At 35.3% G+C, this 72,089-nt stretch overlaps 1 long non-coding RNA gene across 1 annotated transcript; it reads right to left on the bottom strand.

The window, feature by feature from the left end:
* Positions 1-5,895: 5,895 nt before the first annotated feature.
* On the bottom strand, positions 5,896-59,997 carry LOC141410780 (uncharacterized). Its single transcript, XR_012435564.1, has 3 exons — positions 59,874-59,997; positions 9,485-9,699; positions 5,896-6,031 (listed from the first exon to the last, which is right to left on the bottom strand). It is a non-coding gene; the product is annotated as an uncharacterized lncRNA (long non-coding RNA).
* Between the last annotated feature and the right edge of the window lie 12,092 nt (positions 59,998-72,089).

A 72,089-nucleotide genomic window follows, 5' to 3' on the forward strand; every position in this document is an offset into this window, starting at 1 on the left:
ATGAATAAAAGATAAAAATTGACAATATTAAAGAGGAAGTGACCCATGATATGGAAAACCTCAGAAAAAAGAATGAAAAGAAACACAAAAGACAATGGAAGGCCACTCCAGCAGACTAGAACAAGAGGAAGACAGAATCTCAGCACTTGAAGATAAAATGGAAATTAAAGGAAAAACTGAAGAGCTATTAGTCAAACAACTCAAGTGTGAAAGAAATATGCAAGAACTCACCAACTCCATCAAAAGACCAAACCTAAGAATCATGGGCATTGAAGAAGGAGAAGAGGTGCAAGCAAAAGGTATTCATAATATATTCAACAAAATGATAATAGAAAATTTCCCAAATCTAGAGAAAACTATGCCCATTCATGTACAGGAAGCCTCCAGGACACCAAACAGACTTGACCAAACTAGAACTACCCCACGACATATTATCATTAAAACAATAAGCACAGAGAATAGAGAAAGAATTTTGAAGGCTATAAGAGAGAAAAAACAAAGATAAACCCATCAAAATCATAGCACATTTCTCAATGAAAACTTAAAAGCAAGAAGGGCATGGAGTGAGGTATTCTGGGCACTGAATGAAAATAACTTCAACCCTAGGATACTCTCTCTACCCAGCAAAACTATCATTCCAAATAGATGGAGCAATAAAAGTCTTCCATGATAAACAGAAACTAAAACAATATATGACCACCAAGCCACCACTACAAAAGATTCTTCAAGGAATTTTGCACACAGAAAATGAAAGCAAACAAAACCATGAGAGGACAGGCAGCACCAAACCACAGGAGAAGAAAAGACAAAGAATCACAGAGTAACATTGTTTCAGCTGCACACAATCAAACCCTTAATAAATAAAAATAACTAAATGACAGCAATCACCACATACCTATCAATATTAACACTAAATGTTAATAGACTTAACTCCTCCAACAAAAGGCACTGTTTGGCAAACTGGATTAAAAAGGAATATCCAACCATCTGTTGTTTACAGGAGACCCATCTCATTGGTAGAAACAAGCACTGCTTAGGGTAAAAGGTTGGAAGAAGACTTACCAAGCCAATGCCCCCCGAAGAGAGGCAGGAGTAGCAATACTTATCTCAGACAAAATAGACTTCAAACTTACATTGATCAAATCAGATAAAGATGACACTCGATACTCATAAAAGGGGAAATACACTAAAAGGAAATAACAAATTATCAACCTATATGCACCCAATGTCAGTGCACCCAATTTTATCAAACATACCCTAAAGGACATAAAAGCACATATAGACTGCAACACGGTGGTAGTGGGAGACTTTAATATCCCTCTATCACCAATAGATAGGTCATCCAAACAAAAATCAATAAAGAAATTCTAGAACTAAATCACACCATAGATCAAATGGACCTAGCTGATGTCTAGAGAATATTTCATCCAGCTTCTGCACAATATACATTCTTCTCAGCAGCCCATGGAACTTTCTCCAAAATTGATCATATCTTAGGGAACAAAGCAAGCCTCAGCAAATAAAAGAAAATAGAAATAATACCATGCATTCTTTCTAATCACAATGCATTAAAACTGAACTCAACAACAAAACCAACAGTAGAAAACATGCAAACATTCAGAAGCTGAATAACACATTCCTCAATAATCAGTGGGTCACTGATGAAATAAAAGAGAAAATTAAAAGGTTCCTGGAAGATAATGAAAATGAAAACATGACCTACCAAAACCTATGGGACACAGCAAAGGCAACTTTATAGCCATGAGTGCATATATTAAAAAGAGAGAAAGATCTCAATCAATGACCTAATGCTATATCTCAAACTCCTAAAAAAACAAGAAGGAGCAAATCCCAAAAAAAGCATATATTAAAAAGACAGAAAGATCTCAAATCAATGACCTAATGCTACATCTCAAACTCCTAAAAAAACAAGAAGAAGCAAATCCCAAAACAAGAAGAAGCAGAGAAGTAATAAAAATAAGGGCCAAAATTAATGAAATAGAAACAAAAAAAAAATTACAAAGAATCAATGAAAAAAAAAGCTGGTTCTTTGAAAAAATAAACAAGATTGACAGACCCCTGGCAAACCTGACTAAAATGAGGAGAGGAAAAACCCAAATCAATAAAATCGGAAATGCAAAATGGGAGATAACAACAAACACCACGGATATCCAGGAAATCATCAGAGACCACTTTGAGAACCTATATTCTAATAAATTTGAAAATCTTGAAGAAATGGACAAATTTCTAGAAACTTATGACCATCCAAAACTGAACCAAGAGGATATTAATCACCTAAATAGGTCTATAACACAAAATGAAATTGAAGCAGCAATAGTCTCCAAAAAAAGAAAAGTCCAGGACCTGATGGATTCTTTGCTGAATTCTATCTGACCTTTAAAGAAGAACTAATAACTACTTTCCTTAAACTGTTCCATGAAATAGAAAGAACACTGCCTAATTCGTTTTATGAAGCCAATATTACATTCATCCCCAAACCAGACAAAGACACCTCCAAAAAGGCAAACTATAGGCCAATCTCCTTAATGACCATCAATGGAAAAATCCTCAAAAAAAACAATGGCAAACCGAATCCAACAACATATCAGAAAGATCATTCACCACGACCAAGTTGGCTTCATCCCAGGGATGCAGGAGTGGCTCAACATACACAAATCTATAAATGTAACACAGTACATTAATAGAAGCAAAGAAAAACCACTTGATCATCTCAATAGATGCAGAAAAAGCCTTCAACAAGATGCAACACCTCTTCATGATAAGTGCTCTAAGAAAACTAGGAATAGAAGAAATGTTCCTCAGCATTGTAAAGGCTATGTATGACAAACCTATAGCCAACATCATACTTAATGGAGAAAACCAGAAATCATTTCCCCTTAAATCAGGAACAAGACAAAGGTGCCCACTATCCCCACTCCTATTCAATATAGTCCTGGAATTTCTAGCCAGAGCAATTAGGCAAGAAGAAGAAATAAAAGGAATACAAGAACGTAAAGAAACTGTCAAAATATCCTTATTTTCAGATGACATGATCCTATATCTTAAAGACCCAAAAACTCTACCCAAAAACACCTAGATACCATAAACAGCTACAGCAAGGTGGTGGGATATAAAATCAATTTACGAAAATCATTAACTTTTTTATATACCAACAATGGACAAATTGAGAAAGAATATATAGAAACAATTCCATTTATAATAATCTCAAAAAAAATCAAATACCTAGGAATAAACTTCACATAGGATGTGTGTGACCTCTATAAGGAGAACTATAAACCTCTGAAGAAAGAGATTGAGGATGACTACAGAAGGTAGAGAGATCTCCCGTGCTCATGGATTGGTAGAATCAACATAGTAAAAATGGCTGTATTACCAAAAGCAATCTACATGATTAATGCAATTCCCATGAAAATCCCAATAACATTCATCACAGAGATTGAAAAATCTACCCTAAGTTCATTTGGAAACACAAGAGACTGTGAATAACCACAGCAATCCTCAGCAAAAAGAGCAATGCTGGAGGTATCACAATATCCGACTTCAAAACAAAGCAACAGCAATAAAAACAACATGGTACTGGCACAAAAACAAAAATGAAGACAAGTGGAACAGAATGGAGGATCCAGATATGAATCCACACATGTATGCCCACCTTATTTTTGATAAAGTTGCCAAAAACACACAATAAAGAAAAGACAGCCTCTTCAACAAATGTTGCTGGGAAAAATGGTTATCCGACTGCAAAAAACTAAAACTAGATTCATGCTTATCACCCCATAATAGGATCAACTCAAGATGGATCAAGGAACTTAATATCAGACCCGAAACTCTGAAGTTAGTACAGAAGAGAGCAGGGAATACTCTGGAAGTAAAAGGTATAGGCAACAACTTCCTCGATAGAACCCCAGCAGCCCAGCAACTAACAGAAAGGATGAACAAATGTGACTACATGAAATTAAAAAGCTTCTGCACAATAAAAGAAATGGTCTCGAAACTGAAGAGACCACCCACAGAGTGGGAGAAAATATTTGTCAGCTACATATCAGACAAAGGACTGATAACCAGAATATACAGGGAATTCAAAAAACTAAACTCTTCCAAAATCTGTTAACCAATATAGAAATGGGCAACTGAGCTAAAAAGAATTTTCTCAAAAGAAGAAATTCAAATGGCCAAAAAACACATGAAAAAATGCTCATCATCTCTGGCCATGAAGGAAATGCAAATCAAAACCACACTAAGATTCCACTTCACCCCTGTTAGAATAGCTATCATCAAAAAATACCACCAACAACACGTGTTGGCAAGGATGTAGGGAAAAAGGAACCCTAGTCCACTGCTGGTAGGAAGGTAAGCTAGTGCAATCACTCTGGAAAAAAATTTGGAGGCTTCTTAAAAATCTAAACATAGATCTGCCATATGATCTAGCAATCCCACTCCTAGGGATATACCCAAAGGAATGTGACTCAACTTGCTCCAGAGGCACCTGCACACCTATGTTTATTGCAGCTCTGTTCACAATAGCCAAGTTATGGAAACAGCCAAGATGCCCCAGTACTGACAAATGAATTAAGAAAATGTGGTATTGATACACAATGGAATTTTACTCAGCCATGAAGAAGAATGAATCTTATCATTTGCAAGTAAATGGATGGAACTGGAGAACTTCATTCTGAGCGAGGATAGCCAGGCTCAGAAGACCAAAAATCATATGTTCTCCCAAAAATCATATGTTCTCCCTCACATGCAGACTTTAGATCTAGGGCAAATACGGCAATGTGGTTGGACTTGGGTCACATGCTAAGGAGAGAGCACATGCGGGAGGAATGGGGATAGGTAGGAAACCCAAAACTTGAATCTGCTACAGATTGTTTTCCATGCTGCTCTTTCTGTCCTGGATGGACTTTCTTTCTTTCACCACTTCTCATACCACCTTTCAAGGTATTCCTTCTCCCTCTCTGACTGGGACAAATCTTTCTTTTATAAGCCTTCTCAGCATTGTCATGCTTACTACAGTTGTAACTTTGTAATGTTTTTATAACAATTTTTCTAATATCCATCTTTTTTCAATATTCTAGAAACTCTTTGAAGACAACAACTATCTAGTTTTGTCCCACCCTGAATCCCAACATCCTAGTACTGTACTCCATAAATATGTGTTAGGTTCAGTGAATGAATAAATGCATTCCAAGTGTTCCTAAGTAATAATTTAGATAATTATAAAAATTCAGTTTGATGTTACTCCTTATAACTCCTTATAAAAGTGAATCAAATGAACACAACTCAAAAGTTGGAAAGAAACTTGGGTGACTTTATATACATCAAATATTTTATAATTCAGACATTTTCTATTTAGCAGAGCTCCCTCCACTCACTTTATTTCATATTCTACTTTAGGTTAATAATTAAAAATGAAGGATGCCAAATAATAGGGCTAGAGAATACTTCATCAATTGATTCATAAAATATTTGCTAAGTGCCTATCTTACATTTGAACAAATTGCTTAACTTCTGACAGGTGAGTTTTCTTTCTTTCAAAATGAAGATAATTTCCATATCACATGAAAACTGTTGGGTTAAATGAGATGAAGTATGAATAATTGCCTGCATATCATCTGTTCCCTGTAGACACTCAAAGGTGTCTTCTCATGTTTATTATTAATGTATGACATTATTGCATTTGATTACTACAATAAGTGGGCAACAAGGAATTATTTTTGTTATCTGTACATTACATATCAAAAACTTCTAAGAGTTCAAGAAATTTGTCTTATGTCACTCTAAAATTAGCACCAGAGCCAAGGATAGAAGACAGTTTTCCTGGTTTCTACTCCAAACTATAATTATATTTAATAAGGACTGTATGGTCAGAAGTTAAAATGATACAACCTGAATCTTTTCTGGGTCCAGGGAGATTGCTGTCCAGTAACGATGGCAATAACAGTTGGGCCTGATGAACCATCTGGGTATTTACAATCATCTGGGATATTTTTTTCTGAATTTCAAAGATCTGCAAGTAATATAGCCTCTGCAATTAAACAAAACTAAAAACAAATAAACAAACTAAAACAATCACTGAATTCCATTTCACCACTTCAGAAACAGGAGAAGATAGAGACAAGAAATATACCAGTACATTTTGGTCTTTAATTTCTTTTTTGTACTTATCTCTTGAAATACTCTCCCCTTTTATTTGCAGTTATTTCATTTCTTATGTGTGGGTATTTACTTGCTTTTACATGGACATGATCTTGCCTCTCCAGATACTCTGCATATAGAATTTTGCAATTATAACCCTCCCACTTCCTACATCTAGATTACTCAGATGTCTAAGACCATCCTCATCATTTTCCCAAATGGTCATTGAGATCTCCTTTCTTTGTCCTAGGCAATGAGACTTCCTTGTTATGCACTTGTTTAATGCAGGAAAGTTTTACACAGTGTTCATCGCCAAGACATCTGCTTCCTTCCAGTCATTAAAAACATATAGGAAGAAAAATATTCACTTCTCAGATGTAAAACATTTAAATGGTTACAATAATCAAATTAATTAAAATTCTCCAATACTTTCTGTTCAATTTGTTTAATTTTTATGTGCTATCACTTATCTCTCTGCCCGCATTTCTACCCCACTTTCTGTAAGGCTTACTAACTAGCTGTTATATTATAGGGCTTTTCCTCCTTGAGATGGAATGCAAAGATGTCAGATAATAGATAGATAAACAGATAGATAAATAAATGATAGCATGTGTATACACATGTGCACATGTATTGGTATGCATGTGCCTTCCTTCCCCTCAAAGATCAGAAAGGGAAAGAAATAATTATAATAAAAAATATCAGTGAAGACAAACCACAATCCATTTCTTTCTCTAACGACCCTTAGGCAGTGCCTATTAAGTTGAACCATATGGAATTGTCATTTCACTGTTTATGACCACACACAAAAATGGACTTGTCCAATTGTTTGACATAATAAAAGCATCAAAACCATTTGTCAAAAAATGAAAAAATGTAATCTCCCAATCAAACCTGGTTGTTTTGCATTGTGAACTCAGATAAATGATTTTTTTTTTTTTTTTACTTTTTAAATAAATGAATAGAATTGACCTGTCTGGGCCTTCCGTAGAAGCATTTTAATTTCAGCAAACTTTTCTTTCAATGCTACTTTTTACTCACTTATAGATTACAGATAACATGAAGTCACAGGGCAGTGACCCACTAATTGACCCCCTCTCTTACATTCTCCAGATGGAGTAGGATGTAGAGAACCAGAGAAGACTCTGCCTGTTTGCATTTCTCACACAATCCCTCTTGCACAGCCCATCCAACCTGCCCCCCCAAATCTGCTTCTGATTATGCTTAAGGCAAGCTTAAGCAAATGTTGTGTTTTTTTTCCCACAGTCAGGCAACATTTATTGTAACCAACATTTACCCAAATCAATACATTTTAATTGAAACTAATGGCAGTTAGCTTAAACCAACAGATTTTTCACTGGCCTAAGAACATTAAATCAATGTATTTCTCAAAATTGCTATATCTTATGTAAAACCATGCATTTTCATTTTATCCAGGACACATTTTTATTCTACTCTAATCTTCCAAGTTAAAGACTCAGACTGAAGTAATATATTTCTTTCTCTCATACCAGCCTTAAGATCTTGAATGAAAGAAACATATTAATCATTCAGATATATGAATTTGATTTCATTCAGTTTAATGTAACAGACATTTATTGAGCACCTACTGTTTGTGAGATACTATGTTTGACGTTCTGGAGGGTACAAAGTGATTAAGATAGAGTTCTTGCCCATAGAAGCTCATAATTTAGTGGTGAGTACTTCCATGGACAGAATTAATTATAACAAGACAAATAGCTAGGGAATGGCAATGAAGGAAGATATTAACTGTGATGGAAGGATTCAGGAGGAGATGTGAAGAAGGTGGCATTTACGTTCATCTTTGAATGATGGATACCTGTAGTAGAAAGAACATGCTATATAGATTAAATAAATAGAGCAGTGTATTAGTTAGGTGATGCCAGCTACTCTAGCCTATATACCTGCTATTTTCAAGAGTGTGAGAAAATGGAATGTTGTTCATTTCTCGTGCTCAGTGGCTGTTCCTCATCAGGAATTAATTGTTGTTAACTTGGTGATTTTAAGATAAAGGGTCCTTTTGCCTTATAACTTCAACATCTCTAGAACTATGAGTACTCTGTACCCAGAAGATAGAATAAATGAGCTTAGAGATAGATGACACACCTGTCTCATAACAGTCTTAGCCAAGAAATGATAGCAAGGACCTCTGCTTATATTCCATTGGTGGAAACTGGTCTTATTATTCTCTTAATGCAAATGTCTGGAGATGCAGATATTTCCTGAGAGGCCACTTCCTAGTCATCACTATATTATGGAAGGAGGAATGTGAGTTTAAGTCAACAGGGAGCTTCTTTGCTGCAAAGACATAGCATATGAAATACAGGCATTATGAATGTGGCATAACGAGGAACATATGGGGAAGGCATATAATTAATATTGTAGGAAGAAGTCAAGGTAAGAGTATGAAGAATACTCTATTCCACCCTAAAGTCTTAATTCTGCATGCAATTCAGAAACTGAATGTTTGCTAATAGAAAATATTTCCTAACCCTTATTATTCAGTAATGTGTATAGAAGAAAATAAAATAAAGACAATGCACAGGACACATAAGGATGCTATATTTGTGGACTTTTGCATGATTATTTAATATTTTGTGCACTCCATTTCTTCTTATATAAAATGAAACAGTTGGACTAGCCCCAAGAATTTTGACTTTCTATAATTTTCATTAATAAATCTAATCTAATATATTCTCTCTACATTTATTATTAAATATCTCATATGAATGAGAGAGACATTGTTCTAGGTTTTGGACAAAACTGGAAAATTTGTCCTCTTGTAGAAATTACTTATCAGGGGAGGACACAGAAAACATAAGTAGATGATAGGTAGATGGATAGATAGATAGATAGATAGATAGATAGATAGATAGATATAAAGGCAGATAAGTAGATGGATATATAATACTATATATATATTTATGTTTATATAAAATTAAATTCTATAAAAATGAATATCTTGGAGAAAGAACTTTAAAATAATGAGATAATCAAGTGAAGCTGTCTCTGAAAATGTTACCTTTAAACTGATTCTCATACAAATCAAGAAGAAGGTACACAGATAAGAAGACATAAAGAAAGTTGGTTAGGAGAAAAAATAGAATGTAAAGGAGGCTGGAACTCATGGCATGGGGACACTGGCTTGCCAGTGTGATTGAAGAGCAAAAAATGATAAGAATTAATTTGTAGTGGTAACCAGAATTAATATCGTATATTGCCTGTTGTGATTTGAGTCTTTTATTTTGTGACTTAGAAGAGAATGTGTATATAAGTTAGAAATTATTACATAACAGGCACTTACCAATACTTAGCCAAAATCAGCCGCCATTACTATCCTCTCAAGTGTACGGATGGGCTGTTGGCTCTGTAGGCTTGATAAGTCATGGCTGGGTTTGGCCACAGTATACTGTTAGTTAATGGATTGGCTGGGATCTGGATGATCTTGGATGTCTTTGGCTGGAAAATTCAGTTCTCTTTTAAGTGTCTGTGTCATTCTTCTAAGCAGAGACAGCAATGCTAGAGTAGAAACAGAAATACAAAGATGTGTTTAAAGTCTTTGCTTGTATTGTTAGATTTTATCACATTGGCTTAAGCAAAGCATACGGCTATGTCCAGAGTCAGTGTAAAGGAACAGAAGATGTGACATGAAAAGTATGAAACCGGGTCATTAGTTCAGTTGATGTACTATTATTCCCCTTCTGATTACAATGATTTCTTGTCTATGTCATAGGCAAAATGACCTCTTGTGGTATCGAAGAATCTCAAGAGATTATGGCAATCATGAAATTAAGTGTGGAGTTCAAAACTTTGAGTTATCTGGATGTGTTTTTCTGGTTCACTTTGTTGTTTCCACAGCTCCTGATAAGTCTCTTTCCCATTGGTCATTTCTGAATAAAGTATTGGGACATGATCCCTTTGCAAAGCTGTGTTATCCTCTTCCTTGTCTATTGTAAGTTGAAAGTCCAAATGTCTTTTGTCTAATTTTCTTTTAGCCCAACTAGGAGTACCTTTACTAGTACAACTCTGTGAAGCCTTTTGGAGCTTTTAATGCATCTGATGTTTATCCAGATATGACTTACTTTCTGTAGACCTCCTGCTATTAGGAGATCAAGCTTTTCTGGGGAGATGACTTTAAGATTCCTAGAAGCCTTTTCGTTGATCTGAGACAGGTATTAGGCACTGTCTCTATTCTTTCTTATAGGTACACCCTGAATTTAAGCTCCGACTCCATGGTGCATTACTTTCAGAATTCCCTGCCTACAAAAGAGACTAGAGATGAGAAGCAGTTTTATTTTTCACTAGAGAAAGCCTAATTCTGCCCCAGCCAACGTCTTTTAGCTTACCTTATTCTTGTACTACCGAATTGTCAGCAAATAGATCGAGCTGCCACTTTCAATATTCTGCATAGAAATCTAGCAATTTCACCATTTTTTCATAATTGCATAATGCAAGATATCACTTTTTAGCCTATTCTAACAGCTCTATCAACTTTTTACAAAACCTCTGTCTACTACCTAGTCCCCAAGCTAATATCATATGTTTTATATTTAAGATAGAACCCCACTTTCTTATACAGAAAACTCAACCCCACTTTCTTATACAGAAAACTATCAAACAGGGTTTATCTGGGAAAATGGAACCCATCACAACAGTAGTGGGAATAAAGGATTCAATCTTACATAATTTCATGAAGTAGAGCTGTGTAAAGGAAAAGCCAAAGAATGAGAATAGATATCCCTCACTGAAATCTTACAAGCCAAGCACATCTGACCTGGAAGTAGATCCACAAAGGGAAATCTACGGAAATTCCTCTTTATATAACCACCAACAATGTGGGTCTACAGTGAACATCTGGGGTTTGGTTTGGATCTGCTACTTGTGAACAGAGTCACAGAATAGAGGAGAAGGAAGAATTATGTATCTTCCATAGAGTAAACAGTTTTATCTGCCATGGATAGGGTATGTATTCATTTGACATTTATATGACAAGCATTGTCCCTAAGCAGTAGGGAACATGGATATAAAATACAATATCCTCTTCTTGAAGGTGCTCACAGAGAGAAAAGAGGGAGAAGCAACAATGCAATGGTGGAAGGATTAGCAGAAGACTTAGAGATTAGCAGAAAGCTAAGAAAGGACATCCATTCCATTTGTTCCTTCACTTGATCAAGAGACTTCCTACTTTATCCTAACTATGACAGCTAAAGTAATCACTGTAACAATGTCTTCACATGGAAAGGCTTAGGCTTCCTCCTCTCTCCCTGATCAGCAAAACCAGAGGCAAACCCTGAGGCTAGAGGAAGGGAAAGAGGCCTTACTAATTTTAAGAGTACAACAACCCTAGGGATGTAATGTTCTTCCCTTCTTTGGTTGTTTATCTCACTTTTCTTGGACATAGAGAAGAAAGTAATACTCCTTCCATTACCCCTAAAGACTTTTGATCAACTTCATTATAACATGAGCATTAAAGTAATTAATTATTTAGAGAAGAAAGTCATTCAAATTATTATCATAAGCATGTTACACACACCAGGCCTTACTGACTCTTAATAGAGAGAGGTCACTAGAGATGTGGATGATCAGAGAGATTTCAAGAATGGAAAAAAGGAGCCATGTCCACCTAGCTTGCCACCAACGAGGGGGACAGAGAGAGAGAGAGAGAGAGAGAGAGAGAGAGAGGAAATAGTATTATGATGGTATGTAGTCTCTCCCTCCAACCCCTACATTGCCCTTAAGGCATTATTTTCCCTGATGCTCTACTTTCTGGAGGCTGAGTGGCAGAACAGAAAGAACATGGAGTCAGAAATCTAGATGGATCTGAGTTTTTAAAACAAGCTCTAGTGTCCATGATTTAGAGTAAGTTATTCAGTAGCACTGAGTTTTACTTACTTGTTTACCAATAAAATGGAAAAGTTGCACCTCTGTCATAGGGTGGTTACTGGATTCCCCAAGAAAGCAATATTATGACTATTCTTCATGAGCCCATTGATTTTTATTATTTTATTATTATGTAAAATTGACTCCTCCAGTATTAATGATTTTTTAAATCATTTTTAAAAATGAAAATGTACATTTATATCATTTAGATTATATAACCTCAAGAAGAACAATTAATGAAATAATAATGAAGCCAAGTTTCTGGGGAATTACTACATGGTAGGTATGCTATATACATAATTTTTAATCCTTATATTTGTAAAAACCACCTCACTTTGGAACTGCTTCACCACTTGAATAGTCTTCTGTACATCTTTTATCCTATTGAATTTCAGCAGTTGCATTGTGATGTGAGTAGCTGCTTAAATGCTCCATTTTACCAAACACACACCTGTTCTGCATTGGGCAATGCTGGCAATCACATGCTTAATCAGACACAGACTTGCACACCAGCATTTTCAGCAGGGGGGACCCAATGAAGATTAAATTAACTCTTACTTTGACCAAAGCCATACAACAATTGGTTGACTTTCAGCTGAAAGTTGTGGTTATTCTTTGAGTATTTAATTGCATACAACATAACTGGCTTTTTGGTTGCTTTCCCAAAATTTACTCATGAAATTTGCCTGTGTGATTATACTTTGTAAAAGATCACTAAGTTTACAAAGCTTTGCAGCTCCATTTTTTCCCAGTCAAATTACCAAGGGATGCTATGTGGTATTTACATTGGTCATAAGCATGTAAGTATTAATTGGACAGGGGTACCTTGCTCAAGTGGTAGAGCACTTGACTAGCAAGTATGAGGCCCTGAGTTCAATCCTCTCTTACTAAAAATATCCCACAAATAAAGAAAAGAGAAAGGTATATATGCATTTATTTATTCATAAAAATGTTACATTCTCTGGAATGTGCATTCCCTGGTAACATTCCCTCTTTGCCAAATGGACTATTTCCCTGTTTTTCTCTCTACCAATATGGTTGATTCCAAGTGGTTGATGAGGAACAAGATCCCTTAGCAGTTCTTGTTTTTGAGAAAGGAGGGAGAGGGCTGGCCTTGTATTAGTTTTCTTAGTGTTTATGGTGTGTGAGAACAGAGAAAATGAGTTTTCTGGACTTGGGAGCAGATGTTGCTCAGCTTTCTAGAGGCCACTGAGAACTCATTAGAATCAAGGGCCTGAGTGAAACATTGATTTGATTCCTTTATGTGAGTCTCCAAGTCAAATACCAGTTGAGGGATGGAATTTTTAGAATTTATCACAAATAATTTTCCTATTAATTTTTATATATGTGTGGAATTGCTATATTACATCTGAGATGTGTATTGTAGAGAATCTAGGCCTAAGTCTCTGCTCTCACCTCTACTGGTTGTGTATTTTAAGACAAGCCACTGAACTTCCAGCTTCAGCTTTCTCTCTTTTATGAAAAGAAATAATAATCTTTAGCTTACAAAAATTTTGATAATTAAACATAAAACAAATACAGAAAGTCTACTGCAGTGCCTGCTACCTAAATATTTATGTTGATATTCATCTGCATAAACATATGACATGTGTTTAATGATTGCATATAAGATTTACATGCTGTCCATAAATATGTACTACAAATTTAAGTGGAGTTTTTCCTTTGTCTTGGATTTGTGCCTGAAACCCAAAGCCGAAAACAAATTGGTACTGAAGTGCCATACATTTTACATAGATTTTGTGAAACACTTCCCACAACTCTGTCCTGACAATTTCTGCTGGATCTTACATTAAGACGGTAGAACTGGCCCTACCACCAGCTGTCAAACGGAGAAAGTGCCACACACCCCTTCCTGGCTAAGCAGTAAGACTGGGAAGAAGAGAAATCGAGAATATCTAGTATACTGAGGAATACAGTGAGTATGATTATGATTAGAAAGGATGTGCTCCTCCACTCTGCAAAGCTAAGTCGTGATGTTAAGAAGAGAACTCCTCTTAGAGATTGGCAATGTATGAAAGCAATCAAGACTTGCATCTGATTCCTATTAAATTATTGATAGACTAAAAAATTAATCACTGTGAAAAAAAATATTGGGAGAAACAACCTGAATCTCCGGAAGGTTTAGGACTTCCATTAGCCTAGAGCCTGGGGTTCTGTTATTCTGCATACATTTCTGAATATGAAAGACTTGCTTTTGACAATAAGACGAAAGACCTCACAATGTAATGTGCTTAGGAAGAAGATATGGCAGCTTCTTACTTCACCCTAGTTTCCTGTAGTCTGGAAGAAGGACATTGAAAAGGAAAATCAGCTACTCCTGATTCCAAAGAACTCAATGCTTTCAGGTAGAAGCAGATAACGCTCAGCTGGCCAGGTTTTCAAAACTAAGAGAGTGTGTTGTACGCATGGACTGCTGTTAAAGTGCTGACTGATCTACCTAAAAGGTCCAACTGTTACTGTGTTAGGTTAGTGCTAGTCATGGCTCCGTTGATAGACAACACTGACAATGAATGGGATAAATGAAGCCAGAGTGGCATTTGGGTTATTTCCCTGAAACCAATAAGTTGAGAAGGTAGTCTCTTTTCTTTTTCCCCTCCTATGAGTTAATGAAGAGGCTTTGAAAAGAGACAGGTATTAGAATAGTAGGAGGTAGGAAAATGGTGACCCAACCTCAGAATTCTTGGAGCCATGGCTTAAGTGTAGGTTATTTTATCACCTCCATTTGATTTATAAGGAAATAGAGCCCACTTGAGTGTGAGTGACTAACTCAAATGACTAATCCAGACAGCCAAATCCAATGGTAGTGGTTCTGAGATTCAAAACTGTAAGATATGAATCCAGTGTCTACAACTCCAAATCTTGAATTCAAAATTGAAATCTGTTCTGAAGTTTTAATAATCAAAGTCTACACATATTTTCACCAAAGAAAGTGTGAAGTAATTTTGACAGATCAGGTTTGAAGACAGATTTGAGTAACAGAAAACAGAAAACACTTATTTTTTATACCTCACCAAGTTAAAACTATGTGATAAACTCTCAATAAAACTGATTATAAAACATAAGTAAACATGTACATGGCATATATATTACATATGGCATATATTAAAAATTGAAGGTTCTAAAGAACAGCTAGTAAAATAATACTGGAAAAAATATTTATAAGTATAAAAACTATTGTGGTGTATATCATTTACATAATCTATGAGAAAATTCTATGCAAATATTAGACATAAGTATTGGCAATAATTGAAATTATTGATCATTATAGATTGGATTTATCTTTATTTACTAGGTGTTCACCATTATCTTTCTTTGTTGAAAAAAATGGAGAGAAGACATACACATCCTCTTAAGAAAACCACTGCTCATTCTTTATATTTATGTCATTACAATGGAAATGGTAGATGCTTGATCACAGGGGATATTTAATATTAGATTGAAGGAAATATTAAAAAGCACAGCAGACTGGATAAAACAAGTCTGTACTGGCACTGGGGAGGATACTGGTGACATGGTAGACCTTCTCCATATCTAATTTTGATAATATGATTGATGATGTGATTTCTCATAAGTGGTAGAAAGAAACAACATCAAAACTAATCACATTATGCTGGCATTTGGAAGTCTAAATAAAAGGTATGTGAACTCATTACAGGAAGATATTTTTTCATTTGAAATTTAAATTTGCCAGCCCATCCATATTTGTCTGGGAAACTTGTGAATTTTTTTGTAGATGAAAATGACCAGAGTTGAGTAATCAGTTCCAACTGATTACTGTTTATAACAGGCAGCCAAGGGAATTCCTGGCAGCTACAGATCTGCCTTTACAAATCTCAAGAACAAGAAGGATGATCTGATACCTTCATTCTCTGTAACCATGCTTCTCTGTCCTCTCAAAAGAAGAAATGACACCCCCCCTTCCACCAGATGCTAATGGAATTTCTCTTTGCAAATTCCCTGGTGGTTTTATTTTTTTCTTTTCAATGGAAATGTTTAGAAGCATTAAAGTAAGAGGATAGTATGCCATTATTTTACACACTTTTCCATGATACAGTCCTAGCTGTGCGGCAGACTCTACCAAGGGGGAAATTAACTATAATATAAAAACATGCACTAGAAGAACTCAAGAAGTCTATCATTTTTCCAATATGCAGTATTGAAGCCCCACAGTTGCACACCCTACACTTAAGCTATCATGAAATTTAGGCTATTTGAAATGTTACAAATGTGCAAGCTATCCCCATTATCCTAGATGGGCAATACAATTTATGGAAGATATAATAAATAGAAGGAAATTTAGTATGTTTGTTCAATACAGAGTAGGTAATTGAAGTACAGGATCCAAAAGTAAAACCATAAACAATAATTAGGTAGTGAAAATGTGGAAAGTTGACCGTGACCCACATAATAATACAGCTGAGCATCAGCAAAGACAGAAGCTGGCTTGCAGTTGGAAGTAGCTTATAAAGGCAGTGTATGCTTAATAAACATCTGGAGAAACTGTGATAATATCTGAAGAAAAAATCTTCTGAAGAAGGGAGCTCTCTAATCTTAACCTTACAATCTTCATTTGTGGAGGAACATATGATTACATAGATATTATTATGTACATCTGGAGTAGAGTTAGTCTGATGTCTCTGTAAGCCTCAGCATTGAGCAAATTGCAATAAAAATGTGTTGCATTGCTTAGCACATCTAGTATCACTGAGAGTTTGCAAGTTAAAAGTTCCCCTTGAGTTTGTTGTGCTATGTAGGTAATTGGATACAGATGACACAAAAAGATTCTATCTACTTTAAGCAAAATTGCAAGTTATTGGAAAGACTAAAGTGGCTCATAGGGTAACCAGGATTTTGGAGGATTGTGCTGAAAACTGAGCAGAGCTAGGCAGCATAAACATGCTGGATAATCATTACTTAAGGCTGAAATACACATTGTCTAACCAATGCCTTCCATGTGCTCAAGAGTCAATGTACCAGGGAAAAAACACTTGAGGGACTGATGGAGAATTATGTGTCCTCCATCCAGATGTAGTGGGCTAAGGAGAGGTGGAATATACGCCTTGGAACTTTCCTTAGGAATCATGCTTTTGGGTGTTTAAAAAGTTTCACATTATTTAATAGTCCTTTTGCTAAGCACTAAGATGCAAAAGCACTAAGGCCTAGGATGTAAAAGTCTCACCTTTTAAGAATTTTTGACATACATGAATCATTGTAGGAAGTAGGAAAGGGAGGAATACAAGATAGAACATAAAGGTTGGCCTTATATCCTACTTTGCATATCAGGGGAGAGAAGTATTGAAATGTAAATTAATGTGCCTCATTTCATGACTGGAAAGAAATTAGTGTGAGTAGTCTACAATAAGACAATTAAGATGACCTTAATTTATTGACCAAATTAGAATATTTTTGAGAGTGAAAGGGAGACATTATTAATAACAAAATAACAGACTTAGAAAGAAGTATCCATGACGTAGCAGAATGTAATAAACCTGAGAAGGATAGCATTATATAAAAGACACTACTTATGGCTTTGCATGCTGTAATTGAAAACATCTGGAATGATAGAACTTTCTACAATGATTACTTAGTGTTAAACAGAATACATGTGAAAAGCAATTCTAACTGGGTAATCTTGGGAAAACACTTAACTTCCTTAAGTCTCAGTTTCTTCATCTATCAGACAAGTTTTAAGAAATTACTTTCCTTGTTGAGTTATGATAGAACTGTGTACATAAAGCATCAAAAACAGTTAACAAGATATAGTAAGCATTAACTCAACCAACTAAATTTTTCTGAGCCCCATCAAGTGTGCCAGGGGTTGAGATGTGTGCCATGGAGTTTAGTTTAGAGGGTGACTCTTCAAGACACAAATCGCTGCCTCTACGGTGGTATGTGCTGTAATGCGGGCAAACATTGTGTTCTATGGAGAGATGCTAAGGAGGCCCAAAGGTTTGCTGTAAAAAGATTTTAAAATCCTTCAAGTTCTGCTAGTATAATCTTGAAAACATTGTATACGGTCAGACCTAGAAAACTAGGTCTCAAATTCTCAACTGAATCTAAATGTTTTGCTTCTTCATTTAGCTTTTTTTCCTTTTGTATTTTGTTTATCTGTTAATTTCAGCTATTTTCAGAAATATGTCCTACCTAAGTAGCCAAAGTTGTGCAATCACAGAACCTCACTGTCATTTATTTATATATTTACCCAAAAAAGGATTTTTCATGTATCTAAGACATGCCAGACATAGTACTAGTTGCTAGACATACATTGATGAATAAATCCAATAAGGCCCCTCTCCTCATGGTGCTTATAATCTAGTGTGTCCCTGATAATTTACATACAATTATTGTGGGCAACCTTCTCATATATCATACGAACTTGTATATTTTGTGTATATTATACTATCTGTATGTAAGACTGTGTTCCTCAAACTGTAAGGGCCATTTTTCCCAGTCTATTGTATTGATATTTACGTGCAGTTCATGCTACTTGAAACCTGTCACACATGACAGACAACAACAAAGTCAATCAGTAGCCAGTACTACTAATGAGACAAGTCCACTGACCATGAACTTGGATGTCACTACAGTGGCAAATCGCTGTAAAAGTTTCTAGGCACTTTCCAAGTGCAACAGTGTGTGGATCAACTTCTGTCCTCAGATCATATAGTGAGGAGCAGTGATAGAGAGAACAATTACCTAAAAAAGTCTATTGTGTTAATGGAAGTTAGAGGAGGGTTTGAGAAGCAGTGGGAGGAGGAGGACTGGGACCAGGGACTAGAAGCAGGAAGCAGAGTGAGAAAATGGGGAGATGGAGGAAGAAAAGGAGTTACCATTTTCCTCCAGAAGTCCCTATTGTCATAGCTTGTGTGCTAGGTAGACTGCATACCATTTGGACTTGTTGTTACTGAGATTGTTATGAATCACGCATTATAAGTTTACTGCTCCGTCATTCAGCTTCATGGACTCCTACCCAGCAAATCCAAATGGAAAAAGCTGTGCAACTGTTTGGAGCAGGGTTAAGGGAAGAAGTTCTCAACTTCCCATATGAATGACTCAGATAGGAAAATAAATGGGAAATATTTAGCTTTCTAATTGAGAGTATGGTGAGGAATCAAAGATAACAGGAGCTATTGGATAGTAATTTAGAATCTTGAAAGAGAAAATCAGCTAAGTCACTTTTCTGGGAAAAGTTAACACTGCTATTAAACTATTCATTTTACTCCCAGACATTACCAGTGGCATAAAGTGAGATCATATCCTATTGGTGAACCTTTTGTGAAGGAAAGACAATTTAATAAGCTAATTTATAACATACTTATAAATACCACTACTAAAGAAATGCATTGCATGTCTTAACTATTTTTCATTATAAAACTAATGTGAGTATATATTTTTCTTCAATTTAGGGAGGAGGGACTTATAAAATTAAATATAGTAATCTTTGTACATGTCTATTATTTTCCTAATACCAAAATTTCTTTTTGATAATCTTACATTTTATAAAACAATACCTTCTCTTTAAATAATTAGAAAACAAAGAAACATATATTCTACATTTATTCATAATCCCCACATCCAAACTCAAACACTAAATTTACTTTGTGGTTTATTCTGCCCTTTTCTTTCAATAGCACCAATTTTTGTCCTTGAAATAACTAGGTCTACATAACATTTCTAGTTCTCAGAGTAATAAGTTTCTGTGGCAAACTGGGATTCAAACACTGCAGCAGAACTTCAAACAGCAAGCCCTTTGTTGATGCAACCACTACAAAGGTTGACTATATTGGCTTTGTGGATATGGCCCTGATATTCACAAAAGAGGAAATTATCTGGAGCTTTTTAGCTCAGCAAGAATCAATGCTTAAGCCATATCTGAATTCCTGTAAATTCAGAATTAGCGAGGTCCAAGTTAATGAGGTTTGATTGTATCCTGGGCTATTGATAAAATTGTAATGCCACAGATTCGATGCAGGGACTCCTACTGAAGTTAAATTCATTGCTACTTCCATAACAGTTGAAGCGGGCAGATTCTTCCTGGTACCCAACATCAGCGCTTTTTAGTTACACTATTCTGTAGTATAAAGTGAACCTATAGAATAACCTAGCAGAGGAAGTCAGCACATTTTGAATAAGCACCAGCATATTTTTCACTTCTCTGCAGACCCCTATTTGCTTTCAAATGGATCAGATTTCCTTTCTTTGAATCTTTAGCTTTTGTCCATTAGTTCCCCCAAAGACTATTTTGTCAAACAAAGCAAAACACTTCAGAAAAAGACTGTAAGTTCTTTGCAGAGTTATAGCCTATGCTTTGTTTATGTATAGTGAACACTTACTGAGTTAGCACTCCCCAAAGGAAAATTGAGAGAGATATCAGAAAAATGTTTTCAGTAATTGCTACTTGGTTTGATCTCCTGGTATTTTGTGGTGTTTTATGCAGCATTAATGATATCACCTGAGATTCTAAGAATACAAAAGAACTCCGAAGTACAGGTCCATGTCAAACGTAAGGGAGGGATTTTAAACTCTGAGGGAATCAATTGAGTTGATATTTAAATGTTTCTCTTAGAGAAACATGTGACAACATGCCTCCAAAAGACTTTAACTATTTTAATATCTGTGTGTGTGTGTGTGTGTGTGTGTGTGCGCGCGCGCATGTATGGGACCACAAATACTGTGGGTAAAAATCCAGTCTTCTCTGTCAAGCATACAGAAATTTCTAATCAAGTTAAACTTTTTGACAAATCAGCCAATTAACTTTCAGTATCCTTCTAATACATGTTGGTAATTTATGTAAATTTGGAAGCTACTGAGAAGCCTTTTAACTTCATTTAATTTGGCCTGAAAATTGTTATTTGGAGTCTCTAAAGGTTGATTATTTCCACTCATGAATATTTGGGATTGGGAGAGTGATAGAGGAGACAGAGAGAAGGTAATGAATAAGTTCATACCATTTACCACCCTGAGTAACTCACTATGTTTGACTGCCTTGTGGCTGACCCTTCTCCAAGGCCTGAAACCTACACATTACCAATAGGTAATGAAAATGCCCATTCAACAGATTAAAGCACATGCTAGTATCTGTAGCCTTCAATACACCTGTACTTTATTCTGAATTATATCTCTATGTTGCTCTACCTTTATCCTTAGATACAAAATGCCTATACCTCTGGGCTGTTAGAACTGCAGGCAGATTCTACATTGAGTTGGTTTTTAGTTCTACAGGGTAAGGAACAAGTGTCAGAATCAGCGTCTGGAATCTAACTCAGGTGGCACAGATAACAACTTTACTAATGGTAGGCAGACATGCAAAGTACACAGTTAAGAATCTAGTTTTTGAAGTTAATCCCTCTGAATTCCCATTGAGTCCCTTTCTAAGCTATTTGGTTAACCTCTCCCACTCTCAGTTTTTTTGGCTATGTAATGGGATAAAAAGACCTTCCCTGCAGTGTTGCCATAATAATGAAAAGAGATGGGGTGTTAACTAATGTTGGAATTGTAGCTTTAGATGGTTAAAAAAAGAGCTTGAATTCCTAACACCATCACAAGGCAAAGAAAACAGGAGGACAGATACCCTAATCTGAACCTAACATCTGTCCCCACAAACCCAATTGTTAAGTGGAACTGTGGTTCATTAAAGAACAGCACAAAATCCATTCAGAATTCCTGCAATTGTCCATCCATTGGGGGAGCCTTGAGATCCCACATGCATACTCCTCATTCTACTGGATATTATGGGACATGTGTAAGAAGAAGAAATAATAATTGTGAATGAAATGAAAATAGTTAACGCATATACATACATATATATATATATATATATAAATATTTCAGTGATTTCTAAGGACCTGTCTTGCCATTCTATTTTGTATTCTCTTACACAATCATATTAACAATAGTAGCTAGTATTTAGTGACTGCTGAGAATGAGCTAGGCAATGTTCCCAGTGACTCATTTAAGCTCAGGTAAATATGTTGTTATATGCATTTTGAAAAAGTAAACAGAGGCACAGAATCACTAAATCATTTTTGCAGTGCTATACTGATCTGAACAAGTAACCCACATTAAACATCTGGGCTGTCTGATTCAAGTATTTACCCTCAATGCCGAACACCTTAATTCACCAAAGAATAATCTATCCCCATCCCACACTATGTCTTTTATCTGAACATTGATACTGATCTCTCTTTCTTTATATATGTGTGTGTCTACATATACAGAGACACATATATTCATATGTAATTATATTTATGTATGTATATTTACACACATATACTCATATTTTATATATAAACATATATATATGAATCTATCTCTCTATATATACACAACTTACATAATTATATATCAACTATTTGGGTGGTTTTGAAGTGTGAAAGAAAGTTGTTTTCTGCATGTCAAAGTGGGTATCTGAGCTAGGCGTAGTGATGCATGCCTACAATCCCAGGACTCAGAAGGCTGAGACAGGAAGACTGTGAGTTTGGGCCAGACAGAGCTATCCTATCTCAAAAAAAAAAAAAGTAGGAGAATTGTTTAGATGGGTGTAAAAAGTGGTCACAATAATTAGTGGTCATTGGTTAAGAGTGTTGGCTCTGGGGCTAGATACATAGATTCAAATGCATCTTTACTATTTCTTAGCAATTAATTCCCATTAGCCTCAGTTTCCTCATCTTAAAATGACCTTGGTAGTGTTTTGTTATTAAGTTCTCTGAGTTGTGTTTGTCTTTAAAATTTTTAGAATAAGCCCCAAAATAGTAAACTATGTATATTTTAGATAATATTATGATCATTTGACTTTATTGTAGAGCGAGAGAATCAAATGGTAATTATGGGGAACGAACTTCAACTTACTAAGAGAAATGGATTTGAAAGGTTGTCCAAATATGGAAGTAGAAGAAATGCATTTCTTATCAGTGGGTACTTCCAAGGAAGTTAGACTTGGTACAGATTCTGAAAGAAATATTATTTACTCACTGGATTGCTGTCAGATTCACTTCTAGAAACTGACTTTTAATGCTGTGGTTTTATGCTTCTTTGTAACCTTTATCAACTATGATCACCTTAATGCCAGTTGGTTTATAAGAATAAGGAAGTAAAAGAGTTACAAAAGTGAGTTGTAGAACAAGATCAAAGTTTAAGTTTGACAATTTGACCTTGTGAGTCCAGGCTGTTACTTTTAAGTGCTTTGACTCTTGCTGAGAGAGAAATGCTGGTATGTTGTATGTAGCACTAGGACCAACAAAGTACTACAGAGGACATTTAATATGAGGAAGAGGCAGCCAACAATGGCCTAGAGTAGGAACTGCTATCCAAGATAATTTAGAGCCAAACAAGCTAAGGACACTGGTTTGCTTGAAGGGTTGGGTCCAAGAGCAGAAGGAAGCCTCATCAGGTGTAAAGGCAAAGCCAGTCTTTGCATAAGTCTCCCTGAGAGCTCTAGCAACAACTAGAGAAACAACGGTGATAAACAACTACACCTAGGTTTCCCAATCATAGCTCAGCAAAAAAGAATGCAGGTGAAATAAATAACACCCCCACCCCACGTTTCAGTGGTCTCTGGCTACAATTATATAGAAGCCACCGTTCTCCTAGAGTTTCATCTTTTATTTATTAGCATCATGAGACATCCTGGAAGTAACTGAATTATGCGATCAATGTTAACGCTAATCAAAGTTATCAACGTTGAGTGTTCTCCTCGCCACATGGCGTGGCCCGGGCTGCTCCCATGATGCCAATTGCATGATTTGTACATAGCCCTAATTTGCTGATTACACTGATCTTCTGAGTTCCTGCTATTCTGAGTTTTTACCCCCTTGCTATTTTTGGATTTCGTTCAGCATTGATATTAGGGAAATGCCATTAGGAAGAACAAGATATTCAGTATAAAACCTAGACAGAAAAGCTTTAGAACTTAAAATACATGAATCTTCTGAGCATCTGGGTTAGTAACTATTATATATTTAATAGTTATTTTAATGAGAAAAAGGAAACGAAATTTAAAAGATACACTTTAAATGATGTATATATATACATATATATTATTTCACATATATGTATTAGTCAAAATTTAACTAGACTTATGAAATCACATGACAAGTGCAGGAAATTACTTCTTGTACTAATGCATCTTGTCTTATTCATTCTCAGATGGTGAGTACAAATCCATAAAAATATGTTGTAACATCAATGCATAATGCTCTATTTCTTCTTAGACAGAAGGGAGCTTCTGGATTCAGAGTAGGAGATGATTCAAAGGATATTAACGGTGGCTTAATTTGACGCATAATTGGGTCAAATTTCCATTGTAGCAAAGCAAAAGCCATGTATATGATTCCTTCTTTTTTATTATTAGGATATAGTAGTTGTACAAAGGGGTTTCACTGTGATATTTACATATGTGCTTACAATGTATCTTAATTAGATTCATCCCCTCTACAATTCTCCCTCAACCTCCCTCCACCCCTTCTTAGAACAATTTTAACAAGTTTCATTATTCAATTTTGTACACTTATACAATGTACATCAACCATATTCACCTTCCTTCACCTTCTCTGTTTACTCTCCCCTCTCCCACTAGTACTCTCCTCTAGTGCAGACCCATTTTACTTTCCTGTCCATTTTTAAGTGTATATTGGTTATTAAAAGGGGGTTTACCTTGGTATTTCACCCATATTTCAATCAGATTAACCCCCTCTATTACTTATACTTTCTCACCCTGCTCCCCTATAAATAGTTTATAATGCATTTGGTTATACTTTCTTCATACCTAGAAACAATGTATTTCAATATTATTAATCTCTGTCATTCTCTTTTCCTCTCCTGCCTCCCCATAGTCCATTCAGAGAGACCCACTATTACAGTCATATTCTCTATCTATCTACCTCTCTCTATCTATATATGTACATACATACATATATATGCATGTATAAATGTTTGTATATATATGTACAATCATATATATATATACACACACATATATATGTATATTTATCCATACATTTATCTTTTAGGTCTAACTAAAAACATGTGACCTTTTGTCTTCTGAGCCTGGCTTACTTTGCTTAACATGATGATCTCAAGTTCCATCCATTTACTTGCAAACTACATCATTTCAATCTCTTACTGCCTCAAATGAAGTAGAAAAACAAAAGAAAAATTTTCCTATCATTAATGGGGCAATGTCACCTTCATCACTCTATTTTACAACTTTGAGCTTTAGGCCTCCTTATGGGAATAGTTTTGTTAAAAGCAAAAATATGACCAGTTAAAGTTTTCTTAAGTAAGAAAAAGGTTCTAGAATGAGGCAGCATTTCAGGCCAAAGATAGCTCTGAATGTCTTCCTTTACAATGATGAGCTGTTTTTATAATGAGAAATGACATAACGAGATTACCTGATTGATGCCATTCAGCGTTTTCTTCATTTGGGAATAATTTTCCATTCAGCCTGGAATTGGCTAAGGGGTCAGCAGCTGTGATTGGTTGAAGCTCAGTTGCTTGGTTAGAAGGAAACAGTCCATGTAAATTTACAGTTTGTTTACACATCAAGCTAGGGCGCAGCTCTCTAAATACAGAGACCACTTTGGGCCAAAGCTTATTACCCAGTACAGAGACAAGTTTAGGCAAAACTTACAAAGTTGTCTGTTTCCTAGGTGTTTATGAGGTGTTATGAGGATGGAACAACTGGCAATGTGAACTCTCTACTGTGGGTTGAGCAAAGCGTACTTTTCTTAGTAATGGTTCCCTCCTCCCTTTCTGCTTGAGGCAGTCACCTTATCCTGACTTCTTCATCCTTGAAATTCATGATGATTTGACTTTAGTAACACAAAGACATCTTTTGGCTTGGGAGAAAAAATGACTAGGCACGCTATGACTCATCTCAACTCTGAATAGTTCATCATCTGTTTTTAACATTTATACTCTTTGTATAGCTATGGATTGAAGAAACTCCTACTATGGTATGCGACATAAATTTGTAAAATAATATTTTTGTTTCATAGTTACAAAAATGCTGCTTATCTACTTTTTAAATTTTGATTAAAAGTAAGACAAGTATAAAGAAACTAAAAAGTGCTCATAATTCTACAGTTCATTGTTAACATTGTTAAATACTTTTTCCTGGTATGTCTACTGAGCTTCCTATATGTTTACATATAGGTAGATACAGATAAACAAAAAATACAAACATATACATATAATTTACCTGTATGTAAGTATATATATATTTATAAAACATTCATGGATGTATTAATAAATATACATAAGTCATACATAAATGTATATACACATATATGTAAATGTATGTTCATGTACAATGTGTTTATGTAAGTAGTAGACATAGTGTATGTATGTGTTTGAACTATAAGATTGTTTCCAACTTTTCTTCTGCTATCCATAATGCTATAACCTAGATATATAACTTTTCATTTCAATTTGTATTATAACCTTAAAGTGAATTTCAATCAATAGACTCACTAAAGGTGTGGCAGGCTAGTTGCTGTGTATTTAAATGGCATATCTGCCAGCATTTATTTGGATTAATTGGTGGTAATAACATATCTGTGGTTTAGTATTTTGAATAAAGAAATATGTTCTGGGTATATGGTCATTTTAAAATGTGTTGATTTTTAGATGAGATTATTACATTTCTATTTAAATTAGGCTCCATCGATCCGAACTGGAAAAATAAAATCTACCAGGTTATATTGGAGATTTCTCTGCTTGTAAGCACACAAACCATAAGTTAATCACCAAGATTCAGTCAACACAACATAATGTAACAAATATTAAATCTCTAGATTGCTGACGAAATTGAAAATCTCACCAGATAACATTCTTCTGATTCTTATCCATGTCCCAGGCTCCCCAGAAGGAAAAATCCCTCTTCTTAGATCCATTTTTTTAAACTGCCATCTTGCTTTGTTTCTGTTTGTCTCTCTTCTGCCATGGGAGGCAGCATAGGGCTTTCTCTCATAAGACTTTGGTTGTTCTCATCTTAGAACAGGCTTATTTTCCACTTTAAGGCTAACAGACTAAACTGTCTGGGTACCTTGAGAAAGTTGTAATGGATATAGCTATTTTGGTTTACTTGTCTAAAACAAAATGAATCTGAATGCTACCTATAAACATGTGACTTAAGCACTTTAAATTTACTACACTCTTACATAGAATGTAGGTTGTAAGTCACTGAATAAATGAATGAATGAATATTTGCTTTTTTTTTATGATTATCTAATCTTCAGGAGTCCTTACCCAATGGATGGGATGGTAAATTGACAAAACCTGTCAATATAATCTAGTCTCTGTCTAGTGACTATTCCATCAAGGCCATCCGTTCCTTTGCTCCCTTACCTAGATGAGAGCTAGAGAAAGATTTTAGCCTTTTGGTATGACTGAAGAGGAGCTATCTCACCTTTATTCTTTTTGTTGAGTTTTATACAGCAAGGTAGCTGGCTGCTGGGTGAGCACTTTGGAGCATCTTTTAATATGTGCATCTGTGTCAATCTCTGGGTTACCTGCTGGCAGGTTCTGCTGTTGTCTGCTCCAGAGCACCAGCTGTTCCTCTGCTTGGCTTGGCCAGTATCCTCGGCCCAGCTCTTTGGTATTGTGGAGGCCTCAAGAGACTGGACTGCAGCCACTAGACCATTCATGGTGCTGCCCTGTTGCCTTCAGTTATAGAGCTGCATCTGTATCTGCTATCAGAGCAATTCTCCCTGCTAAATTTCTCAAACAACCCTTCACCCTCGACCCAATCACCCCTTACACACCTATTCAGGCCCTTTGTACTCAGGAGTTCAATGTTGTGCAATTCCTGAATGCTAACTTAGGCGCCACATTTACACAGCTCATCAATTCCAGCTTTTTGTTAGAGAGGAGGCACGGGACACAAAGAACTTCTCTCAGAGCCATAAAGAGGAACCCATGAGAACTATGTTGCTTTTATTGTCCTTTATTTATGATATCTCTTTCCCTCTGTGAGGGAGGTCAGGTGACCTCTCCTCTGCTTCCTCTTCTTCCTCTTCCCACAAATTACCATGCTGGAAGAACCAGCTTTCCTTTCTCTCTTACTCTTTAGCAGTGACTTTTGCCTTGTTAGATTTTCTTTTTTTCTCTGGAGGCCCAAACATGACAACTTAGCTTTTGTTGTAGATAGGATGAAGAAGGAGAAATATAATAAATACATATGGATTTGAATTTTAGAAATACTATTTTATGGATTTATTATAAGAAGAGAGACTGATTTCTAAGATGCCCCATGGAATATTGTATTAAATTTAGGTCAGGAAGAATACCTGGGCCCCCTATCAAAACAATAAGAGTTAACGCTTCCCCGACATCGTTACGTGTCAGGTCAATTCTAAGCATGCTACCTGTATTAACCATATCCTGTGAGACAAGCACCATTGTTCTCACCATCTTAGAGATAAGAAAGGAAAAGCATGAAGTTACTTATTGAAGACCAAACAAGATAGAGATTTCAACCAAGACATGATTTCCTTATTTGGAAACAACAGAAGAGACAGAGTAAAAGTTATCAACAAAGAACAGATGAACACCAGCAACTTATAAAAGATTTCAAATTTTTTTACCCAAAGTTCTGTATAAGTTTACACTTGGAAGTGGCATTTAAAATAATCATAAATAATTTTAGACAGCAGTAACCCAAGGTTAGAGGAGGTCTCACAGAAGATGCAGCTATTTCATATTCTGTTCTGACCATGGCACAGCTGTCATACTTGGAATTTATTCTTGAGACCACACATGATGAAGGATACCTGCAAAAGTCCATTCACATTAGGACAGCCAAGGTGATAAGGATAACAGAAACCAACTCCAAATCCGTTCTTGAAATGTCTGAGGGTGTTGACAAAAGTCTAAAGTAAATGAGAGTGGGCCCAAGCCTTTGTAAGGCATTTAACAAACAAAAATCAGACTTTGTTTTTGCCCTGGTACTGTGTTTCTCCCACGCATCTCCCAATAGGATATACTTATTTTCAATAAGCTGGTGAATCACCAGAGATGTGTTACTGAAAATAATTAAAGACCTCAAGTCTGGGATTGAGACTCATTTGTTATAAACTTGAGAAGAATTGAGGTCATTTTATAACATCACTTTTATTCATTCTTTACTGAGAGAGATACAAGTGAATTTATATCCAATGTAAGAAGAATTACATATAAACTCAGTGGTTCTCAAGGGAGTGTGTCTTATATGTGAAGCCACTTTAGAAAGAAGATCTTGCGTCTGAGAATTACATGGAGCCTGACTTCAATTCAATAGAATGGTATAGGATCTAATAACAGAAGGGTTAGAATATGACCTGGAGAGTGATAATTATCTACACAATACAATTAGGTGAATCTTGATGCACAGTATGTGGTTAGCCTAACTTTCCATTCAATAAATTGATATTTTTAGAGAAAAACGTTGACCCTTTCTTACTCCCTCTCCTGCTTTTAGCTTGAGGAGGATTCACTTTATTCTTCCTATATATTTGCTTCATACTGCCCAGGCTTTCTACATTTGTGAAAAATACATGTGACATACAACTTTAGCAGGTGTATGAAATGGATTTAGTCTGTGGTACATAAACTTAAATGGTCAATTTACTTTCTATACGAGAATTAATAAAAAATTTAAAACCTGTTGAGAACACCATAAGAAGTGGACTAAGATAGAAAAAAGAAAAATATAGGGGATGAGCCAATTCAGTTTATAAGACATATATACATGAAATGTCACAATGAAACACCATGTAGAGCTATCTTAAACAAAAAACTCTTTTTTTTTTTTTCAAAAATGGAGAAAAGGAAGGCAAAACTTGTCTTTCTGATGGGTTGGCACCAGTGGGAGCCAGAAGATATAAGGAAAAATTGTGTGAGGGTGAATATGGTGGAAATATTATGTATTAAGTATGTAAATGAAAAAATGTGACCTGTTGAAACTATTCCAGGATTTGGGGGGGGGGGATAAAGGAGAATGGTAGAGGGTGTGAGTTCAGTTATGATATATTGTAGAAACTTTTGTAAATGTCACAATGTACTCCCAGTAGGACAATACTAAAACAAAACCTAAATGTAGAACTACCATATGATCCAGTGATACCACTTCTCAGCATATACCAGAAGGAAAGTAAGTCAAGATACAAGAGACACTTGAACACCAATGTTTATTGCAGCTCTGTTCATAATAACCAAGCTATGGAAACAATCCAGATGCCATATAACTATGAATGTATTATAAACTGTGGCTATGTGTACAATGGAGTTTTATTCAGCCATAAGAAAGAATGAAACTACATGGATTGGAGGTAAATGGATGGAGTTGGATGACATCATGTAAAATTAAGTTAGCCAGGTTCAGAAAGGCAAAGGCTGCATGTTTTCTCTCATATGTGGAAGATAGATCCAAAAGATAAATGTATACCCCCAAACAAACATGATCATATGCACATCTACAGATAGAATATGTTGGCAATAGTGGAACAGATCTATAGAACTGGGAGAGGAGGGATAGGAAAAGAGTATGAGAGGGAGACAATAATATCGATATGTACTGAAAACTGCTGAATAATAGAGAGTAGGAGGAAGGTGTAAGGGAGAGTAACAAAAGGGGTTTAACTGACTAAAGTAAACCATGGTCACATCTGGTATATACATTGGAATGAATAGTGAAAGAGGGACTGTAAAATAAGTACAGTGTATATGTGTGTGGGGGGGTACTTGTGGGAAGGAGGAGGATGAAAGGATGAGATGAAGATGAAGGAACAGGTTTGATGGGTTTCATACACATAAAGGAAATAGAATGATGAAAAATAGAAATATATAGTCTTGTCAATTCACTTGTATTTTATTTACCAAAGATTTTAAGAATCTAGTACTAACTCTGTGCATTTCTCAGAGGAATATAGAAATCTGAGGTCCAATATTGTGTGTGTGTGTGTAATTTACATTCAGAAGGAATAGATTAAACAGGAAATTAAATACAATAGGCCATGTTCTTTGGAGGTGATAGTTAAAGGCTATCTTGAAAGTATGTGAGAAAAATGTGTAAATGAGGAGGGGAGAACAGTCATCCAACTAGGAGAATAGACATAGAAGTAAAGAACAACAACAAGCTCAATTCTACATCTCAGCATTCTGACATGTTTCCGAAAGAACAATGATAGTTTAGATTTTGCAGGGTTTCCCAGGTTGAGTCATCATTAGACCTCCTTTGTGAATTTGGACTTATCCTATCCCAACTGTGTTACTATATTACAAGGGCAAATGAAAACCTATTTCAAGGAAAATAACCATATAAAATGCAATGAAAATAAAAGAGTGTATTAGATAAGGTTGCCGAGAAAAGTTCTGATCTCAGGAAGATGGGTAAGAAATCTACATGTGTTAAAGAGGGACAGTAATAAACTGAGAATTTCTTTCTTATTTAATCAGAAGGACTCAAAGTCATTGTTGAAGTTTGTTTTAAATAACTGGTCTTAACCAATTAATAACATTTATATATATATATAGTGGTTTGGAAATAATATTTCCTGAAAGAATAAATGAAAAATTGTATCCTAAATTTTGGGAGCTGCCCTAGTTACCCATCAACCTTCAACAATGATTCAGTACTTATTTAGTTTACACTTATTTTATGAGAAGCTGCTTTCCTATGCCAGGGAATAACAGAGTTTTCAATACACCTACCATGTCTGGCATGACTCCTGCCACGTTCATCAGCTTAGGGCCTGAATGCTTGACTCATTACAACTCCTTCTAACAGTAACTTCTTTTAATGTACAGTTCTACCACTTCTAAGGAAGAGTGCTTTGCTTCATGAGTAATGACCCTCATGTGTACATGCAATCATGAGAGTGTTTCAACCTCTCTTCTTACTCAAGTCTGTGATCCAAAATAGATCTAAGGTGACACAAACCTCACAAACTCACCATCTAATCTGCCAGGAATCTCCTCCCCAAAAGAACATATTTTTCCATTTTTCTTGTTTCTGATATAGTAATTCATCTTCAAATAAATAAATGTTTTCTCTGACTTTAAAGCTTTTTTTTTCTTTCTCTGAGCCCCTACTTACTTTATTTCTTCTTATATGTTCTAAAACAAGAATGAGAGTATATTTCTCATGGGAACAATTCAGGAGTAAGAATGCTAGAGCAAGATATTTTAAGTACTGGTAGAAAAACTGTCAACTTGGAATTATATGTCAAGTGAAATTGTGTTTGAAAAACAAAGGCAAGATTTCTGGTTTCAGTTCCAACATGTAAAAAGCTTGGAAGTCATCATTCTTCAACAGGCAAAAAGCTCAACAAAATGAAAATCAACAAGTTTTCTTAGAGCCATCAGAGGATTGAAGTGACACAGCAAAGTGCCACCCTGAAAATTGGAGACCCAAGAAAAGAAGAAAATTATAGGTTAAATTGCCTAACCTATAAGGGAAGACTTCAGAGCCATAAATGGGTGGAAACACAAGGTAAATTTGAAGACCTGATGGAAACTGAGTATAGTCTACTGTGAGAAACAAATCTGCTGTCTCAGATCTGCCCAGTAATCCTTCTCATGGAGTTACCTCCAGAATCTCTTCTCACGTTGATGATCCAAGAAACATTCCTTTGAGTTTCAAGCAGGGGAAGAAGAAAATTAACTACCTGACATACATACAGAACATTCACCATACTAAACAGTTGATAGCCAAAAGAAACTCCCAGAGCCTTATCCACCTGGAGGAAAAGCAATTAGCCAACTGTATCTTCCTCTAACTGTCTTGACTCACCCTCAGGGGAATGGAGAGAGACTAAGACAAACTTATACTTCTGAATATCACACCCAAGTATTCACTTAATAAGTCACTAAAATTTAAGCATAAATTGGGCAGGCATAGTGGTTCACATCTATAATCCCAGCTACTAGGAAGGCAGAGAACAGGAGAATCACAGTTCAAGGCCAACCCAAGTAAAATGTTAGCAAAAGCTGACCACTGCCAACAAGCTGGGTGTGGTGGTATTCACAGTGCCAAGCAAAAGACGTGAGACCAAGAACTAAAGCAAACAGGGCTCTGGGCATGGCTCAAGTAGTTGAGAGGTAGCTTAGTAAGTGCGGGACCCAGAGCCAAGTAACACCAAAATAACAGTAGTAATAATAGTAATTATAATAATAATGAATTAAGCATAAATTATAGCCTATGTTTTTCTTTCCTCCTAGTTTTACCACCATATCAACAGGGCACTATGGTAACAATGGAGAGCTGCAAGATATAGACTCTATTTCAGAAGATGTTCTTAGAGAATTCCAGAGACAATGGGGGATGAGGCAGAATGAATAGGAACAACAGAGGAAACAGAAGCTTCTTACACACAGAGAGCAAATATTAAAGAGAGCCTTTCTCCTAGCAAGATTAATATATAATGTCATACTAAAAATTTCCTTTCTTCAGTTCTTATTACTCAATATATCATGTCCATATTTCAACAAAAAGTATAAGACATGCTAAAAGTAAAAAACAGCAATAATAACAACAAAATAACAGACATAAGAATGAGGCAAACATGTTTAGATATGAGCAAAGTTTTAGAATTATCAGATAAGGAACACAAAATAATCATAATATCTTTTTTATTAGGATACATTCATTGTATGGTGGGATTCATTGTGATAATTCCAAATATTACATTGGTTAGATCATCCTCACCATTTGTTCCCCAATCATGCCAGCCTCTCCCTGCCACACTTAAAGCAATTACTTTAAGAGAGAGAGAGAAAGAGATGTATATATAGATATCCATCTCTCTCTCTCTCTCTCTCTCTCTCTCTCTCTATATATATATATATATATATATATATATATATATATGAAACCCATCAACCACATTCCCTCACCTTCATCTCCTCCACTCACCTTCCCTTTCTCTGACAAGTACCCCCCATACACTGTACTTAGTTTACAGTCCTTTAATTATTAATTACAATGTCAGTGTTCCAAGTGGTCTCTCGATGTATCCCCATTATAAGTATACTTTTTTTTGATCAAGTCAACCTTTACTTTCAATCCTGCATTATTCAGCAGCTTTCAATACATATTGTTATATCCTCTACCTGCACAGATATAATGAATTTCCATATTGTTGACTCTGTATCATTCTCTTTTCCTTTCTCTCCCCCTCTGAGTTCCATAGAGTAGTTCCACTATTACAAACATGTTTTATATATATATATATATATATATATGTATATAATCATACTTGTTTTTTTGTATATGTTTAGCTTTTGGATATACAACTGATGAATGGATCAGAAAATGTGTCCTATATATGCCATATATATGTATATATGTATACATATACATGAGAATTGCTTGCTTAAAGAAAATATGTATAAATATATATACATATATATGTATTCAATGGAATTTTATTCAGTCAAAAGGATGAATGACACAAGGTGGTTTAAAGGTGAATGGATGAAATTGGAGGACATCATGTTAAGTGAAGTAAGTCAGATTCAGAAGGATAAATCTGGATGTTTTCTTTCTTTTGTGGAAGACAGATCCAAAAGGCAAACATACATGCAAAAACTATGATTTTTATCTTAAGTCCTCCAACAAAAAAGACACACAATATGCAAGAATAGATGATAAGCAGAGAGATGGAAACCTAATGAGAAAATCAGGATGAAATGAGAGAAATAAAAAGCAATGTGACAGAAATGAAGACTACTTTAGATGGACTCATCAGTAATCTAGAAATGGCCAAGGAATGAATCTGTAAGCTTGAAGGTACATGAATGGAAACTTCTAAATTGAAAACCAAAGTAAATAATTGATGAAAACCCAATATACAAGGATTCTAAAAGTGTCATAATCTAGACAAATAATATTCGAACCACAGAAAATCACAGGTAAAGCTTTGAAAGCCAGAAGAAAAATTGTCCTGCCTAGAGGAGCAAGGTAAGAATTACAGTAGGCTTCACATCAGAAACTATGCAAATAAGAAGTGAGTACAGTGAAATGCTTGCTGTGCATAAATAAAAACAAAGCATCAACCTAGAATTCTATAACCAATGAAATTATATTTCAAAAGTTAGGAAGAAATATTTTCTCAGACACACAAGATATGAGGAGACTCCTTGACATAACAACTGCTCTGCAAAATTTTGAAATAAATTATTCAGAGATAAGGGAAATGAAAAGGATCTGAAACTAGAATCATAATAATGATAGGAAAAGCTATGTTAAAGGAACAAAGACAAATATAGATAATCACTTGCTTAAAGAAATAATGTATTAGTGATTATGACATATGGATATTTAAGATGAAGTACAAGAACGTTATAAGTGACAGAAGGGAGACACTGGACATCCCTTCTTATAAGGTAGTCATCTTTCATGAAGCAGCATAGTGTTCTTTGAAGTTCATTTAGATTAATTGTAAATATATGTTGAAAACTCTAAGGCAGCTGCTGAAAAACTTTAAAAAGTATGTTGATATCCTAAGAGAATAAATAGAATCTGTCTCAGTTAAAACAGAAAAAGTAGAATCAGTAGAAAATTAAAGAAATGAAGTCAAGTGCAATAAATAGATACCCACTAAAATGTAATATTTATTAATCAAATGCATTAAAAATCACTTTAAATTTTAATGGTTTAAAAACAACTATTTAAAGAAACATTTTCAAACTAGATCAAAAAATAAACAAGGTCCAACTCTAAGTAGTCTGTAAGGAATTTATTTTAAATATAAAAACACAGAGTAAAATTAAAGAGATGCAAAAGGATACATTGTGCTTACAGTCAAAAAAAGAGTAGTCATATTAACTTCAGAAAAAGCAGACTACAGAACATGGAAAATTATCAAGGATAACCAGGGGCAATGCATATTTATAATAAAATCTCTAAGAAGATGTAATAGCTCTCAACATGTATGCAGCTATAAACAAATCATCAAAATACAAGGGGCAAAAGGTGAGAGAAAGGCAATGAGATATAGATAAGATATACTTTTTCAATTACATATTTCTATTCTCTTCTTTCAGTGATTGATAGATACAATAACAAAAATTCAGTGCTGTTACAGTAGAAATGAGCACCACCATTAATCAGCTGGATCTATTTGATATTTATAGACTGTTTAATTCAATGACAGTGGAATATACATCCTTCTCACCTTTAGTGAAACATTTATCAAGACAGACAACATTCTAGACTATGAAAATGCCTTAATACATTTAAAAGAACAGAAATAATACAGAGCATGTTATCAGACCACAGAGAAATTAAAGTAGAATTCAATAACAGAAAGCTGGAAAACTCTCAGATATTTGGTATTTAAATAACACAATTCAATTCTAAATAACACCTGGATCAAGTAACTGCCCAACATCAGAAAACAGAACTTACTTACTAAGATTGTGGGATATAATGAAAACACTGCTTGGGGATTTTTCTTTTACTTTTTTGTGGCACTGGATATTGAATTTAGGGATTTGCTCTTGACAGTCAAGTACTTTACCTCTTGTGTCATGTCCTAAGTACATTTTTGCTTTAACTTTGTTTTTCAAATAGGGTTTCACACTTTTGCCATGGCTGGTCTGGGACCACAATCCTCCCAACTCTCCCTGCTGAGTAACTGAGACTAAGGCATGTGTCACCACACCTGCCTTCAGAGAGCAATTTGTGGCATTAGGTTTATGTATCACAAAAGAATAAAGAATTAAAAATAAATAATCTGAGGTCATACTTAACGAAGCCAGAGAAAGAAAAACAATTTAATCTTAATGTAAGTAAAAATTTAGAGCATAAATCAAGGAAATTAAAAGCAGGAAATTATAAAGTCCATGAAAATCAAATCCTATTTTTAAAAAGATCAGTAAAATTAATAAACCATCAGTTAAGCTAAAAAAAAGAGAAGATAGAAATTATTGATAATGTAGATGAAAAATGATAGACATATACTATAGATCCTGTGGGAATTAAGAGGATAATAAATGAACATTATAAGAAACTCTAGATACACTATTGTATCAACTTAGATGAAACAGAAAGTTTTTGAAAGATACAAATAGCCAAAACTCACAAAAGGATAATTTAAGTGAATAGTTATTAAATTTAACAAATAATAATCTTCTAAAATAGGCAGTGCTTCACTGGTGAATTCTACCAAACATTCAAGAAAGGAACAATATAGTTTCATTATAATCTACTCAGGAATTTGAAATTTCCCAACTCCTTTTATGAGGCTAGCATTATACTAATATCAAAAGATAAAGACATTATAAAAAGGGAAATCTAAATTCCCATATCTCTTATGACTATAAGTGAAAAAATCATCATCAACATAGTAACAAATTGAACACAATAATGTATGAAAATATTTATACAAAAAGACTGAGTATGATTTATTGCAGTTATGCAAGGCTAATTCCACAATTGAAAATCAATTTGTGTAATCTACCATAAAAACAGGTTAAGAACAAATATCACATCATGATTCCAATTGGTGAATAAATGCACTGAACAAAATTCAAAACACAGTTAGGATACTCCCAGAGTAGAAACTTCTTGATAAAGAAATTTCACATATATAGAATAAATCTATATCCTAGTGATAACACTATGTTTGATGGTCAGAACTTGGTTACTTTCCCCCAGTGATCACAAGAAAGATAAGAATATCCCCTCTACCCAATATCCAATTTATTCAACATTGTTCTGGAATGCAATAAGATAGGGAGTGGCAGTAAAAATATACAGATAGGAAAGGGAAAAGAATGTCCATTGTTACAGAGAACAAGATTGTCTATGCAGAAAACCATGAAAAAGCAAAAAATTAAGTATAAGCAATAACAAATAATGCAAATACAAAAAAGCAAATATAAAAATGATTGGAGTTTGAAATAAAGCCCAATACCATTTATATTAACATCAAAAAATGAGGTATTTCAGCATAGGTCTAACAGATCACATACAGGCTCCATGTGCAGGAAACTCAAAATTGTCATAAAAGAAATTAAAAGATATCTAAAGTAAAAGTATTCCATTTCCATGATTGGGAGAGTCAATGTGGTACACATATTTTTTTCTTCCCTTCTTGATTTATAGATCCAATATTTCCCATTCAAAATCTCAGCAAACTCTCTTGTGAAATACTGACAAATTTATTCCAAAGTTTATAAGAAAAGGCAAAAGATCCAGAACATGGCCACATAGCACTAAAGAAAATGAACAAAACAGAAAACTGGCATTGCTCAAATTCAAACATCCTGTAAAGCTAAAGTGATAAAGACAACATGATAAGGACAAAATAAAAGACACATGGATCAAGGGAAAAGAACAGAGTGCCCAGAATTAGAACCAGATATTTATAACCAACTGATCTTTGAAAAATGAGTAAAGGTAATACAGTGGAGAAAGACAGCATTTTAAACAATTTATGCTGAATGTCCATATGGGCAAAAAGATGAAAGAAAGGAAAAAGTATACCTAATCATATAACTTGTATCTTTCAAAAAGTTAACTGAAATAGGATCAGAGAGCTAAATGAAAAAATGAAGTCATGAATCTTTCAATAAAATAGAGTAAAAGATAGCTGAACTTGAATTTTCCAATGGTTTCTAGATACAACCAGAAATATGATACCTGATAGAAAAAGTGGATGAGTTGGACTTTATTAAAATTTAAAAATTCTGCTCTATAAAAGTCAAACACAATGAAAAGATGAGCAAGAGAGTCAGAGAAAATAGTAGTAAATTACATATTTGATAAAAGACTTTTGCCTAAAATACATATCAACAATAAAAATACACTTTAAATATTGGCAAAAGATCTGAAAAATGTCTCATTAAAGGAGACATATGATAAATACACATATGAATAATGCTCAAAATCATTTATTTTGGAATTTCAATTAACACAACAATAAATAACACGAGAAACCTATTACAATCACTAAAATCCCAAATCTGACAATATCAATTTCTAATGAGGATACAATAAGACAGAAATGCCAATTCATTTGTGAGGGGAATGCAAAATAGCACAGAAACATTGGAGGGAGGTTCCTACAAAGCTAAACACAGTTTTACTACAGATCCAGCAATCATGTTTCAGGTATTTGCACAAATGCTTTAAAATTTTATGTCCAAATAAACTCCCTGCATGAACAGCACTTTTATTCATAACTGCTAAAAACAAAGCAACCAATATTCCTTCATTAGGTAAACAGATAAACTGTTATATATCCGTATAATGGAATATTACTCAACAACAACAAAAAATGAGCTATCAAGCCATAAAAGAAGGATATTGAAGAACCTTAAATTCATGTAGTTAAGTGAAATAAACCCATTTGAAAAGACTACATCCTGCAGACTTTCAATTATAACATATTCTGAAAGAAGGCAAAATTATAGAATTGGTAAAAAAGATCTTTTAAGGATGATGGAAGTAAGGTGAAGGACAGAGGATTTTTAGGGTGAAATTTTAATTTTGCATGATACTGTAATCATAAGCACATACTATTACATGTTGCTAAGACCTATAGTGCTTTAAAATACAAAGAATGAATGATGATGTATGAAAATTTTTAAAAATCATTTAGACATCAGGGACTTCCAGGAAATAAGGTAGACTAGGACAAGAGAATATAATTGTATTACAAATGTAGAAAAAGACCTAAATGAAGGGTGTAAGAGAAAAGTATTAACATAAGTAACATTAGAAAAGAGTGGATTCTGTAAGACAACAGACAAAAGGGCCTCTGTTTGCTAGTTAAGCACTCTAGCACTGACCTACAACCCATCCCAATATTGGTTTCTAGCACTATTCTTTAGTAAAATGAACCATGGCTTCTTGGAGAAACAGATGATTCTAGTACTGGGGCAGGAAATATAGATGAGCCCAGAGCATTCAAAAATGGCAGAAAGTAAAAATGAGCTTTAAAAAAAAGAAAGAAAGTGATGGGGATATATCAAATAGTCACAGGAACTGTTTGAATGAAATAAGGTTTATCAATAAAATCTTGAAAATATAGGTGAAATATAGACATTTAGGAATACACAAGAAGTACATTATCAAAAGTTTAAAGGAAGTTTTCAGGTAAATGTGTGAGGATACCACATGGAAACACCAAGCAATGACGCATATAGGAAGGGGGGAAACTGTGGGTAAATATGAAATACATTGTTCCTTATTTTTAGTAACTGGAAATGATAAATGGCTATCTAATGCCAAAGTAAGTAACAAAGTTTTGAGGTACACTTAACATTTCTAGAAAGAAAATATATGACAAAAAGTAGCACAAAGTGTGGGAGAGAGTAATGGGAGTACTATTTTTTTTGAAACTTCTTATGTTTGCACAAGGTGATATCACTTTATGAGCAGCAAATTCATAAGTGAAAGAAACATATATTGTAAACATTATAGCAAATGGTTTAATTTAAAATGTTCAATCCAAAATAAGTCCAAAAGAATGAAAACAGATGGAAAAAATAAAAATATATGTAAGATTATAAATTTATATATAAACATAACATCATTACATTAAAAGGAAATAGTATAAATACTAAATTGAAAGGCATAGATTATCAAATAAGATTTTTGTAAAAAACTTAACCTAACATATGCTACCTATAATTAGATCAATATTAAATATAAGAACATGGATATGTTAAAAGGAAAAGAATGACAAAAATACTATACAACTGTAATCAAAAGAAAATTGTACTAGCTATATCAATATGAAGCCAATGAAACTTTAAAAATTAAGTATTGCATTACATTAAAATAATAGTGTGCTTGTCAAGAAAATAGAATGTGTGTTCACATAATGAGAACTTAAAATAAATAAAAATAACAGAAATAATAGGAATATAAGGAAATATATTCACATCCACAATTAATGTTCCATAGTTTAACATTCAAAAGGGACATTTGTTAAAAGTTTATAGCTAACATTAAATTAATGATGAAAACATGATTTCTCCCTAATATCAGGGACAAGCATCTTTTCCCTCACTGCTTCTATTTCAAAATCTACCACAAGTACTATCATTGACTGGCGGGTCAAAAAATAAGAAAAATACTAATATAAGAAAATAACTATTTTTATTCACAGATAACATCATTTTCTAAAGAGAAAAATCACAACAGATATATGCATGCATACACAAAACACTCAAGAACAAAGATCAAAGAACAAAGTGACTAAAGATCTCAGTATACAAAGTTAATTGGAACTAAGTATTTCTATAAGTTATCAATGCATATTTGGAAATTCTAAAAAATGTAATTATTTAAATAATGGTAGCAAAAAACATTGTAAACTATTAAGAAGGATGTACATGACCTATGCACTAAAACATTACTGAGAAAAATTAGACTTAAGAAAATAAGAAGTCTTTTATTCACGAGTCAGGAGACAAAATATTAAGATATCAATTTCTACCCAAATTAATCCACAGATCCTAAGGAATCACAGGTCAACTCTTAGAAAAAATGTAATCATATACTTGAGTATTTCACTAAAAGAACTGAAAAATTATAAATATTACTGTTTGTACCAGTTTTAATCATAATAACCAACCACCAGAAAAAATGTAAATATGTATCATCTTATGAATGAATAAAAATTACAATACATTCATATATTGCTATTGTAACCAGCAATGAAAAAGAATACAGGAGTGATACAAGCAACAACATGGATAAATTTTAAGAATAACATGAATTATGAAACAGCTACATGTATCATGACATGAGATTCTGGAAAAGATGAATAGCCTGAAACAGAAAGCAGAAGGATGGTCACCAGAACCTGAGAGCCCAGAAAAAAGAGAATACCAACAAGAGAAAACAAGCCCCAGAGAAGAGAATATTCTACTTTTATTCTGATTATATAACTGCATTTGTCAAAACAAGCTGTATTCCTAAAAGAGTGAATTTTACTATTTATAAAACATACATCAATGAATCTAACTTTAAAAAATATTAACAGAATAATAATAATGGTGTCCTTTATCTTATTTCTGAATTTAGGGAGAATAATTTGAATGCTTCACAATTTAAAATAATTAATGTTCATTGTAAGTTTGAATTAGCTAGACTTCAACATCATGGGGATATATTCATAATCTCCTGTTCTTAATTGAAAAACATTTTTACCAATAATTCATGTTGAATTAATTATTGTAAAGTACTTTTTTGGTGCCTATCAAAATAAAATTTTCTTTCTTCTCCTTTGATCAATTGTTGTGATGAATGATTACTTGACTTTCTACTATTTTCTATTCATTCCTTGAATAAAAGGCCTATTTGAGTATTATAATTTAATAAATAGCTACATGTTATTTGCTAATATTTTGTAGCTGTAGTTCTAAATAATATTTAGTCTCTTTTTATAATATTCCATTTTTCTCATGATTTGGTATAGGATTTTGCCTGATTCATAATTGAAATTGGAAAACTTTTCATCAATTTGTATAATCTGAAATAGTTAAACTAAAACCAACTTCAATGACTCAACATTAAGTTATTTAGTAAGAATGATATTTTAGTGTCGATACTCCCCAAAGTAATCTACATGTTTAATGCAATTCCCATCAAAATTCCAATGACATTCATTAAAGAGACTGAAAAATCTACTGTGAAATTTATATGGAAACACAAGAGGCCACGAATAGCCAAGGCAATACTCAGTCAAAAGAACAATGCAGGAGGTATCACAATACCTGACTTCAAACTATATTACAAAGCAATAACAATGAAAACAGCATGGTACTGGCACAAAAACAGACATGAAGACCAGTGGAACAGAATAGAGTATCCAGATATGAAGCCACACAACTATAAGCAACTTATCTTTGACAAAGGAGCTAAAAATATACAATGGAGAAATAGCAGCCTCTTCAACAAAAACTGCTGGGAAAACTGGTTACCAGTCTGCAAAAAACTGAAACTAGATCCATGTATATCACCCTATACCAAGATTAACTCAAAATGGATCAAGGATCTTAATATCAGACCCCAAACTCTTAAGTTGATACAAGAAAGAGTAGGAAATACTCTGGAGTTAGTAGGTATAGGTAAGAACTTTCTCAATGAAACCCCAGCAGCACAGCAACTAGGAGATAGCATAGATAAATGGGACCTCATAAAACTAAAAAGCTTCTGTTCATCAAAAAAAAAAATGGTCTCTAAACTGAAGAGAACACCTACAGAGTGGGAGAAAATATTTGCCAACTATACATCAGACAACCAGATCTATTCTGATAACCAGAATATACAGGGAACTTAAAAAACTAAATTCTCCCAAAACTAATGAACCAATAAAGAAATGGGCACGTGAACTAAACAGAAGTTTCTCAAAAGAAGAAATTCAAATGGCCAGAAAACACATGAAAAAATGCCCACCATCTCTAGCAATAAAGGAAATGCAAATTAAAACCACGCTAAGATTCCACCTCACCCCTGTTAGAATAGCCATCATCAGCAACACCACCAACAACAGGTGTTGGCGAGGATGTGGGGAAAAAGGAACCCTCTTACACTGTTTGTGGGAATGTAGACTAGTACAACCACTCTGGAAAAAAATCTGGAGGCTACTTAAAAAGCTAGACATCGATCTACCATTTGATCCAGCAATACCACTCTTGGGGATATACCCAAAAGACTGTTACTCCAGAGGCACCTGCACATCCATGTTTATTGTGGCACTATTCACAATAGCCAAGTTATGGAAACAGCCAAGATGCCCCACCACTGACGAATGGATTAAGAAAATGTGGTATCTACACACAATGGAATTTTATGCAGCCATGAAGAAGAAGGAAATGTTATCATTCGCTGGTAAATGGATGGAATTGGAGAACATCATTCTGAGTGAGGTTAGCCTGGCTCAAAAAACCAAAAATCGTATGTTCTCCCTCATATGTGGACATTAGATCAAGGGCAAACACAACAATGGGATTGGACTTTGAGCACATGATAAAAGTGAGAGCACACAAGGGAGGGGTGAGGATAGGTAAGACACCTAAAAAACTAGCTAGCGTTTGTTGCCCTTAACGCAGAGAAACTAAAGCAGATACCTTAAAGCAACTGAGGCCAATAGGAAAAGGGGAACAGGTACTAGAGAAAAGGCTAGATCAAAAAGAATTAACCTAGAAGGTAACACCCATGCACAGGAAATCAATGTGAGTCAATGCCCTGTATAGCTATCCTTATCTCAACCAGCAAAAACCCTTGTTCCTTCCTATTATTGCTTATACTCTCTCTACAACAAAATTAGAAATAAGGGCAAAATAGTTTCTGCTGGGTATTGGGGGGGAGAGGGAGGGGGCGGAGTGGGTGGTAAGGGAGGGGGTGGGGGCAGGGGGGAGAAATGAACCAATCCTTGTATGCACATATGAATAATAAAAGAAAAATGAAAAAAAAATGATATTTTAGTAATTATTTCCTTGAAAAATTTTCTATGTCTTTGGTGTTTGTGAGATTTTTTAAGGTCCATCATAAAGCCTTGATTTTTGCAGTAAATTATTTTTTGTGGATAATTGTCAATTTCACTGACATTAAAAAATATATAGAATTTTAAATTATCTTTTAAAAATAGCATCCATATTTGATGGTACAGTTTTTAAGATTTTCTCATGTGGCAAAGGTGCATTATCACTTTATCATCATTATCTTTGGCAAAACTTTCACTAGTGACAAGAATTCACAATATCCAATGTGGTTTGATAAAGCCTGAATAATGTTACATCCTGAGCTTGTCTTAGCACACCTTCAGAACAAGTGAATTAACATGTCTGATATAGGAATATAAAATAAATGTCATGTTTGATCTTTAGTTTTCTATTTTAAATTTATGAATATTCTTTTATCTGTCCACAAACTTTTTAAAATTATTTTAAAGCAGACTTGGTATTTGGATATTCACTTCTCATTCTACATTTTTTTTGGGTTAGTTTTAAAATTAATTTGAAAAAATTATTAGTCTTGCCTTTTATCAAATTTTATATGGGAAAATGATATATATCTTATTTGACATTCATTTATAAGGGATATGTGCTTCTTCTCCATGAGCTTATTCATTCAATGACTTATACTCGAGTCATCTCATGGATATTTACGTTTAGTTCCAGAACTACTTATTATATTTGCTCAATTTTTCCAACTTGGTTATTAAGAGCTCTTTCAATATCTAATGTCCTTTGACATGGTCCCGTCATAGTTGGGTTTTGGTCATTTTTATTATTATTATCATATTATTGTTGTACAACTGGTGGTACAATGTGACATTTACAAAAGTTCTTACAATAGCTGAACTCACCCTCTCCATCATTCTCCTTAGCTTTTTTTTTTTTTTTTAACATTTCCTTAGCTCTGGAACTACACAATGTTCCAAGGCTCAATCCAAGAAGGAACAAGTTTTTTTGTTCAAGATGCCCTGGCACCTTTTACTGAACAAAGGTACTTAGGAAACTAGATCTACCCTGGAAGTGCTGATTGTGACTATTGTGTTGTTGCTTCTAGGTTATCTCATCTGTCAGAATAAGGAGACATATCTGTGTACACTGACTTATTTACATAACTGTGAATATTTCCATATACAGCTATCTGTATGAATATACATGCAGAACTCCATACTGCTGTCTTCAGTTCTAATCCATTTGAAACATGAATTATTACAGCCTCCTCTGTTCACTTATCTGCAAACCCTCACTTCCTATTTAGGTCCCACTTTCCACCATACTCATTTAATTGTTTAACAGTATCAATTCCTGATACTGTTATAGGCAAAACAGTATGATCATTTAAACTAATAATATGGTGAGAAACAATGTTATCAACTAACTACTTCATTTACAGGTAGATATTTTGTCTTTAGTTTCAGAGGTTCTGCTGATTTCTAAAGCTCCTTAAATTCATGCCTTATCCTTCATCCCCTTTGGTGAAGTTGTTTATGTTCGGAATATAGTTAGAATGTTTTGTTATATCCTGCATCCCATCTCAACACTTCCCAATCTCCTAATTTTTTCACAATTTGCATATATAGCATTACATTTTTAAGAAAGTGGACCATAACGCCCATACCTTGAGTGTGCGCAGCACATAGCCACTTCCTTCAAAGGAAAATATCAGACATATCCTATTTGGAGGACATTCTATGAAATATACGGACAGTATCCATTAGGGTAATCAGAATCAAGGAAAATCTTAGAAGCTGTCAGAGTCAACAGCAACACACAGAGAATGAGGACTAAAATAAAATTCTACCTGTGATGAGATACTGAAACAAAAAGAAAAATGTGAGTAAATCTAAATAAAATATGAACTTGATTAATTGTAACAAATGCACCATTAAATGTAATATATGTAAACTGCTAATGAAGGAAATTGTGCAGGTTATAGGAAAATACTTGCACTATCTTTGTAATTTCTCAACAGTATAAATAGACTATTCTAAAATAAAAAAATTATATCTCATCACGATTCCTTGATAATTAAAACAAAAGTATTTTCTTGTGTTATCTTTTTTCTTTCTAATGATCACAATTATTATTTAGCATCTTAATCATATCTGCAATTTAAAACTCACATTAAAAGTGGTTGTCTGAGAAACTTTTATTAGCTATTGTCCACTGATATTTATCTAATACTATATCTTGTGGAAGTTGGTTCATTTTTTAAAATATTGGATCATTTAGCACAAATACAGTTTAAACATAAAAATGACAAAGTTGACCTACTTAAAATCTACCTTCTTAAAGACACTGATATCTCTATTTGTTAAAATAGGAGTTTCTGATATTATACAAGCACCAAAGTTTTACTAAGGCCAAAAAAGAAACTTTCTCATTGATATTATCTGATGTATTGGGAAATAAAACAGAAAATATAATTTTCATTAAATAATTCAGCAGTATTTATTGCTATGATTCTATAGCACCTACAATTTTCTCCTGCAAATCAATGGTATCATTAATAGAGACAAAGGATAATGAAGGGGTCAGTTCTGTGGTGGAGACAGACAATGGATTCATTGGTACACATTTTAAATCTCAATTTCCTGTGGAACACTCATGTGGAGATGTTCGGTAAACAAGTAGAAATACTAATCTGATGCTAGACAAATTGTCCAGGTAACAGGTTAAAAGTTAAAAAAGAATCATTCCTCTGAAAATGGAAGTGAATGTGAGGGAACTTTGAGAAAATTTAGGTTAAGAAGGAAACAAAATTTAGTGGGAAAAACTGGCACCTATCAACGCTAAGAGTAAAGATATGAAGACAAAGTAGCGGCAACCAAAGCTGTAAAAGGAAATACAGAATACAGTGTTGTGGCATGAGAAGTAAGGGAGAAATTCAATGGGCTAGCAACCAATAGTGAGGAAGGATGCAGCCAGAGGATGGTGGCTGGGTAGATAGTAAATACACGTGGACTCTGCCTAGAAGCTTTTCATAGGGTGCTTAATTTACTCCTTCAAAAATTCCACTTAGAAAAAATTATCCTTCTTTTTAATAGAAAAATAAAACAAACTATAACAGAAAAAAAAAAACAAACTATAGCTAGAATTCATGCAGACTAAGGAAATTGTCAGTTATCACTGTTTTAGTCCATTTTGAGCTGATATAAAAGACTACAGAGACTGAGTAACTGATAAATGAATTTCTATTCATTTCACTTCTTATTGCTTCATAACTTAGTAGAGAGTATCTAGTGGCAAAGAGCAAGTATGAGAAAAAAGAGGGACACAATTTTATAACAACCCACTCTCCATGGTAACAGCATTAACAAATCCATGCATGACAACTCATTTCATGAAGACAGAATCCACATGACTTAATCACCTCTTAAAAGTTCCACATCTCAACCTGCTGCTTTGGAGGTTAAGTTTCCAACCCACGAATTTGGAAGGAAGGGGCATTCACAATGCTAAGAAACTAAAAAATTGAAACTGAATCCCTATTCTGTGAATCCACAGGCCACACTCTTTTCCTTTCTCTGTGTCAAATAAATGTCACAGTAAAAGTGTCTCTAACAGTTCAGAATTTCAGAAAATTCAGTATGTTATTGGAAGAACATGGAGATAATGAGGTAAGTTACTCTGTTAAAAACTCAAGAAGAAAATTGTGTAAAAAAAGATAAAATTTAAAAACAGAAAGTTTTGAATAGGTCAAATACATTAGAGAGAAGAAATAGTAGGAAAGAGGTGAAAGATATAAGAAAAGAAGAGGGAAAAGAAATGGGTTGTGGCCCCTCAGAAGTCAGGATGAATGGAAAAAAGAGGGTGGGGGATTAAATTTTGTCATCATATTAACATTTTCACTTAAATTGGCAGAGTCAGTGAAAAGATGTTATTTTACTATTTTGTGAGCAGAAAGTGAGAAGTTTAAAGTAAGTATGGAAATTAGTGTTATTTTTTGCTTACTGTGACAGAGGACATGAAAGTTTACTGAGTAGGTAAACTAGAAAACACTAACAGGTGTAATATATACTGGTAAAACTGGAAAAGAACTTAGTATGGATTTTCTTGTCTGCAGTTCTAAAGGCCTACTGAAAGTTGGGAACATAAACTTCTGCATGAGAATGGACAGGGTCTAGAGTTGCAGAATGGGTTTGGAAGTAAAACCAGATGGAAGGACAGTTTAACAAGATGGCAGAGTATGTGACATATTAAATCATCCTAAAGAAGGGAATAAATAAAATGCAGGGAGAGAAATGGTATTAGAGATTTTAGACCAAAGAACATTTATAATCCACTAATTCCCAAACTGGTGTTCTGTGGATCATGAGGCTTTATTTTTTTTTAAATGTTCACATAAATTTGGTTAAAGCAGTTACAAATATTGGTTCTTCAGAATAAATGATAGTATGCTAAATTCTGTCAGCTGAGAAACATTTCAACATTTATTAACACCACTCTGCTAAATTTATTTGACTACACATCATTTTATCTTACTTTGTGTATCTCCTATTAACATACTAAAATATTAATGCTCCATGTAATAACATAATTCAGTAACTATAGTGCAAAAGGGGTAGAAAAATGAAAAAACTAGCATGAGCAGATAGGGACCACACATGAATATTTAAATTTAAATTTTCAGAACTGATGTATACATATAAGGAGAAACATAGAATATGTCTATGCTTAAACAGTATATGAGCATTATAGTTGAAGGTCACTTAAGTTGTGGAGGTAAAGAAAATGGGGTATATTGTTAGGCAGTTCACCCACATGGATGCAGAAATAACCTATGGTCATGCCAGGATGCGATGCGAGAGTAACAACCAGAGCCAAAGTAGTGATTACATGTTGAGATTGACTTTGAAGTTTATAAACAAGAACACTGCATAGGAGTTGAAGAGGCAGAGTTCATTGTTAGGAACTTGTAAGAAGCAAAAGTAAACAAAAGCAACAATTTGGTAGCATCTTTAGTTATAATGAAACAATCACTCTTGTCTTTGGGAGCTATGCTCTGGGAATGGAGGTATCTGAGTGACCTTCTTTGGGAGGTCAGGTGGGGAAGAGATCACACTAACAAAAGATCCATGTTTAGTTTTGTTGATGTCGTTTTTTTAATGAGGATTCTGGATTGAATTGTATCATCCATTCAAATTTATATGTTTGAGTCCTAACTCCAAGTAACTCAGAATGTGATTATATTTGAAGATAGTTTTTACAGAGGTTTGAGATAAAATGAGATGTTTAGCCTGGGTTCTAATTCAATATGACAGTGTCCTTATAAAAAGGGGGAAATTTAGGCACAAAGACATATTAGAGGGATGATGATATGAAGAGACACCTGGAGAAGACAACAAGGGAATGAGGGCCTGAATAGATCCATCCATTGTGGCCCTCAGAAGCAACTCACCTTGCTGATACTTTGATTTTGGATTTCTTGCTTCCAGAACAATAAATTTTGTTAAGGTACTCAATGTTTGTTGTTGTTGTTTTGTAGCACTGGAAGACTGAATAGAGTCCTTGTAAGTGAGCTACATCCTTAACGCTTTTCTTATTTTTCTTCTACATAGGGTCTCACTCAGTAGCTGAGTCTGGCATTGGACTTATTGTATCACTCAGGCAGGCCTCCAGAGTAGCTGGAATGACAGCCCTGGACCATCATAGTCAGTCCAAAGCCACTCAATGTGTGGTGTTTTGTAACAGCAATCCTAGCAACATACAGCCGATAGATGTACTCAGTCAAAAGGTTGACAATGATTAGAAGGTGACTGGTTCCCATTTTTAAATTTTATTTTGTTTTTCATCATGAAATGGGCTTTTCTAAGAAAATATCATAAAGTCAACAAGATGAAAGTTATTGGGTTCTGATTTGTTCTTCCCTATTGCATTGAAACTGTACTCTTGAGAATAAAGGTTTTACATGTGTTGACCACTGTTACTTCATTATTAAGAGTAAGGAATTAATTGCAGAGTACTCCTTTCCTATAATCAGTGTGCTCTCAGATGTCACAACATCATAGTAGGGCACAGGTGACCTGAATGCTATAATGCAATCTGCACACGTAATTTAATATGCCTTGATGGAAGCTAATCTTTAGCAAGTTAGCTGGCATTTTCCTTTCAGAGGCAGGGTGGGAGATCCCTCTCCTTTGTGAGAGAGACTCATACTTCTCACATCTTTTTTCTCACTGAATTGACTTGCTCACTATCTAAGGCATTTACTACATAAAGATTCATGTTTGGTGGGAATAAGTTTTTCATTGCACATGACACCTTGAATGGTAATACAGGAACCTATGATGCTCAGATGTGCATAGAACTTGAAATTTTACTGAATCAGTCTGCTGGGAGTTGGAATTTTTCTATATACTCTAAAATATTTCTGTTCCTAGAAGACAGCAGGAGAAAGAACTGCTGTTCAAATCAGAGTCAGGTGTAGCATGATTTTTTAAATATATAAAAAAATGAATACTGTGCAGTCTGAGGTGGCTTCTTTTCCATCTGTCAGCACATTCTTTACAACCATGCATAAACCTTATTATCACACTCAGTGTGTTACTGCAAAAATTATCCTGGCCTTCAGAACAGTCTCTCTACAGCTTTGAGTGGAATTCAAACTTCACTGCAGTTAATTTAAAAACAAGCAACCTAGTAAAAGAGAGGAGAAAGCAATAGACATTTTCCTTTCATAGAAAATTTGCTACAAGTCCTTCATTTTATCATACACACAAGGGTAAATATTTTTGCATTGCATAAAACAGTTCCTGATGACACACATTTGGCCTTGATAAAATTTTTCCACTGGATCCACATATATTAACCTTTGATGAAAAGACCACAGAAAGAAAAGGCATGAGTTGAATATGGCATAATTTCAGAGATTTTTTTTTACATTAACCTTTGAGTTCTGAACTGTTGTAGTGGTGTGTTTGGGGGTATATTTGGATAGAGACATTACTGTCATCCTGTTCATATTTATGGGCCTGACCTTTGTATTATAGTAGCCTGCTTTGAAGCGCAGTTATTTTTAATTGCTTTATGTGTCCATGGAGACTGTTCAGTACCTCCATCAGTTATATACAGTACCCTGGCACATATGTTTGCTCAATGAATCTTACAATGACTTGATAGTTATGACTATATCTCAATACAAGAGGAGGAATTGTTGCATTTTTGGGTGGTGTATGTGTTGTGTGTTTGTTGAAAAATGTGTTTTATTGTTAATGTTGCTATATACGTAATAAGGTGACAGGAAGAATTAAAAATGACAGATCGTTTTGGCTGCACTGGGGCCATCTGAGATATAGTCTCCTATAATGCAGTTCAATAAACCCAGCCCGTGTGAAGCCTACAGTGCATGATTCATGGTTGCAGCAGGGCTACTCACAGTGCTTTAACGAGCCGCATGGTCATAGACTGGGCAGCAGGAGGCTGAAATTGCTGTTGGAAGACAATAAAAAGTTCTATGTCCCAAAACTGCATCTGAAATTTGCAAGGATGCCTGAATCTCCAGTATCACCAATAGCATTGGTTAGGAGCTGGACAGAATGATTGCACAAAATATTCATCTCAGGATGACTTACTTAGGGAAAAAAAAGGCATCCTCATCCTTTCTGCCTAAAGAAAGCATGTCTGTGAAATTTCTTCTGTGAATGGGTAACTAGACTGTGGCAAATACTTTGTGAGATATTCATATTTGGTGAATAGCACTGGTCAAATGTGAGTCCAGAACAAGTGGCAACATCATCTCGTGGAGCTTGTTAGAAATACAAACTCTGCCCCACTCTTGCAACTGAATTCCTTGGGACAGGGAAGATTGCATTTTAATAAGCATTCCAGATAGCTGTTCTGCAAACCAAGGCTCACTTTAGTGGCTTATACCATAAGAAATGAAAAAAAAAAAGTAATTATACTTAGCAGAGACTCTATTGCTTTTAGGGTAAAACTTCAGTTAATGAGAGCAAACTAAGTGGATTCTTGCGGACAGTCTGTGTTCTTACTAGATCAAGTATTACCTGGACCTTCAGCAAGCTACTTAGCTAAGATTTTCCCCCACTGATAAAATGAGAAAAATAATGGTATCAACCTCATGGAATTTATAAGATTTAAATGAAATGAAGTATTTGATTATATGTTGTAAACAGTAAAGTGCAGACAAATGTTAGTTGTACTTAATAAGTAGTCTTATTGTGCACTCCATCTGAAGATAGATCACAATGAAATAAGTTTACACTAGGACTAGAGTAATGCCAACTATTCTTATTTGTTAAGTTCTCATTGTGGGCCAGACTCTGAGTTAAGCACAGTACACACATTATTCCTTTAACCCATTAATTCCTAAAGCAACAATACTAAGTAGATTGTAAAAATTGCCCAATTATAGTTTTTTGAAGGAGTGAAGTGGATAAAACAAGCTAAGTAATCTATTGAAAGAAACACAACTTGTAAGTCACATATCTGTGATTCACATTCAGAGCTTTCTTAACCCCAACACAATTCCTTTTATTGAGGAAGAGAATAATTTTCCCAATATTCTCCAGAATCACAATTTTATCTCTTTCTTGGTCTATAATAGCATGACTCTTGAGAAATAACAGTTAGGATGATACTCATGAAGTATAAGAAGATACCTTGAAATTAAATTTTAGCAATAATTGGTATGGCAACCAAATGCATGTGTCCTGCCCCCACCAAACCCCTGTGTTGGAACTAAGACTCAATGGGATGGTTTTACGAGGTAGGGTCTTAAGATGATAAGATGAATAAGTTATTAGGACTCTTCCCTCATGAATGGGATTAGCAACTTTATGAAAAAGCTAGAAACAGCTAAGTAGTCCCCATATCACCCTTCCATTCCTTCTACCATGTGAGAACACAGTGTTTATCCTTGCTGGAGGACACAGCATTCAAGGTGCCATCTTGGAAGCAGAGACTGGACCCTTACCAGATGTCAAATGTACCAGTGACTTGATTTGAGGCTTTATGGGCCCCAGAACTGTGAGAAATATATTTCTGGTTTTTTATAAATTATACAGTCATAAGTACTAACATATTAAAAATAATAAAATCTTAAAATGTGGGTACTATTCTCTGAGTAGTAAGGTAGAAAAACTAATATGTAATATTTTTAAAAATTGATAATAGCAAAGATAGATACAAAAGGAGTTGTTACAGCTCACAGTTAAATTAATGTACTCTTCTAATATATTCTAGTTGTGTGCATTCTCAGTGTCTTCTGCAAATAATGTTACACAGTGGATCATACTGCAGAAGCCCCTCAGAAACCATTCTGTATTTCTTGATGTTCTTAAATTAACTTATCAAATATGTAGTCATAACATAAAAGATCAAGAAATACCTAGCCAGGGATAATTCAGATGTCAAGAACTTAACTATTCTTATAGCAAGTTCTCAAACCTTGACAGTGTATGCTGTTCTCTAGTTTGATTCTCACTGCCAAGGGAAACAAGAGTTTGGTAAATTTGAAGCAACTTTGCACTATTGGATCAACACAGCTGACAAGTTTGAGGGCTGAAATCACCTTCTCTTTCTTTCCCTCTGTGTGTGTTGAGGAGTCAAGACTGGAGATCTTTCTTTCTTTAGGAAGCCTGTCCAGACAGGGCTACTAAGTGGTATCCAGTCAACTGGATATTGGTAAAAAATACAGAAGGCAAAAGGAAGGGAGAAAAACAGAACAGTAGAAAGGCACAATAACTGCTCCTGTCCTGGAAAGACAGCCATTCCAAAGCAAGGGCAGAACAGTGTTCACTGAACAGTATGAACTTTGCTCACATATTGAAATGAAAAGGGCTGTCCTAGTTTCACTTATTTTTTTTTAGTCTTCCACTCAAAGGCAGAGAATGAAACAAAAAAGTAGTCTATACAACTATTGCTCCCTTTTCAGGCTGTTGAGGAAATGGCATTTCCATCCTTATTCCTATTCTCAGGTTGTTTCTGCATCTAATAAAACATTCCTTCTGGTGAGATAAACACTCTGGGATGACAGGTTCATAATGACCAGCATAATGACTAGCAGAAGCTGACCATATAGTAGCCAGTATTGATGCAACATTAATATCATGGAAGCAAAGAGTTACCTGAAGCATCAGAACACTTTTTTTTAGAAACTAATAGTGTAAACATTCTGTGCTTGGTCCCTTACTATTGATTATTTGATGGGTAGACACAATAAAAGCCATCACTGAGTAACCAGATTAATGAAGGAGAGGTGACTTTTTCATGATATTGACATTGAAAGTCCTGTGAACTAGAGGAATATATTTAACTTTTCTGAGCTCCAATTTATTCATATGTGATCAGAATAAGAAAGGCTAATTTACAGGGGGAGGGATTCTTCAAATTTAAGTTTCAAATATTGAAATTTAAATTTAAAGATGAAAATACTAAATGATTTCTTCCTGAATTAATCTGCCAACAAATATTTAATACCTACTCCATTCTAATGCTATGCACAAGACATGGGTCTATTATTAACATGAACGCTTCAAAGGCTTTATAGCTTATAACTAAGACAAAGTTACAGAATTCAGACTCTCCATGGACTTGGTATATAATTGTATTTTATGTATCATTATCTTTAAGTAAAATGTAGCATTTTAAAATTATGAATGTAGATGTCAAACCACAGTAGGGATTTGTTAAAAGTAAAAATCATAGGATTCATATCACAGTGGCTAAAGAAGTTATTTCTACCCACTATGCTTTCCAAATTATAATGGTCCATGGACTTCCTACTAGACTTTCTTACTTAATGTTTTAACATACACATATATTCTATAATATCCATATATTGTATGTTAGGATATATAGATAGATCCTAACATACTTTCTTATATATTTGACAACTCTTTCATTATAATATTTTTGTAATTCTTTATATTTTCTTTTATGTTTTCAGAATATATGTATTTTATGTGGTGTTTGTTTATGAGTTTATACGTTTCATCAAGTTTCCATAGATTTTATATTACAAAACTTAAGAATCCTGGATTTTTAGAAGATATATCAAAGGAAATCAACAATTCTGACATATTATACTCAATGTTATCATAGGAATAGTTATTGTCATGGTAGGAATAATATGAGATCTCAGCCTACATCAATGAGTGTGTGTATGTGTAGTGGAGACTTAGGGAAGGAAAGTCTGAGTGGTTAATCTTGGAAGATTTCCAAGACAAACAATGTTTCAGTTAAGCCTTAAATGAGGAAGTCAAAGTTCAACAAGCCAAAACTAGAAATTAATGAAAAGGGTGGTAATAGGTAAAATATGAGGGAGAGGGTGCAGGCATTAATGACTTTATTAAAAGGTATATATGTGTGAGAAGGTTGGATGTGCTTGGAGGGTCTGTATGACCAAACAGGTCCCAGGATATATTTGGAGGAATAAGGGTGATGAGGCCAGAAAGGGAAGCCAGCACTAGACCAAGAAAAAGGTTGAATGCCTTGCTAAATAGTTTGTTATCCTAGATATGGTATAAAGCCACTGGGGAATTTTTAACAGAGGCATGCTCTCATGACACTTGTATTTTTTAAAAATTACTCCAGCTGCATGGTAGAGGATGAACCATGGGGGTATAGCAATTGTAGTGGTGGTGGGAGGTGGTCAGAGAAGGAATGAGCTAAATTGTGAGTCTGTGGTAGTAATCCAGACAAAAAGTGATGAGGGTCTAAACCACAGTGGTGACAGTGTGTGAATTCACTGTGCAGAGTGTAAAACACTACTGTGGAGTTGAAAGAAGGAATGAGGAAAAGAAGGAAAGGAGGGATTGAGGGAGGGAGAAAAGGAAACGTAAGAAAGAACAGAAAAGGAAGGGCAGAAGGCAGGAATTGCAGTCTTTGGCTAAGTAGATACTTGAAGTCAAAGTGTTTCATTAAACACATTCACAACTGTTAGTCTACCTTGGAGGTGTGATAAAATTACTGGTACCCCAGGTCTCAGCCAATCAGCCAGATGGCTGCTGATTGGTTCAAATTCAAATGAAAACTAATCAGATCCTTTCTTAAGAGGTTCAGTTGATGCACAAATAGCCACAGCCACAGTGAACTTGGTGAAAGGAAGCTGTTACCAAATACACAACCTCTAAAAGGCAATGCAAAAAACGGCATCATTCCCTTTTTACAATTAGCAGCAGAGCTGCAGAGACTGGCTTGTGACTACACACACACACACACACACACACACACACACACACACACTGCTGAGTTTGTTTTTAAAAAACGTAATACAGGCTGGTTTTCATATCATATTCAGTTACAGAAACATATCTAAGAGAACAGTTTGACCTAGAAATAAATCAATGCACATCTATGTTAACATGCAAGGGAGATGAAAAAAAGAAGAGCTAAAAGCAATCAGTCAAAGTAATATCTGAGAATGATTTCAAGAAAACCAGTTTTTATTATGGAGTTTGCTTGTCAGCTTCCTTTTATTCTTTTGGCTATTAATTATTAGTGCAAAGCAGTAATTCCCTATTACATGCTTTCAAAGCTCAAAACTATTTCTAGGATTTTTTTCTTTTCTGATACTGGGGATTAATCTCAGGGCCTTTCCTTGTTTTTGAAAACCTGTTGTTTTTGATGCCTCTATTGCAATCAAATGATAATCTTTCATCTGATTCAATCATTCATCTGATAATTCCTGAACTATTGAATAATTCTCCAGAAAATAACAATTCTGGTTTTAGAAAATATCCTTAATCAAGGATGTAAAGAGGAAGTTTCCCATTCAAAAACTATGGTTATTAAAATAAATGAAGTTATATGTAATTCTAGAAGAGCTCTTAACTTAAACAGCTCTTCCCTTTCCACTCCAAAGACTACTTCCAATTCACAAACCAGAAAATCCAAATCCACTCTTCAAAGGATTAGATTTTATATAAGGGAGGGGTGGAAGGAAGTAGATTAAGCTACATAAAACAAGAAAAGTAAATAATTATTACAAAAGTTTCTCTGAAAAAATTTGACATCAAAAAAGCATAAAATTAAGTTTTAAAAAAGAAGTCAATCTAAAGATCTGTTTGGGTGTTATTTCCTTATTAAGTATATTAGCATTAAAATTACCCACAGTTTAAACAATTTTGGTGGAATTTCTGAAGCTGCAGTCTGCTGAATTCTGGTTCCAAAAATTTAGGTTAAAAAATACGTATGCAACTTCTATACATGAAACCCCTTCCATTTGTGAGCCTGGGTTTGTATGCACATCTGCCAGCCTGACCCAAAGAAACCTCTGATTTGATAGTTTTTGTAGAACCACAAGTATTTTCCAACACATCCCAAAGTCCCTTAATGACTCTCCACCCAGTTCAGCCTCCTGAAGGTTAGTGCATAATTAATGAGGTGGTAGACATTCTCTAGAATTAGTTTTCATCTAAATAAAGGTGCCCGATGTTTATCTGTACTCTTTGTATTCATTGTTGCCTTGAATATACTGAGCTTCCTGTTGGTCCAGGGAACTATCGATTTGCTGACTAATCTTTTTATCTGATCATTATAGATTGTAACTTTCAGTCTATAACCTTTACACACATTGCTATTGTGGTTAAATAAAACACAATACAAAATAATTAACAGGTTCCCATATCAGTATTTCACTCCCAGGTAAAAGCAGAATTAAGGCTTCAATTTGACAGTGGACATTCGCATTTTTAGAGAAAAGTATAAATAGAAGATGAATATATAATCTTTAGTTCCTTAATATAAATTACTCAGGAAGAACTACTATGTAGCCTGGGGGAAATCAACAGCTTCTTCAATTGGATTGCTTCTGTCACTGTATGGACACAGTCTTGTTTGATGTACTCCCACCATTTGTCTTGTATGGAGTCTTTTATCTAAATCCGAAGCAATGCAGTCATCAGGGCTGTGATTCAATAATGGCTCTGCAGGAGCTGTCATCCACAGTTTGCTATTCATCTTGTAAAAGGCTTTGAGTGTTCAAAGTACCAACGAAGGTTGGCATTTCAATGCCATGGACAGATCACTTAAAGTTCTTTTGTGTTCACAAGAGAGAGAGTGAAATTGAGAATGGGGGAGATTAAATGGCCAACCTTCTCCTCTACCTGACTACCTAGGGGGGGTAACCCCAAGCTATCCTAGAGAGCAAGGATATGAGTTGATCTGACCTGCTCTGCCATGGGACATTGCCATGAATGGGAGAAGGCATTCAGTGGTGTTTACATCACACTGAGTTCTACTGCTATAATTAAGAGGCAACAAATTGATGGAAATTGAACAGAAAAGGGAATTTTAAAAGCGATGATGATGAAGGGAATTCCTTGGAATATTTTTAGAGTCAACACATTAGCAAGAAGAGCATATTTAAGGAGTTTAGATATAAATAAATAGGACTTGAAGATGTTAATTAATAGACTCAAGTGTCATACATCAGTGGCTACTGTTCTTTGCATGTAAACAGGCTGGACTGAGACTACTATCCTTAGACTTGGCTGTTGAGTTGTTTTACTGCCTGTGAGAATATTTCCTTATTCGATTCAGACTCTATTTCCCAGATTTTTGTAATCATGATAGTCTATAAAGAATGAGTAGCCTAAGAAAGGGGTCAGGTATAGGAACAGGGTGGCACATATCCATAATCTCTATACTCAGGAGGCTGAGGCAGGAGGATCATGGGTTCCTGATCAGCTTAGGCTACATAGTGAGCCTCCATTTCAATTAAAAAAAGAACTGGGATAGAAGTTCATAAGAACAGAAAGAGATTAAACTGAATACAATTTGCCTGACTCATAAGACTCAATTATGGTATTTGATAGCACTTGAACACAGGAGCATGGAGATAATTATCTAGGTCTGAAGCCACTTAGCTGCTATACTCATCTACTGTGACTCTGACCCTCAGCATGTACTTTTGGAATGAAATTGGTTGGGAAGGGCTAAAACAAAAGAAGAAGAGTTCAGAGTAACAATGGGGACCTAGAATATAAACCCAGCTCTCATTCTGATTAACTGTAATGCAATTTCCATATGATGAAGGATTTAAAATCAAAGATTTAAAAGATACTCTTCTTCCCAAACAAAGCATGATTCTGCAAATGTAACAGGTGATAACTATACTTTCTTCAGTCATGAGTTCATTTATTCATTTTTGCTACATCAAAATACCAATAAGTATGCATCAAGTTGCCACTTTTTGTTAAGTTCTTTGTTAGTGTCTGAGACTAGAATAGGTTAAAAGCATATTTGTTCCTGCTTTCATAGAATTTACAGCCTAATGAAGAAAGCAGGCATTTTATTAATAATGTCATCAGTTTTAAGCACAAATGTGGTAAATGTTAAAACTGTAATAAATGCACGGTGCTGTGAAAACTTACAAATGAGTGAAAGTGACCTGGATGAGGAAGTCCAGGAAAGTTTCTCTGAAGGTGTAATAACTAAGATGAGATCTGAAGGCTGGTAAGGTGATCTTCTTTGCCTAATCAGTCTAACCTTCATCCTGAAAAGAATGAAGAATTGAGATTTTAAACACAATGTAGCATAATCAGATCTGTTTCTGTCTCAGGCTTTAGAGAGATGTACTGTCAAAAGTAAAGAAGATTTGCAAGAGAGTAAAACTAGAGGTAAAATTAACCCACCTCATGAGAGAAGTTGAGTGGAATAAATTTCCATCGGGAATGATCGGAGATACCATGTGCAGTACCCAGAATTGCCAGGGCACAGATAGAGCTGTGTGTTATGGCTCCCTCAAGTCTAGCTCTATCACGACTAGGTCCTAATTTATAAGCATCTTCTTCTTGAGAGCTGTAAATTCACAAATGTTAGTTTAAAGAAACATAAGTTAACTTTAGAGAAAAAAAATATCTCTTCATCTTTCTCCTACCCATCATCATTTAATGATGGGTTACCATGGGAGCAGATGTTAATATCTGTGTCACTACTAACTAATAACAGTGCATTCCAAAGCAGAACATTACAATGGTGGTTCCACATGAGCATTCCATAAAATTTGCCAGTACTGCAGGATGGTCCATAATCCATTCAATGTTATTTTGTGAGCATGCTCTTAGAAAGGCCACAGACAGATGAAAATCCTGATTGATCATTTTAAAGGCTGTTCATGTTGACTGACATATGACTAAAACGGAAGCATTCCCAGGCAGATCCACAATATTTCCTCTAAGTAACTGTAGGTGTTTTGTCACATCCATCATTAAAGGAAAAAAAAAAACAAACTTATTTTGGCTTGAAAGCTCATTTCCAATTTTCTTATTTACAATTTTTCTCACCAATAATATTCATTTCCAATACCTTCTCAGCATTCCAAAATAAGTTTCATGTGATTCCAACACCACATTTATATCACCTTGTGCCTACATTCTTCATCCTTCTTAAGAACTCCTATACAACCTCAATTATCCCTAAGGACTATATTCAAATTTTCTCACTCAACAAAGACATTCTATTATCTCTTCAGTTTTGAAATCACTCCTCAAAATTTCAATTTTTATTTCTAAATTTCTATTTCTTTTTATTGTTTTATTATTCATATGTGCATACAAGGCTTGAGTCATTTCTCCCCCCTGCCCCCACCCCCTCCCTTACCACCCACTCTGCCCCCTCCCTCTCCCCCCCACCCCCTCAATACCCAGCAGAAACTATTTTGCCCTTATCTCTAATTTTGTTGTAGAGAGAGTGTAAGCAATAATAGGAAGGAACAAGGGTTTTTGCTGGTTGAGATAAGGATAGCTATACAGGGAGTTGACTCACTTTAATTTCCTATGCATGTGTGTTACCTTCTAGGTTAATTCTTTTTAATCTAACCTTTTCTGTAGTTCCTGGTCCCCTTTCCCTATTGGCCTCAGTTGCTTTTAAGGTATCTGCTTTAGTTTCTCTGCGTTAAAGGCTACAAATGCTAGCTAATTTTTTAGGTGTCTTATCTATCCTCACCCCTCCCTTGTGTGCTCTTTCTTTTATCATGTACTCAAAGTCCAATCCCTTTGTTGTGTTTGCCCTTGATCTAATGTCTGCATATAAGGGAGAACATACGATTTTTGGTGTTTTGGGCCAGGCTAACCTCACTCAGAATGATGTTCTCCAATTCCATCCATTTACCAGCGAATGATAACATTTCGTTCTTCTTCATGGCTGCATAAAATTCATTGTGTATAGATACCACATTTTCTTAATCCATTCATCGGTGGTGGGGCATCTTGGCTGTTTCCATAACTTGGCTATTGTGAATAGTGCCGCAATAAACATGGTTGTGCAGGTGCCTCTGGAGTAACCTGTGTCACAGTCTTTTGGGTATATCCCCAAGAGTGATATTGCTGGATCAAATAGTAGATCCATATTTATCTTTTTAAGTAGCCTCCAAATTTTTTTCCAGAGTGGTTGTACTAGTTTACAATCCCAGCAAGAGAGTAAGAGGGTTCCTTTTTCCCCCGCATCCTCTCCAACACCTGTTGGTGGTGGTGTTGCTAATGATGGCTATTTTAACAGGGGTGAGGTGGAAACTTAGTGTGGTTTTAATTTGCATTTCCTTTATTGCTAGAGATGGTGGGCATTTTTTCATGTATTTTTTGGCCATTTGAATTTCTTCTTTTGAGAAAGTTCTGTTTAGTTCACTTGCCCATTTCATTATTGGTTCATTAGTTTTGGGAGAATTTAGTTTTTTAAGTTCCCTATATATTCTGGTTATCAGTCCTTTGTCTGATGTATAGCTGGCAAATATTTTCTCCCACTCTGTGGGTGTTCTCTTCAGTTTAGAGACCATTTCTTTTGATGAACAGAAGCTTTTAGTTTTATGAGGTCCCATTTATCTATGCTATCTCTTAGTTGCTGTGCTGCTGGGGTTTCATTGAGAAAGTTCTTACCTATATCTACTAACTCCAGAGTATTTCCTACTCTTTCCTGAATCAACTTTAGAGTTTGTGGTCTGATATTAAGATCCTTGATCCATTTTGAGTTAATATTGGTATAGGGTGATATACATGGATCTAGTTTCAGTTTTTTGCAGACTGCTAACCAGTTTTCCCAGCAGTTTTTGTTGAAGAGGCTGCTTTCTCTCCATCATAAATTTTTAGCACCTTTATCAAAGAAAGTTGGTTATAGTTGTGTGGCTTCATATCTGGGTCCTCTGTTGTGTTCCACTGGTCTTCATGTCTGTTTTTGTGACAGTACCATGCTGTTTTTATTGTTATTGCTTTGTAATATAGTTTGAAGTTAGGTATTGTGATACCTCCAGCATTGACCTTGTAACTGAGTATTGCCTTGGCTATTCGTGGCCTCTTGTGTTTCCATATAAATTTCACAGTAGATTTTTCAATCTCTTTAATGAATGTCATTGGAATTTTGATGGGAATTGCATTAAATATGTAGATTACTTTTAGAAGTATAGACATTTTTACTATGTTGATTCTACCAATCCATGAGCATGGGAGATCTCTCCACTTTCTATAGTCTTCCTCAATCTCTTTCTTCAGAAGTTTATAGTTTTCCTTGTAGAGGTCATTCACATCTTTTGTTAGGTTTACACCTAGGTATTTGATTTTTTTTTTGAGGCTATTGTAAATGGAATTGTTTTCATACATTCTTTTTCTGTTTGTTCATTATTAGTGTATAGAAATGCTAATGATTTTTCTATGTTGATTTTATATCCTGCTACCTTGCTATAGCTATTGATGATGTCTAGAAGCTTCTGAGTTGAGTATTTTGGGTCTTTAAGGTATAGGATCATGTCGTCTGCAAATAGGGATATTTTGACAGTTTCTTTACCTGTTTGTATTCCTTTTATTCCTTCTTCTTGCCTAATTGCTCTGGCTAGGAATTCTTGTACTATGTTGAATAGGAGTGGAGATAGTGGGCATCCTTGTCTGGTTCCTGATTTTAGAGGGAATGGTTTCAGTTTTTCTCCATTAAGTATAATGCTGTCTGTAGGTTTGTCATATATAGCTTTTACAATGTTGAGGTACTTTCCTTCTATTCCTAGTTTTCTTAGAGCTTTTATCATGAAACGGTGTTGGATCTTATCAAAGGCTTTTTCTGCATCTATTGAGATGATCAAGTGGTTTTTGTCTTTGCTTCTGTTAATGTGGTTTATTATGTTTATTGATTTTCGTACGTTGAACCACTCCTGCATACCTGGGATGAAGCCTACTTGGTCATGGTGAATAATCTTTTTGATGTGTTGCTGAATTCGGTTTGACATTATTTTGTTGAGGACATAAACAATATGTCATTTTGTTAATGAACATCAATGTTCATTAAGGAGATTGGCCTATAGTTCTCCTTTTTGGAGGTGACTTTGCCTGGTTTTGGGATAAGTGTAACACTGGATTCAAAAAATGTGTTTGGCAGTTTTCCTTCCCTTTCTATTTTGTGGAACAGTTTAAGAAGGGTTGGTATCAGTTCTTCTTTAAAGGTCTGATAGAATTCAGCAGAGAATCCATCAGGTCCTAGACTTTTCTTTTTGGGGAGACTCTTGATTGCTGCTTCAATTTCATTTTGTGTTATAGGTCTATTCAGGTGATTAATTTCCTCTTGGTTCAGTTTTGGATGATCATATGTATCTAGAAATTTGTCCATTTCTTTAAGATTTTCAAATTTATTTGAATCTAGGTTCTCAAAGTAGTCTCTGATGATTTCCTGGACTTCCATGGTTTTGTTGTTATCTCCCCTTTTGCATTCCTGATTCTATTAATTTGGGTTTTTTCTCTCCTCATTTTAGTCAGGTTTGCCAGGGGTCTATCAATCTTGTTTATTTTTTCAAAGAAATATGGGAATATCTTTCTCTAGATTTGGGAAATTTTCCGTTATTATTTTGTTGACTATATTATGTATTCCCTTCGCTTGCACCTCTTCTCCTTCTTCGATGCCCATGATTCTCAAGTTTGGTCTTTTGATGGACTTGGTGAGTTCTTGCATTTTCTTTACACAGGTCTTGAGTTGTTTAATTAATAGTTCTTCAGTTTTTCCTTTAATTACCATTTCATCTTCAAGTTCTGAGATTCTGTCTTCTGTTTGTTCTATTCTGCTGGATTGGCCTTTCGTTTTGTTTTGCAGTTCTGTTTCATTCTTTTTTCTGAGGTTTTCCATATCCTGGGTGGTTTCCTCTTTAATGTTGTCTATTTTTGTTCTGAGTTCCTTTATCTGTTTATTAATTGTGTTCTCTGTTTGACTTTGGTGTTTATACAGTGCTTCTATGGTTTCCTTTATTTCTTCTTTTGCTTTTTCAAATTCTCTATTTTGGTTGTCTTGGAACTTCTTGAATGTCTCCTGTACATTTTGGTTGACCCTATCCAGTATCATCTCTATAAAATTCTCACTGATTACCTGTAGTGTGTCTTCTTTTAAATAATTCTTATGGGCTTCATTGGGTTCTTTGGCATAGTTTATCTTCATTTTGTTGGAGTCTGGATTTGAGTATCTGTTTTCTTCATTTTCCTCTGGTTCCTGTACTAATTTTTTGCTGTGGGGAAACTGGTTTCCCTTTTTTTTCTGTCTTCCCGTCATTGTCCTTGGTGTAGTTACTGTTCCTGTACTGTGTGCAATTAAGTATTTTCTAGCTTGTAATAATAACAATGGTAATATTTAGAATGGAAGGGTGAGAGAAGATGGAAAGCAAGAAGTTAAAGAAAAGGGAAAAACAAACAGACAGGTAGGAAAAAACAAAACAAGAAAGTTTCAAAGGTATAAACAGGGAGGTTGGTGTACTAATCGACAGTAAGCTGTACAGGCCTTAGAGAGACAGAGAGAGGATTGAAAATAAAAAAAAAAAAGAATAAAGATAAGAATAAAAATAAAAAATAAGTAAATGAAGATAATATGTATATAAAAATAAAATAAAACAAAATGAAAAATAGAAAATAAAAAATAAAAACAATAAAGAAAAACCAAAAACTTCCAAGTTCAAATGCAATGAAGTTTCAGTCTTAATAATTTTGGTGTCCGTCTCGGTCTCAGATGTTGTTCTGTAGTTGTCTCATCAAAGGGAATGCATAAAGTAGAACAAAACTGCACTAAAAACAAAAAACAAAAAACAAAAAAACCCCACAAAGTGTCCCAAGTTAAAATGCAATACAGTTTCAGTAAGTTTTTCAGCATGCAGGTGTAGTTCGGTTGTTTTCTCATCAAAGGTAGGGAGAGAGAAAAAAAAAAAAGAGTCTGGGACAGTTCTGAGAATGGTATCTGCGGCTGTGTCTTGCCTGCCCACTGCTGTCAGCCTGCTGTTGCTGGAGGCATTATTTATGCAGATCTCAGGGGTGAGCTTTGCAGTCACCTGGCCCTGCAGGCTTAGTTTACTCAGAGTTCTCCTGTGCGTGAGTCTCTGCTACAAGCTTTCCCCTTTCCAAGCGCACTGGGGGAGGTGACACTGCACCAGCTTTCTCAGGCCTGCGTGTTTGTTTACAGCTCACATGGGAAGTGGATCTTCCCCCCTCTCCTGTGGAGTTTTCCTCCCACTGCCACTTTTACAAGCTTTTCTGCTCCTGGTTACTGGGCGCACATGCCCGCTCCTGCTGGAGCCTCTCCGGCCCGCCCAGCTTGTTTATTTACAGTCCCGGGAAGGATTACCTTCCCCCAATCTTCAGCGCTCAGTACGCCCCACCATCTTTCCAGCGTGTCTTTATTGTTCTTATTGCTTATTACTCAGTTTCTCTTTTTTCCCAGGTGGAGGTCAGCCTGTCCAGGGGGCTATGCTGCTCTGGCCCAGGGTTGTCTGTGGGAGTACTGCAGTACCGTGAAGCTCACCTTGTCCGCATCTTCCCAAGCCGTCTGGGTGCAGGCAGCCGGCGGCTGGCGGCCGGTGGCTGGCGGCCCAGGGGCCCTCCTGATTTTTCCGTTTAATGTGAAGTGGAGATGCTCTGCGCCGGCTGGAGGTGTGGAGGGGTCAAAGTTTTGCCTCTTTCAGTGGTTTTGCCTGCAAGGTGTGTCTCCAGCATCTCTCCAAGATTTCACTATAGGAGGCACACTATCTGCTTCCTTCCTCTAGCTGCCATCTTGGAATCCTAAATTTCTATTTTATTAGCTATAGTGTCATTGATCTTTATATCTCTATAATGAGTTATCAGTTTATATATAATCTATTGAATTGTATATATTTTGAGACTCTATATTGTGCTAGTTACTTTTATATTCCTGTGATAAAGTACCTGAAATAAAGAACTTAAAAGATTTATTTGGGCTCACAGTTTTAGAGGGTTCAATTTATGGTCACTTGGCTCCATGTGCCCAGGCAGAACATCATGGTGTAACATGAGTATTGGAGAGATAGTCACCTCATGGTAGATAGGAAGCAGAGAGAGAGAAAGGAAGGGGCCAGAGACAAGATAATCCTAAGAACATAACCTCAGCTAGGTCTTACCTCCTAATATTGCCAGAACCACCCACAATAGCACTATCACCAGCTCTCTCTCTCTCTCTCTCTCTCTCTCTCTCTCTCTCTCTGTATGTATGTGTGTGTTCAAATAGACTGAGAGTCCCCATAAGTAACTTAGACAAAGTCATTTACTTTTTATATCTTCATTCTAAGAGAAAATAAAGAATATTCTGAAAGAACAGACAATACATGTTTGACAATATTGCAATAGGTGATAGAGAATACATTTTACAAATAGTATCTAATAAAGCTGTTTCAAATCCTTTCAAGAAAACTTGAATGCCTATAACATAAAAAATAAAGTTGTAATCCTGGCATTGCCAAGGAAATTGGCTGATTTGGGTTAATTTTCTCAAATAGTACCGAAGCCTCTTTGTCATGTAAGGATTCCTAAAATCAAAGTTAATAAGGAGATCAGGAAAATAAAATAGAGTACAGATTTTAAACTCTGACCCAAAATATTTTACTGCTACTCAGGGCATTCATGTTGTGAATACAGCCTTTTCTAGAATTAATGTTTTGGACAATTATGAGGGTACTTTATGGGATAACTAGATATTAATAAAACTAAAGAGGAAGTCACATCCTCTTTAGAAACCATCAAAGTATAGTTACCATGACTTTCCTAGAAAGCTCCAAAACAAAGAAGAAACTGGAGCCTCAAATTCAATAAAGGTTTTGAAAATGATTGCAGTGCTTGAATAGAGCATGGAAAACAGTGTCCACAGAGCTGTGAGGACTCACCCTGGGTTGTGAGATTCTGTAAGATCTGATGGGACCAGATCTATTTCCAGACTCATCTGGCAAAATTCAGCTTGGCTCTAGACTCACTAGGTTTCTTTCTTCACTTTAAGCATGCAGAACCTGTGCACATTCTGTTTTCAGTGTGTTTGGCATAAGTGATATTTGTACAGCTGATTGTTGGTATTCATAGTTCAACTGAAATGTCACTTTCTAGGATCAGTCCTCTTTAACCACCCACTCTGAAGTAAGACTCTTCCTATTAATCACAATCTCTACCACCAAGATTTGTGTTCTTCACAGAGTAGTGTATCCATATACATATATATGGATATGTTTCATATATGCATGCCCATTTTTGATCTGGTGGAATTGTTCACACATCCTTTTCCTTGGAATGTGAAATCTCACATCTCAAATATCTCTGTGTTGGTAGAACCACCAATAGATCATCATTTAAGCCATACATAGTCTTCCAAATTTCAGACATTATCAAGTACATTGTTTTCAAAATGCAGGAATGTCACATGTGGCCCATAATAGTTCAGGCAAGGTCCTCTTCATGACTTGAGGTGAAGGAGAAGTAACTCTACCTCTCTCCCTAGCATGAGGCAAGAATTCCCCAGACCCTTTTCTGCATTCCAGGTGAGAAAGGAGTTGAGGAGTGTGCTGATGGATCTCTGGACCTACTATAAGTTCTATTTAGTGCTCTGCAACTCATCTCACTTTATTAACTGACATGTGTCAGTCTCAATCTTAACCAAAATGTCTAATTTAAAATCTTAGCACCTTTCAAAATTCTTTTTAAGTAATACATTTTATTTCTTAGGAAAAAAATGTCTTCCTCAGATCCCACTTTATTATGTATTTGGAAGCTCAAAGAAACAAGAAAAGCTGAAAGAAGACAATGAAATATAGAAAAGACTTGGAAGAGGAAGGAAAAAAAAGACTGAAGAAAAAACAGTATCAAAAACAATCCCTGCCCCTGTATTTCCTGAGCTCCATCACACCAGTCTCAGGAGCTGCAGCTGTTTCAAGTTAGATCCTTGGATCCTCTTTGCCTGTAGACAAATCCATGTTGTTGAACACAGGGGAGCACCTGCTGATTTTCTCCAAGGACAGCCCATGAATATTAAGATATGTTGCAATTATTAAAAATAAAATAAGGAAAGATTCCAAGATGGCGGCTAGAGGGAGGAAGCAGAAAGCGAGCCTCTTATAGTGAAATCTTGGAGAGATGCTGGAGAAACACTTTGCAGGCAAAATCACTGAGAAGAGGCAAAACTTTGACCCCTCCACACCTCCAGCCAGTGCAAAGAATCTCCCCTTCACGTTAAATGGAGAAACCAGGAGGGACCCTGGGATGCCAGTGGCCCGCGCCCAGACGACTTGGGAAGACATGGACAAGGTGAGCTTCACGGTACCACGGTACTCCCACAGACAACCCTGGGCCAGAGCAGCATAGCCCCCTGGGCAGACTCACCTCCACCCGAGGATAAAAGAGAAACTGACTAATAAGCAATAAGAATAAAGACACGCGGGAAAGGGGGGGGGGATCACTGAGTGCCAAAGATTGGGGGAAGGTAATCCTTCCCAGGACTGTAAATAAACAAGTCGGGCAGGCAGGAGAGGCTCCAGTGGGAGCAGGGGTGCCACCCAGAAACCAGGAGTGGGAAAGCTTGTGAGAGTGGCAGAGGGAGGAAAGCTCCACAGGAGAGGAGGGAAGACCCACTTCCCACATGAGCTGTAAATAAACATGGCAGCTGGCAGGAGTAGCAGCACCGCCCAGTAATCAGGAGCAGGAAAGCTTGTAAAAGTGGCGGTGGGAGGAAAACTGCACAGGAGAGGGGGGAAGACCCACTTCCCACATGAACTATAAATAAACACGCAGGCCTAAGAATGCGGGTGCAGTGTCACCTTTCCCAGTGCTTGGAAAGGGGAAAGCTTATAGCAGAGGCTCACGCACAGGAGAAATCTGAGTAAACAAAGCCTGCAGGGACAGGTGAGTGCTAAGCTTACCCCAGAGATCTGCATAAATAATGCCTCCAGCAACAGCAGGCTGACAGCAGTGGGCAGGCAAGCCACAGCCACAGATACCATTCTCAGAACTGTCTCCAGACTCTTGGTTTTTTTTCTCTCTCTCTCTTTTTCTCCCTACCTTTGATGAGAGAACCGAATTACACCTGCATGCTGAAAAACTTACTGAAACTGTATTGCATTTGAACTTGGGACACTTGGTGGGGTTTTTGTGTGTGTGTGTGTGTGTGTGTGTGTGTAGTTTTGTTCAATTTATGCATCCCCTTTGATGAGACAACTACAGAACAACATCTGAGGCACCATCTCCAGGATTAGAGACTGAGACAGACACCAAAATTATTAAGACTGAAACTTCATTGCATTTGAACTTGCAAGTTTTTTTGTTTTTTGCTTTTTGGGTTTTTTTTTAATTTTCTATTTTTCATTTTATTTTATTTTTATATAGAGATATTTCTTTCATTTACCCATTTTTTATTTTTATTCTTATATTTTTTTTATTTTTTATTTTCACTCCTCTCTCTGTCTCTCTAATGCCTGTTCAGCTTACTGTCAATTAGTACACTAACACTCCCTGTTTATACCTTTGAAACTTTCTTGTCTGATTCCTTGTTCTGTTTTCTCATTCTTGTCTGTTTATTTGTTTTTCCCTTTTCCTTAACTTCTTGCTTTCCATCTCCACTCACCCTTCCATTCTAAATATTACCATTGTTATTATTACAAGCTAGAAAATACTTAATTGCACACAGTACAGGGACAGTAACAACATCAAAGACAATGACAGGAAGACAGAAAAAACAGGGAAACCAGTTTTGCCACAGCAAAAAATTAGTACAGGAACCAGAGGGGAATGAAGAAAACAGATACTCAGATCCAGACCCCAACAAAATGAAGATAAACTATGCCAAAGGACCCAATGAAGCCCACAAGAAACTGTCAAAATATCCCTATTTGCAGATGACATGATCCTATACTGTAAACACCCAAAAAACTCTACTCAGAAGCTTCTAGACATCATCAATAGCTATAGCAAGGTAGCAGGATATAAAATCAACATAGAAAAATCATTAGCATTTCTATACACTAACAATGAGCAAACTGAAAAAGAATGTATGAAAACAATTCCATTTACAATAGCCTCAAAAAAAATCAAATACCTAGGTGTAAACCTAACAAAAGATGTGAATGACCTCTACAAGGAAAACTATAAACTTCTGAAGAAAGAGATTGAGAAAGACTATAGAAAGTGGAGAGATCACCCATGCTCATGGATTGGTAGAATCAACATAGTAAAAATGTCTATACTCCCAAAAGTAATCTAAATGTTTAATGCAATTCCCATCAAAATTCCAATGACATTCATTAAAGAGATTGAAAAATCTACTGTGAAATTTATATGGAAACACAAGAGGCCACGAATGGCCAAGGTAATAATCAGTCAAAAGAACAATACTGGAGGTATCACGATACCTGACTTCAAACTATATTACAAAGCAATAACAGTAAAAACAGCATGGTACTGGCACAAAAACAGACATGAAGACCAGTGGAACACAACAGAGGACCCAGATATGAAGCCACACAACTATAACCAACTTGTCTTTGACAAAGGAGCTAAAAATATATGATGGAGAAATAGCAGCCTCTTCAACAAAAACTGCTGGGAAAACTGGTTAGCAGTCTGCAAAAAACTGAAACTAGATCCATGTTTATCACCCTATACCAATATTAACTCAACATGGATCAAGGATCTTAATATCAGACCACAAACTCTAAAGTTGATACAGGAAAGAGTAGGAAATACTCTGGAGTTAGTAGGTATAGGTAAGAACTTTCTCAATGAAACCCCAGCAGCACAGCAACTAAGAGATAGCATAGATAAATGGGACCTCATAAAGCTAAAAAGCTTCTGTTCATCAAAAGAAATGGTCTCTAAACTGAAGAGAACACCCACAGAGTGGGAGAAAATATTTGCCTGCTACACATCAGACAAAGGACTGATAACCAGAATATATAGGGAACTTAAAAAACTAAATTCTCCAAAAACTTATGAACCAATAAAGAAATGGGCAAGTGAACTAAACAGAACTTTCTCAAAAGAAGAAACTCAAATGGCCAAAAAATACATGAAAAAATGCCCACCATCTCTAGCAATAAAGGAAATGCAAATTAAAACCACACTAAGATTCCACCTCACCCCTGTTAGAATAGCCATCATTAGCAACATCACCAACAACAGGTGTTGGTGAGGATGCGGGGAAAAAGGAACCCTCTTACACTATTGGTGGGAATGTAAACTAGTACAACCACTCTGGAAAAAAATTTGGAGGCTACTTAAAAAGCTAAACATTGATCTACCATTTGATCCAGCAATACCACTCTTGGGGATATACCCAAAAGACTGTGACACAGGTTACTCCAGAGGCACCTGCACACCCAT

The sequence above is a fragment of the Castor canadensis genome, chromosome 9 (genome assembly GCF_047511655.1).
Source record: "Castor canadensis chromosome 9, mCasCan1.hap1v2, whole genome shotgun sequence".
Lineage (NCBI taxonomy): Eukaryota > Metazoa > Chordata > Mammalia > Rodentia > Castoridae > Castor > Castor canadensis.